The 72,089-nt window shown below is 43.0% G+C and overlaps 1 protein-coding gene across 1 annotated transcript; it reads left to right on the top strand.

Annotated features, from left to right (window-relative positions):
• Nucleotides 1–29,772: 29,772 nt before the first annotated feature.
• On the top strand, nucleotides 29,773–58,812 carry KBTBD8 (kelch repeat and BTB domain containing 8). Its single transcript, XM_084840451.1, has 4 exons — nucleotides 29,773–30,009; nucleotides 34,373–34,583; nucleotides 42,342–43,456; nucleotides 52,562–58,812. Exons 1-4 carry the CDS (start codon nucleotides 29,994–29,996, stop codon nucleotides 53,023–53,025), a joined length of 1,806 nt encoding a protein of 601 aa, XP_084696577.1. The 5' UTR covers nucleotides 29,773–29,993; the 3' UTR covers nucleotides 53,026–58,812.
• The last annotated feature ends 13,277 nt before the right edge of the window (nucleotides 58,813–72,089 follow it).

Raw genomic sequence — 72,089 nt, 5'->3', positions numbered from 1 at the left:
GTCTTGTGGCCACTGTTGAGTGTTCCAGATTTGTTGGCATATTGAATGCAGCACTTTAACAGCATCATCTTTTAGGATTTTAAATAGCTCAGCTGGAATACTGTCATCTCCGCTGGCTTTGTTGTTACTAATGCTTGCTAAGGCCCACTTGACTTCACTCTCTAGGATGTCCGGCTCAGGTTCAGTGACCGCACTATCATGGCTATCAGGGACATTCAGATCTTTCCTGTATAGTTCTTCTGTGTATTCTTTCCACCTCTTCTTAATCTCATCTGCTTCTGTTAAGTCCCTGCCTTCTTTGTCCTTTATCATGCCCATCTTTGCACAAAACGTTCCCTTGAGATTTCTGATTTTCTTGAAGAGATCTCTAGTCTTTCCCATTCTGTTGTTTTCCTTGATATCTTTGCATTGTTCATTTAAGAAGGCCTTCTTGTTTCTACTTGCTATTCTCTGGAACTCTGCATTCAGCTGGATATATCTTCCCCTTTCTCCCTTGCTTTTCGCTTCCCTTCTTTCCTCAGCTACTTGTAAAGCCTCATCAGACAGCCACTTGGCTTTCTTGCATTTCTTTCTCTTTGGGATGGATTGGGTTGCTGCCTCCTGAACAATGTTACGGACCTCCGTCCATAGTTCCTCAGGCACTCTGTCTATCAGGTCTAATCCCTTAAATCTATTCCTCACCTCCACTGTATATTCATAAGGGATATGATTTAGGTCATACCTGAATGGTTTAGTGGTTTTCCCTACGTTCTTCAATTTAAGCTGAAATTTTGCAACAAGAAGCTCATGATCTGAGCCACAGTCAGCTCCAGGTCTTGTTTTTACTGACTGTATACAGCTTCTCCATCTTTGACTGCAAACTACATAATCAATCTGATTTCGATATTGACCATCTGGTGATGTCCATGTGTAGAGTCGTCTCTTGTGGTGTTGAAAAAGAGTGTTTGCTATGATCAGCGTTTTCTCTTGGCAAAACTCTATTAGCCTTTGTCCTGCTTCATTTTGTACACCAAGGCCATGCCTGCCTGTTATCCTGGTGATTTCTTGACTTCCTACTTTAGCATTCCAATCCCCTATGATGAAGAGGACATCTTTTTTTGGTGTTAGTTCTAGAAGGTTTTGTAGGTCTTCATAGAACCGATCAACCTCAGCTTCTTCGGCATCAGTGGTTGGGGCATAGACTTGAATTACTGTGATGATGAATGGTTTGCCTTGGATTCGTACTGAGATCATTCTATCATTTTTAAGATTGTACCCCAGTACTGCTTTTCCCACCTTTTTCTTGACTATGAGTGCTACTCCATTTCTTCTAAGGGATTCTTGCCCACAGTAGTAGATATGATGGTCACCTGAATTAAATTCACCCATGCCTGTCCATTTTAGTTCGCTGATTCCCAAGATGTCGATGTTCAGTCTTGCCATCTCATGTTTGACCACCTCCAGCTTACCTTGATTCATTGATCTGACATTCCAGGTTCCTAAACAATATTGTTCTTTCGGATTGCCACCTACCCTGGACTGACAAACACAATGCCAACCTAATTCTCAGTTAAGACTTTTGTCCTGGAACATTGCTGGATGGTTGAGTAAAGTATCAGACTCTTCTTTCATGGTTTTCATTAATAAATTTGATATTTTATTATGGCAAGAGACCTGGGCTAGGGAGGAGTTACATCTGAATGGTTTCCCTGCATATGTCAGGATTCCCTAAGCCCCCACTTCACATCAGTGCCCAAAAATACACAGATGAGAGGCTTCAGTCTACAGCCTTTTAGTCCATTACTTCACAGGGTCATACAGAACAGATGCAAATTCTGAATTGAATTGCTATCCCACTCCCTGCGCTCAGAAACACCACTGACAGCATACTCTCTCCAAGCAGTATCTAGTCACATGGGAGGACACTTTAAAGGGCGTCTGAGTTTGCTGGTTTCCACTAAACTCAGAACCTCCGTTACTAAACTAGTCCATCTGTTTAGTAGTCAATTAGTCCTTGCCACTTCTTTAGTAATCAATTTTAGTTCAATGGAGCTACTGATAATAAATGTCTATTTGCCCCCCGCAGCAACAAAAACAATCAACTAAGGCTAATTGGTCAAAATTGGAGCAGTATATTAATAAGATGTCTGTCTTGTATCCAGAAGCCTCTGTGATTGTGGCGGGGGACTTTAATGCCCGGATTGGGCAAAATGATGAGGACTCGTATTCTCATTTTCATGCATTACCACCTGATATAGAGAAGGTGCACCCATTACCTGTTAGACAATCCAAAGACACGAGATGTAATTATGCTGGGCTTTGCCTTATGGAAATGGTGAACAGGTTGGCTTTAGTTATTCTGAATGGTGGAGTAGAGGGTGATAGGAAAGGTGAATTTCCTTTTTTATCTGCTTTGGGTGCATCTACAATTGATTATTTCTTAGTTTCCTATTTGGTGTCCAGCTATGAGGTGGGAGAGTGCATCAAGAGCAACCACCTACCCTTGGTATTATCTTTAAATCTGGATAACCAGATTGCTTACATGGAACAGGAAAGGAAAGGTTCCTCCTGTGCAGGCACTGGGTCATTGCTGATCCCTAGAGGGACGCCACTTGCGCTGGTGTTTTCATAGCAGACTATAGTGGGGTGGTTTGCCATTGCCTTCCCCAGTCATGACTACTTTCCCCCAGCAAGCTGGGTACTCATTTTACCGACCTCGGAAGGATGGAAGGCTGAGTCGACCTGAGCCGGCTACCCAGGACCCAGCTTCCGCTGGGATCGAACTCAGGTCGTGGGGAGAGTTTCGGTTGCAATACTGCCGCCTACCACTCTGCGCCGGAACAGGAGCCAATGTTAAGTCTAGAGGCTGAAGTAAGAGCTTCATGTATCAAGTGGTCTGCCAATCTTGAGGCTGTCAAAAGAGAGCTATTGTATTCTGACAGCAGTATCCAATTTCGCAATGCCATTTTAGCAGCAGACTCTTTGGTAACAGTTCTTGATCTGTTTCAAGACCTGATTCTCTCCCTACAAAACTGCTTGAATTATAAAAAAAACCACGAGGGCAATATGCTTTCACCTATAAGTCTAAACCCTGGTTTGACCAGGAATGCATTGCCATGAAAAAATCTTTAGCCAAAAAATATAGGGCCTACAGAAAATTGAATTTGACAACACTCCCAACAGTGTGGTTTGTGTTAAAAACTTATAAAATCTTAATTAAAGAAAAAAAGTAACAGGCCCAGATAAAGACATGGCAATGTTTGATAAAAGCATCAAGGACAAACGATACAGCAACATTTGGGGAATTGTCTCTAAGGACTGGCAGAACAGTTTGTCTGGACTATCATATTCCAGTTAATGTCTGGGAATCTCACTTTAGAGATATTTATGCGAGAGGTCAATATTGTCAACAGGTGACACAGACTAATATAGTTTTCCTGAGTGGTCGCCTGTTTCTATGTCAGAAATTACTAACCTTATCTCTAAGCTCAAATCTGGTAAGGCACCGGGGGGTTGAGGGGTGATAGTATTCCATCTGAATTGTTGAAGGCTAATGTGAGCCCCAGTGTTTGGTGCTTTATTTACCTTCATTCAGCATGTATCCCGGAAGATTGGGGGCTTGCTATAATTGTCCCAATTTATAAAAAAGGGAAAAGATCAGATCCTGTAGATTATAGACCAATTAGCCTGCTAAGTATTATCAGCAAATGATATGCCAGCCATCTTAATGAAAGATTGCAGAACTGGCTAGAGCAAGGAAATACCCCGGAGAACGAGCAGGCTGGTTTTAGGTCAGGGCGGTCTACGGTTGATCAAGGATTGGTTCTTCAACATCTTGGTGAAAAATATTCTTCCACCAGCAGGGCTCTATATGCAGCCTTCATTGATTTTAAGTCAGCTTTTGACTTCATTTCAAGAGATAGATTATGGGAAAAATTTGAGGCCACAAATATCTGCAGCCTTTATGAAAACACCTGTGTGAGGATAAGATGCAGTCGTGCGGGTCATTCATCTGGACCCATACCAACTTTTAATGGAGTTCAACAGGGGTGTATTCTAGCTCCTACCCTGTTTAACTTTTATATTAACTCCTTGGTGAAAGATTTGGCCGAAATAAATTCCCACCCTCCCAAGCTGGCAAACAGATCTTTATTAATACTTCTTTACGCAGTTGACACAGTACTTTTGTCACTAACAAGTGTTGGCTTGAGACGCCTCCTAAGAGCACTCGATATGTATTGCAGAAAAGAACACCTAGTAATTAATTACACCAAGTCTAAGGTTGTAGTCTTCACCAAGAGAAGAATCAAACACAGATGGCAGACAAATTAGCACCCTGTTGGACAGGTTGCAATGTATAGATATCTGGGTGTAACTTTCCATTCATCCGGCTCTTGGAGAACTCAAATAACCAATGCTATAGATAATGCCCAGAAGAGTATAAAGGCAGTCCTTCGCTTTTTTTACACCAAAGGGAGACAGCATATCCCATCAGCCATTCAGGTATTTACAGGCAAGGCCATAGCTCAGATGCTGTATGGTTTGCAGATATGTGCTTATAGCAATTATGCCCTATTTGAAATCATACAAACTAAATTTTTGAGAGCCATATTTGAAGTCCTGAGTTGTGTGCCCAATCTAATTTTATTATTAGAAGCAGGGCAAATATCTGTAGAAACTCGTGCATGGGTTGATAAGATAAATCTTTGGTTGAAGATTATTTTCTTTCCTGTGGGATTGGCCCGATTAACTTTAATTGATGCCTTTCAGACAAAATGGATAAAGACATTTAATGAGAAGTTATGAAATCTGGGGTTCTCCCCTAATGCTCTTGTAGCTTTCTGATACGAAAAAGCCAAAGTTACTATCCGTCAGTGAATTTGGGATATTGAATTGCAAAAACTTTTAGGTTTGGCCATACTATACCCTGATTTCAGGGACAATGGGAGGGCACTCTTGCCCACAAATTATTTGTCAAATCTGATTATTCCCAAATTCAGAAAGGCTTTTACGTTGGCCAGATTCAATGTTTTGCCATCTGCACTATTGGAAGGAAGATTTATGAGCGTCCCATATCAACAACGCTTATATGCCCTTGTGAAACGGGGAAGTGGAGACAGTTGGACATGTTTTGTTTTATTGTTCTTTTTATCGTGATCTTTGATGCACTTTTATTACCCTGATTTTACAACAAATCCCCGGCAGATCCGTTTTATTTATCTTATTTTTTATCTGATCAGAAGCCCCATGTAACAGCAAAAGTGGCCAGTTTTTGTGCAGCTGCTATCACTTGCCAGAGGGTGTTGACAAAATAATATTTTAACATTGCAATAATTTTTTATATTGGGATCGTATGTTTTTAATCATTTTGACTTGTGGTTACGTGGTCTGACAGCATGAGTTTTGTATATTTGTCATTATTTATGCACTGCTCTTGGACCAAAATAACATATTCAAATTTGTTCTTTTGTTCTTTTTTCTTTTTTAAGCAGTTAGTAGGTGCAGTGACTCACTCAGGGTCACTCAGGATGCAATTACAGAGCCCTGGGTGCAACCAGGGGTCACAAGGGTAGGGGGGATATTGCCAGGTGGAGCCAAAGAAGTTTATTTGGCCAGGTATCTTGTGTATATAAGGACTAGCATGTTCACACTCTGTTCTGTAGTAGGAGTGGTCTCATTCGGTTAAAAGCTTGGCCTGATTTGCTCTTCTGATTTGTAGTTCTAGTCACTTAGCCAGGGAACTATCTGTTTATGACTTGGTAAAGTCTGCCAAGCCCTTCACTTTCTGTATTCAAACTGCCTTATTCAACCACTTCTGCTTATTGTCCGAATGAATTAAAGGGGCGGGGGGAGGTGGACATCTGAATTCTATTACATTTAAAATGTAAACATGTCAATGAATGAAGCATGAGGAGGGATTTAAAAAGTGGGAGCACAGGGGAGCCTCTGAGATACGTTCTGACATTAATCCAGACCTGCTTAAGTTTACAAGGCATTAACCAGTGCTCCAGAGCATTTACAAGCCTTGAGCTCTGTTTACTACGTAGATTAGTGCTAATGGCCTGTTAAACGGATACTGATGAAATTGCTGTAAGCTGCCCTGAACCCATGGGATAGGGTGGGCATAAACATTTTAAACAAGCAAACAAATAAATACATGAAATGCTATTATGGCACCATGGGTTCCATTTATTTCCTATGTGGATGCCCTTCAAACTTATGATCAAATTCCAATCGAATACGGATGCTTATATATTTTTTTCTTTGTATACATCACACACACACACACACACCTTCCACACCTTATATATGCTATATAATTTAGATATCCACTCTTTCATGAGGTAGTGAACAGTCTTATTGGACAGTCTTATTGTAACTGCCAAACAATTTTTATTTATTTTATTTTTATTTATTAAATTTATTAATCGCCCATCTGGCTGGTCACCCAGCCACTCTGGGCGATGTACAACATTAAAACAGTTCAAAACAATAAAATTCAACATTAAAAACATCACATTTCTAAAATTACCCTAATCAAGCCCAAATGCCAGCGTGAACAACCATGTTTTTAGTGCGTGGCAGAAGCTCATTAAAGAGGGGGCATGGCGGAGTTCCCTAGGGAGGGAGTTCCCCAGAGTGGGGGCCACCACAGAGAAGGCCCTCTCCCTCATCCTCACCAGCCTAGCTGTCCTGGCTGATGGGACAGACAGAAGGCCATCTGAGGCTGATCTTGTTGAGCGGCCTATCTGGTGTTGCTGGAGGTGCTCCTTGAGATAGCCTGGGCTGGAACCGTATAGGGTTTTAAAGGTCAAAACCAACACCTTGAATTTGGCCTGGAAAACAACTGGTAATAATGTGATCTCGCCGGCGGCTGCCTTTAAACAGGCGAGCCGCCACATTCTGTACCAGCTGCAGCTTCCGAACCGTCTTCAAGGGTAACCCCATGTACAGCACATTACAGTAGCCTAAATGAGAGGAGACCAGGGCATGTACTACCGAGGGGAGCAGATGGTCGGGAAGGTAGGGGCACAGCTGCCATATCAGATGGAGTTGGTACAGTGCTGTCGGGCTCACAGCTGACACCTGAGCCTCCATGGACATCTGGGAGTCTAAAATGACCCTCAGGCTGTGGACCTGGTCTTTCAAGGACAGCTGTACCCCATTCAACACCAGGCCAACATCCCCCAACCTCCTCTTGTCTCCCACCAAAAGTACCTCGGTCTTGTCAGGGTTCAGCTTCAGCTTATTCCTTCCCATCCAGCCACTCACCGTCTCCAGACATTTGGACAGGGATTCTATGGCCAACCTTGGTGAAGATTTGAACGAGAGGTAGAGCTGCATGTCATCCGCATACTGATGACACTGCACCCTAAACCTCCTGATGATAGCCCCCAGCGGCTTCACATAGATGTTAAATAGCACCAGGGAGAGGATGGAGCCCTGTGGCACCCCGCAAGTGAGTGGCCACGGGTCCGAAACCTCCTCTCCCAGTGCTACCCTCTGGTATCTGCCAGAGAGGAAGGACCAGAACCACCATAATACGGTGTCTCCAATGCCCAACCCTTCCAGGCGGTCAAGGAGGATACTGTGGTCAATGGTATCAAAAGCCACTGAGAGGTCGAGGAGAACAAGGAAGGAGCATTCGCCCCTATTCAGAGCCCTCCTCATATCATCCACCAAGGCGACCAAGGCTGTTTCTGTCCCATGCCCAGGCCTGAAGAATGACTGAAATGGATCTAGATAATCAGCTTCTTCCAAGTGTGCCTTCAACTGCAATGCCACCATCCGCTCAATCACCTTGCCCCAAAATGGCAGATTTGAGACTGGGCGAAAGTTGTTCAGAACTTGGGGATCCAAGGAGGGCTTTTTTTAAGAGCGGTCTTATCACTGCCTCCTTGAGGGCTGATGGCATCACTCCCTCCTCAAGGGAGGTGTTCACCACCGCCCTGATCCCCTCACCCAGCCTCTCTCTGCAGGCCATAATGAGCCAAACAAGCATATCTATTACATACTAAGGATTATAATCAGTGAGTTTCTTTAGTGATCTTGCTCTATTGTTATGTTTGTTCTTTTTTGTTGCCTGTGTTTTAATTTGATTTCAAAATAAGAAAATTCCATGCATATATATAATTCCTAATAGTCATAAAAATACATGCCATGTCAAAAATCAGGAATTAGAAGTCAAAAGCAAAAGTCACTTCAGAGAGAACATATAGTTTCATTCTGAGGAGGTAGTATTGATAACTGTTTGCCAACAGCCAGGTAAGTGTTTGGTTGGTAAGGATAACCTCTTTCAGGTTGACCTAGAAATGTATAAAAACAAGGCCATCAGAGTTATAAATCAAACAGGGAAACACCCATTCCTGTGAGTTATGATATTATTTTTTGAGATTTCTGTGTTGATTTGGCGGCATTCTCTGCTCTCGAATGATGGATTTGAGATCCCGAGAATGTCCCAGAAAAAACATTAGGTTTGTTGAATTTTCAGCTGCAGCTCTCATCATTCTTCACTGTTGGCCATGTTAGCTAGGGCTGATGGGATTTGCAATTCAGCAACATTTGGAGGGCTACACTTCCTCCTCCCCTGTCCTAGGCTGTGCCTCTGTGGTGGACACCAAAAGAGGAAAGTACACTCATGAGAAGTTCATAACCCAGTAGGCCTGGTTCCTTCTTTGGGTCCAGGACTCCTGTCCTTGCCAGAAGAAACAACCTGAGGACTCTTATCAAAGATCACCTGGATGAAGTTCTATCGTTCTCAACAAGGACAAACTCTAGTAAGTGACCTTGTAGATTCAGCAGGCCCGGGGGTTACTGGCAGGCAATTCCAGCCAGCTACAGCATTGTTTAAAACTCTTGTGCTAGAAGTGCAGCTTATTCTGTTGTCTTCACTTGTCAAAAGTCAGTCTGCTGCTCACATACTGACATGTGGCTGAAATGGCAGCTCTGGATTTCACACAAGGGCAGGCCGTAGTCACAGGGGAGTTCATTTTATTCCCGTTCCGCTATTAGGTTTCAAACTTCCCCACTGAGTGGATATCCTCAAGTCATACTAGGTATGTTTAGTTATGCATTGAACTTACAGAGTGGAACTAATCCAGCAATTCAGCTCCAGATGAGAACAAAGGGAAATAAGCCTAGCATCAGGTGAATGTTTAAGACTTTACAAAGCAAAGGCACAACAGAGTTCTAACTGCACACCTTTTACCGCTCTGCCCACCTATTTCTCTCCATGGTAGACTGTTGGATGGTACAGAAATTGGACTGTGTGACCTGTGAAAGATCCAGTGTTACTAGAGATGGCTGAATTGGTCTATTTCTGCTCTATGCCACTTTCCTAGGTGTTTACCCACAAGCCTGTTCCTTCCATTTCTGCATTAATCTGCAATATTTTTTATTTTTAAAAAATCCACAGAAGAATGTGTATTTCAATACGCATTTGTAAATGTGTTTTCTCTCAAAATATTTGTTTTAAAATATATTTTGATGCATTTCTTTTAAAGCTGGGAACAGCAATGGAACATTTGGGAAGCAGGAAAGCGATTGAATCACTAAGTTTGGATCTGCACACTAACGCAGGAGGTGCAGATCCATTCGGTTTGTATCAGGATGGAATTTCTCCAGCATCAAGGTGCTAGTCTTCTTGGAGAAAGCCTAAGAGCTGTGGTGCTTTTTCACTGTCCAGTGCTGCTCTGAAGCATCCCCCAGTCTCTCTTCCAACACTTCTTCCTTTCTCCTCATAACACAATAACATTGTCTCTGCAGACCTGAAGAAACTTCTTGGGCATCCGCTCATTTCATGTGAGGCACCAACGGGGTGCAAAGAGGTGCCTCAAAGCACTGTGTGAGGCTCTACTCCTGATTTGGCAAGCGCTCTGCATCAGCCTTTCCCAACCTGGCATCCTCCAGATGTGTTGGACTACAACTCCCAGCATGTCCCAGCCAGCTATGGGAGCTGTAGTCCAACACATCTGGAGGGCATCAGGTTGAGGAAGCCTAACCTATTGCATTCCTCCATGAGTGTCAGGATCTATTGACTACCGCCCCATCCAGACTGACTCCACCCAGGCTAGCCATTGGCTCCTCCAAGGCAGGAAGGAGTATGAGGGCTTCCTGAACTCTGGTGTGTCTTATGTTTCTGGTCATGCTCTTTGGTCCTGACTTCTGGCTTGTTCTCCAGTTCTGCCTTCTGCTTTTCCCTCTGATCCTGATTGCCCTTCAGTCCTGGGGCTGGTCTACATGAGAGGTTTTCTCTGATGCTGCTGTAGCTTAAAGTTGTCAGGGACACATGATGTCGTGGCAACTTTGCAGCAAAGCCATTGTTTCCAGCCTGAAACCCGGAGATTTTTCAGAGGTGTTTTGTGCCGCATTTTCCCTTTAAGCCGGCTTCCACCAGCTTCCAGTGCAGTGTGCCCTATATCCTTGAATTAAATGTGGCTTCTTACGTGTGTTTTGGGGGTGTTTTCTGCTGTTGCATCACCATAGGTGGGCTGCCCCCTTTGTTTTTGTTTTTTTTCCTGCCACATCCCTGCTTTGTGGAATGGCGGCCGTTGGGGTCTGGGGAATTCATTGCCCTCAAATGCACTTGAGCAAAAAACAGAACTCCCACCAAAGGGTAAACACAAGCACAGCATCCATAGTCAGAAGTAAGGGAACAGCTGATTGACCCAGTTTAATTTTTAATTTAAATTTGCTCCACATCAATTTTTTCAAGGGCGCCAGGTTTGGGAAGTAACTGGTTGTCTCCTTGCATATCACTGAGCATGGAAAGGGAGGCTGCACAGGGAGGTGAGCCTGTTCTTCTCAATGGGTGCTGCTTCTCTGCTGCTGCTGCTGCTGCTGCTGCTGCCTCCTCTCCTCCCTCTCCTGCATTCTTTAGTTTTCACTGTTTCGCCCTATCGATACAGAGAAATATCGGGGCTGCAGACTTCCGCTCCTAATAGCTAGTACTTGAAACAGAGCGGCTCTGATTTTCTCAATGGGAAAAAGATGCTACAGATTCTCAAGGGGGGGGGAGCAGGCAACAGAGGCTGCAGACTGTCAATGGGTGAAGCGGCTAGCCCCCAGTATTTACTCCCTGGAAAAGGAGAAACGGGCTGGGAGCTCTAACTCCCTGATGGCTGGAATGGGGTGAAATTGCGCTGGTGGGGTGCTCTCATGGGGAGTCTTAAGATGCTGTTGGGGATAACAACATGGTAGCCAGGGGGAGCCTGGACATGGGTGGGAAACAAGCATCTCTCATTGGTTAAGCAGCACCTGCCGGGTTGATGACGTTCTATCAGAACTCTGATGAGTTCTACTCCCCTCACCCAACTCAGAAGTCTGTTGCTTTCAAGCACTGTGTGACCCGTGAAAAGTGGATTTTTAAGGCATGGCACACTCGGCTTTTCTTGCTTCATGTGTCCCTGATGAACCAAAGCTGATTCCATAAATATCCAGATAATACTCCAACGTACTTCTCATTCTGTTGTTGTGAAGATTCCCCCCCCCCCACTTGGCTGACCATATTTCCTTGAGACAAAAACAGGATATTGGGATGACAAAAACGGGATGGGGTTATGTAATATTCTGTATTCATGAAAAAGTAAGACGATAACAAAAGTTTTATTATTATTTATTTATGAACACCCCGAATGCTGTCACAAGCGGGTATATGCTAATATCCCACTGGAGAGTTCTGCTGTAATAAAAAAATAGCTAACAGCCTGTTGAACCGAAATATGAGTCTGAAAAATCCGAATCAAACTGAATGTAGGGCAGAAAGAATCTCTATGGGTGGAATGATGGTAGAAATAACAGTAAGACTCACCCTCCTGGCTCCCACACGCTGAATGGGGCTTAGCGACCGCCTCTCGAATTCCCCGCCACTGCAGGCAAGCAAAGGGGTGGCGTCTGATCGTCGCTAGTTCAAGAAGCCCAGCCCTGACTGGATAAAGTAAACGGAACTTCCTCTTTCGTCACACTAGTAGTTTTACTGCACGCATTGATGAGCATAGAGCCTTATGATAAACACGTTCGGTTTTTTACAAAAACTTAAAAAAGGGACAAAATTTACATTTATATTAAAATGAAGGGATGGTCGGGAAATATGAAAAAAAAACGGTACTGTCCCATTTAAAATGGTATGTATGGTCAGCCTCCCCCCCCCCCCGATTCCTGGCTCCTGATTTACTCCAGACTGCTGCTCAGAACCCAGTCCCAACAATGAGGCACTGCTCTGGGCTGGTCTCCTTTCCCAGATCAGTGACACAGGGCACTTCAGAAGGCAGGTACTCTGACACGCCCTAAAAGTGAAATTTTTCTGGGATATGCATGAAGTGCACCTCCAATTTTAATTCAGGAAACATATGCTTCAGAAGTCTGAAAAACACTCCTGTTGAGTGCTTCTATTAAAATACGTTTAAAATCCTATGCATGTTTAGACAGAAAAAGTCCTACAACTCCCAGCCAACATGCATGGGATTACACCCTTAACTATTCCACAGTCAGTAGGCTGTGCATTTCAGCCACAATCCTCACTGTGAACAATCAAGGAAGATAATTGTGAGTGTTTATGCCCATTGTAATGTTTCTTTTTGGCAAGCATGTCTGATTTACTTATAATTCTAAAATAAGAGCCATCTATCTGAACACGTGAGGCATCTTGACACTTAAAAAGCCAACACATTAAAACAGTAAAAACAAAGCTGCTGCTTTTCAATATGCAAGAATACTAAAAACATTCAGCAAACAAAGATAAAACAGATTCCAGCCTTCCGTATGTATTCATGACTGATAATTTCTGTTTATTGAGCCATCTTTATGGTTCCACAGAGGCACATGTTCTGAGAAGGGCTGATTTCAAAGGAAGGGAACATTCCCAGCTGGGAAACTTATGAAATGCTTCTGTCTGAATTTCTCACCCAGAGTTGGGGTTTCCAGATTACCCGATCTTGTTTGACAGGCTTTAGTGACCTACATTAGTAATTTTCTTTGTTTTTAAAAATCCATTCTTCTGCTTTTGATTTCAAGACTTTGTTCAGACTGCTGCACACGTGCAGTTTATTGCAGTTTTCAATTTATACTTGTTACTAATGCATGCAAGCGCATATATGCATTGATTGAAACACCATGAACGTATGAATCCAAGTGTGCCATCACAACAAGATTTCCTTTTTGCATTATGATATAATCCTTGCACATGTCTGTGTGTGCCATGTTGCCTTGTGCTTAGTACAAAAGGAAATCTTGATGTGATGGTGTTAGAATCCTATCAAGGTCCTATGGTGTTTTAATCAAGGTATATATTCCAGGGGTAGATGACTTGGTACCCACCGGATGTTTTGGACTATAACTCTCACCAGACCCAGCCAGAATGGCCAATGGGAATTGTAGTTCAAAACATTTGGAGGGAACCAGGTTGCCTATTGCAGGTATATGTGCTAGGGCACATCAGTAAGAAAAAAAGAGACATGAACTGAAATCTGTGGGCAGATTTTAGGAATTCTCTCAGTTAAACCTGAAGCTGGGGCAGAATAAGTCCTTGGTTTTTTCCCCCCTTGCTCTTTTTTCTCATTCTCATGGAGGAGCACCCATCAACTAGCTGTGCCTTGTTGGGTCACCTGTACACACCACACCCCATTTTATCAGTATATCCAGCTATGGTTCAATGCTGTAGGCTGGCCTAAAAGCCACTGTGAGGAGAAGCGCTGAAAAAAGCACATGGACTTGATGACTAGCGACAATCCTTTCTTACCCTGATCATTTCCATGTTATTTGGAAGAAGCAATTGATCTGGAGCATTGGGAATTATAGCCAAATTTGTCATAACAGAGCACCATATGTCTCTCAAACACATACACGCAGACATATACACCCCACAAGTGATAAAACTAAGGTAACTGTGTTGTGAGATTTGTTAAAAAGAAAGGTTCTATCCCTTATGGCTTTAGTGGCTTTAAGCCTTATGGCTTTAAATATTTATATTTAAACTATATGCAACTTTTAGAGAATTTGCAGCTGTAGCACCCCTACTAATTAAAAATAAATATGCAATTGTTTACTCATTGAACAAGTATAATACCTTTTGAAGCAGGAGAACCAGTTTGGCTGCACACATATGCCAAGGAAAGTTTCTACAGGTAAAAGCACTCCCATGTTTGTTTTCATTGCAGATTAAATCTGAAGCTCATTCCTAATGTACTCCTTTCCAGATTAAAATCCAGGGTTTGTGCATTCTTTGTGCAAACCCACAAAATTTGGCAATTGTATTTGTTCAATCCCTCCTTTAAACTAGTTGTCCTGCTTCAGGACAACACAGGGTTCTGCAAAAAGCAAGGCTGCCAGGGAATGCGAGTCTGGGAGGTGAAGAAACAGATGCTGTTCCAGCACCAATCTGCCTGGAACTGAGTGGTTCCACTCCTACCTGGATGGCGATTCCAGAAGGTGGTGCTGGGGAATTATTGCACTGTGCTTTGGCAGCTACGCTATGGGGTTCCACAGGGCTCTCTATTCTATCCCCCATGGTGTTGGACATCTACGTGAAAACGCTGGGAGACGTTATCCAGAGGTGTGAGCTGAGGTGTCATCAAGATGCAGATGACACTCAGCTCTACTTCTCCTTGTCATGAAATCCAGGTGAGGCAGTGGCTGTTCTGAGCCAGTGCCTGGGTATGGTAATGGACTGAATGAGGGCCCATACACTGAGACTCAACCTAGACAAGGCAGAGGTAGTGTTAGTGGGTGGTTCGTCTGCCCAGCTAAGTGATGTTCAACCTGTTCTGAAGGGGGTTGCACTTCCCCTAAAGGATCAGGTTCATAGTCTGGGGTGCTCTTGGATCCAGCACTGTTGTCACTAGAGGCACAGGTGGACTTGGTGGCACAGAGCACCTTTTATCATCTTAGGCTGATATACCAATTACGTTATATGTAGAGCTGCCTTTGAAAATGGCCTGGAAAATTCAGCTCGTCCAAAATAGGGCAGCAAGATTGTTAATGGGGACTGGCCAACGTGATCATATTATGCCAGTACTTTCCCATCTGCACTGGCTGCCAGTCTGTGTCCGGGCCCAATTCCAAGTGCTGGTATTAACATTCAAAGCCCTAAATGGCTTGGGACCAGGTTACCTGAAGGTTCATCACCCCTCATATATACCTGCCCAGGCACTAAGATGGTCCTCAGCAGTCTTTCTCCGGGAGCCCCTGCCAAAGGAAATGAGGTGGGTGGCTACCAAGAACAGGGCCGTTTCTGCTCTGGCACCACGGTTGTGCAACGAGCTTCCCAGAGAGGCTCACCTGGAGCATATACATTGTGCTCTTTCTGGCGTCCGGTGAAGACCTTTTCATTTTCCCAGGCATTTTAGCCTTGCAGTTTCTGTTTTAAATTCTGTTACTGTATTTTTGCATTGCTGCTAGGTTTTATTTTGGTTTTTAGTTTTATTTTATATTGTAGTTTTAAATGTTTACACTTTTATATTGTATCTGATGTTGTATTTGATGGTTTTAATTGTTGGGAACTACCCAGAGAGTTCTGGCTATTGGGCAGTATAGAAATGTAATATATAAATAATGTCTTGTCTTCCTCCTCAACATCCACAGCCTCGTCTGAAGGCTACAGGCACTGTGTTAAAATATTGCCTGGTGAATGCAATCCCTATGGTATAATAAATAATTACATAAAACATCTTATTTGGCAATAGCTGTTTCAAGAACAATTGGATATTTGATGCCCTACTGATCTAAATTCCAACCCCTGTGGGAACCCCTAGGAGTTGAGCCAAGCATGGATATGGCCTGCAGCACTGGAGGAAAATGGAATGTGGTAATAGTAACTGAACTGATGTGGCTTTCCAGCTTAGGAGAACTGTATTTAAGCCTCAGCTGTGTCACATGTTTCTTCCCTCTGTGGATTCCCGCTGCAAATCCACAACAAATAATTTGTTGGCCCTCAGTACAAGCTACAGGGCTTGCATTTTCATTTTGAGTCAGCTTGCATTGTTTATGGCACACCTCCTGACTGTTGGCTGGTTCAGGTATTCTTGCCCCAGTCCATGCCAGCCTGAGCCCTGAACTTACTTTTCCAACACTGAAAAGTTGTTAAAGTCAGATGCATCGTGGTGGACCTAGATGCTGAATCTGTATCAGATAATATACAATGCAGAACTGATCCCACAAAACGTAGAGATCTCTCTTTGTAAAGATAGCTCATTTTCAGATGCTTTGACATTATCTAGGATGATATATTGGTATGATTGGGGTTTTTTAATCTCGTAGGTCCGCAAAAAACAAACAAACCTATTTTAGTGAAAATTAATGATGGAGGCATCTTAGCAGAAGCATGTAGCTGGCCTCTGTTGAAACAACCAAGATGAAGAGAGCTGCTCCTTAATGCCACAAAAGGGCAAATGTCCCAAATGTTCTTGTAAACATTTCAAATCTAATTTGGAACCCCTGTCCCCTACAGGCTCTTTCCAAGGGAATTCTAACAGCTGATGCAGTGAGAGTTTCAGTAGGCCCCACTGTGTTCAGTGGAACGTGTACATACATTACAGTGCACTCCTCTGCTCAATAGTCCCATTTAATTCAATGGGACTTATTCCCAGGAAAGTGTTACTGGATTACAGCCTTAGTGTCCTTGCTTTCTCCCAGCTTTCTGAATGTTGTTCCATTTTTGTGCCTCAATAGCATCTGCTTATAAATAAGCAGCTTCATTTGGTGTTAATAAATTTGCTACAGTTGTGTGAACCATCAGAAAGTGGTGGTGATGCAATGAAAATGGTCCATCTCATCATTTGAACCAAGGGAAGGGATAAAGAAATGGTGGGAGAGAGAGCTGGCAAAGCCATTCAATTAGAGGTTACAATTGCTATAGCAATCCATAACCAGGATGGGGGTGAGATGTGGGGACCATGGTGTTGTTGTTCAGGATCTTCTTGTTGAAGGTGCATGCTGGTGTCTGCCAGATAAGAAATTTTGATTCTAGCACAGCAGTGCAAATCACAAGAGATGCTAATCATGTCTTATCAGCCCTCCACCTTAACAACAAAGTGCATCAGTTAGGAGAAATGAAATTCCTTGATTCAGCATCCGATCTCTTAGCATTGACATGGCACTTTACAAATTCATCAGTGTGTCCCTTGGAGATCCATCTTGAAATGAAGTTTGATGAACATGAGCGTTGTACATCCCCACGCTTGTCAGTTCTGCCATGATGGGTCATTCGTTGTGAGCTCACAGGCTTCTTCACATGGGGCCTTTTTCCTGCTATTGAGATTGCTCACTCATGGAAGTTTGCGGGTCCTTTTCATGATGTCATCAACCTCCAGGGCACATCCAGAGGTATTTCCTGGTTATTCCATCTCAAAAAGATCAAGAAATAATGAACTATTTAATTTGGTTTGTTACCCTATTGAAACAGCCACTAGATGGTGCTGTTTCATTGATCTCTATGGAACCTTGAAAATTAAAAACTTTCCCACTCAGCAATCACGTGGTCGCCATCTCAGAGCCCACTGTAAACACAGAAAGGCTCCACAACGGGAGGACTGCAGGTTTTTTTTTTTAGCGTAAAGGCAGTCCACATGTCATACCTTGCCACTTGCCTTCCTTTTATTAATATTAGTGGAAACTATTTATGAGTCTCTGACTGGGAAGCCAGTCATGGCAAAGATGGATCTGTCACACCATTAACCCATTACTCAGTCCTTGCGCCTGGTCTCTGGATCTTCTTTCCCCAGGAGGTTCAGTTGGCTTTCACCTTTCAACTTTTCAAAGGATTGTGAAGAAAGTTCTTTTAAAGCAAGCATCTGATGTTTAATTGATTTCTTGTGTTGATTGATGGTTTTAGATGTTGCCATTACTATTATGGATGCTATGTAATTTCCCACATTCCTCTATTTGATGCTGTTATTGTTTTATTATTTTTATGGCTGTGAGCTGCTTTGAGGGCTGTCTGTCTCTGTGTGGCAGAAAAGTGGCATATAAACAGACAAATCTACATTTGTTTCTAAGGAAGATGATTTACTGAGGGAACAAGGATAATAGTAAAAAATGAGCAAACAGCCATTTGTGGAGTGGGCTTTGTTGTTCAGTCGTTCAGTCGTGTCCGACTCTTCGTGACCCCATGGACCATAGCATGCCAGGCCTTCCTGTCCTGCGCCCTCTCCCGGAGTGTGCTCAAGTTCATATTCATTGCATCCGTGATGCTATCTAGCCATCTCATCCTCTGCCATCCCCTTCTCCTTTTGCCTTCAGTCTTTCCCAGCATCAGGGTCTTTTCCAGAGAGTTTTCTCTTCGCATTAGGTGGCCAAAATATTTCAGCTTCAGTATCTGTCCTTCCAATGAGCACTCAGGGTTGATTTCCTTTAGTATGGACTGATTTGACCTCCTTGCAGTCCAGGGCACTCGTAAGAGTCTTCTCCAGCACCACAGTTCGAAAGCATCAATTCTTCGGCGCTCAGCCTTCCTTATAGTCCAGCTCTCACAGCCATACATTACTACTGGGAAAACCATAGCTTTGATTAGACGGACCTTTGTCGGCAAGGTGATGTCTCTGCTTCTTACTATGCTGTCTAGGTTGGCCATAGCTTTCCTCCCCAGGAGCAAGCGTCTTTTAATTTCATGGCTACAGTCACCGTCTGCGGTGATCTTGGAGCCCAAGAAAGTAAAATCTGTCACTGCTTCCATTTCTTCCCCTTCTATATGCCAGGAAGTGATGGGGCCAGATGCCATGATCTTAGTTTTTTTAATGTTGAGTTTCAAACCAGCTTTTGCACTCTCCTCTTTCACCCTCAACAAGAGGCTCTTGAGATCCTCTTCGCTTTCTGCCATTAGGGTGGTATCGTCTGCATATTGGAGGTTGTTGATAATTCTCCCAGCAATCTTAATTCCGACCTGTGATTCATCCAACCCGGCATTTCTCATGATGTACTCTGCATATAAGTTAAATAAGCAGGGCGACAATATGCAACCTTGTCGTACTCCTTTCCCAATTTTGAACCAATCGGTTGTTCCATGTCTGGTTCTTACTGTTGCTTCTTGACCCTGGTACAGGTTTCTCAGGAGACAGGTAAGGTGGTCTGGTACTCCCATCACTTTAAGAATTTGCCACAGTTTGTTGTGATCCACACAATCAAAGGCTTTAGCGTAGTCAATGAAGCAGAAATAGACGTTTTTCTGGAATTCTCTTGCTTTCTCCATGATGCAGCAAATGTTGGCGATTTGATCTCTAGTTCCTCTGCCTCTTCGAAACCCAGCTTGTACTTCCAGTAGTTCTCGGTTCGCATACTGCTGAAGCCTAGCTTGTAGGATTTTGAGCATCACCTTGCTGGCATGTGAAATGAGCGCAATTGTGGGCTAATGGCAAACAATTTGGCTGCTGAGAGCATTATCTCCCACACTTATGACAGAAATGACTGAAAACTTTACTTAACACTATTAGGTATCTTCCCGTCACCGCTAACGCAGGCAAAATAAGTAGGTAAATGTGAAACCAAAACTAGCACAGAGTTGACTACCCAGAAAAGAGGGGGGGGGAGAGAGAGAGAAAGAGAGAGAGAGAAAATCCCAACTTCCTGTTCCAACATGCATTACCTATGGGCAGAGCAATGCAATGTCCTTAGAAGAGTGTCCCAGTGACCACAGGATATTTCAGGTCCCCCTCCTAAGGCCGTAGACACTCCTACAACCTCAAAAGGGGGAATCCGACACCAGATCCTTCCCACTCTCTCCAGAAAGAACTGTGCAGGCTGCTTTCCGAGGTCGGAACAGCGACCTTGGATGACCTTGTAGAAGTAAAAAAGGGTGTTCTGGTGGGCAGGGAAAGTTGGGGAGAGGCGAGGCCAGGATCTGCAGAATTCTATGGCCTCTCTGTTGCCTGTCTGCGTTCACTGCTGGTAAGTGTGCTAGATGGGCTCAGAGACCTGTCTAGCTGGGTTTTTTAAAAGGAGAAATAGGAGGTGAAATTGCCTCTGTCCTCCTCCCACTGTGCTGGCAGGACATAGTATTTTTGGTATAGAAATGAAATGAAATAATAGATAGATAGATAGATAGATAGATAGATAGATAGATAGTTTCCATCTAATGAGCAGCAATCCCGTAGGATTGTACCTCAATGGCTTTCCAACCAGTCATTTTCTTTCAATACCATGGGTTTTAACTGAAAACTGCTGCTTAGGCCAACTTAAATTAATGTGCAATGTTAAGTATTACTTAGGTCCCATTGATTTCATTGGGAAGTAAATGCAGCTAACTTAGTCTGGCTCTAACCCATTGTCTTTTTGGTATTTAGAAAGACACAGAATAAACTTTTCTCATCTTCTTCATTGATTCATATGTGCCTCAGTTTAGCAAAATGTCTTGCACATAAGACCGTACATAAGACTGCTGTGCATTCATGCCTTCCCTACTGTGTTTACTCCTCTGATACATTTCCAAGGAAGGAATCCTATACATTACTTTGTCCCATTGAAGGCATGCAGATCTCTGGATTAAAATGATGGTCTGGGAGGCTGAACAGGAGATTCCAGGACAATGACTGGGTTTTATTATAATTAATGATTAACTATTTATTATAATTAATGAATATAATTAATTATAATTACTTTTATTATAATTAATGTTCTTCTAGTTTATAGTAACTCCAGTACATTTATTTTCCCCTGCATCTGTGCTGAAAACAAGTGTTTGCATATAAACTTTAGATTTTTTTAAAAAATGTATGACACTGACTGTATTTTAAAAAGGACAAGTGGAATATGATCCAGATGTCACTGGCTTATGACCACTTTACCCTGCCATTTCAGATTTAGAAAATGACTCTTTATTTGACTAGGAACAAAAGCGACTAGTGCTAAATCCCATTGCTCATTACCATAAAATGTATGCGCTGAGAGGATATGAAAGTATTCCATCTAAAAGGATATGAAAGAATTCTACCCAAAGAAGAGTTCAAGGGCCTTGGTATAAAGAACACACTCTTAGGGTTTAAGGTAAAGTGATGTGCCAGGATATTTATAAGGGGGAATGTATGAAAAAGTGAGTCCATTTTTCAAATTGCTAATTACAATTCATGCATTTATGTGGAAGACTGCAGTCCTGGATAAATATGTTAAAAACAATAGTTGGGGGCTCATCAAATGTTGCTTTTTACTGTGGGGAAACAGCACCAAAGATATTTTTAAAACCCCTACTCTGAAGAAATATTTGCACATAACTTTGGGAACAACACATTTATGTGATGGTCTTTTGGAGTAGAAGCAATTTCAAAATGAAATGACTGTGTATTTCAGTACTGGTGCCAACACACACAGCAATTGCCTGGGTCCCACCATCCTGGTAGGGCTATTTGCTGAGGCCTGCTCTAAGTCCCCCTTTATTTTATTTTTTCTGGCCCAGTGTCCTGAGCAGCACTAAACAACTGGTTTTAGCCACCATTTAAATTTCCCATATTGTCCTTGGAGCGATGGTATATAGGGGGCAATGTAAGAAATTAAAATGGTGGCTAGACCAAGCTCAAAGGATTGCTGTTGTTGTTGCTGTCTGCCACCACCATCATGTTAGGCCCACTGATGGAGAAGGGCCCCCCAGAGGACACTTTACCTCAGCGTCCCCTCAAACCTAGAGCTGGCCCTGCCATATTTGATCTCGATCACAAAATTTACAATTATGTTTTCAAATATCATAATTAAAAACCTCCCATATTAACCTTCCAGAATGCTAAGGCACTTGTCTGTGTCTCATCGTAAGTGGTATGATAGGCAAACATGAGAGATAGTGCCCACCCTATGTATTTTTATTGTACACCACCTCAAGCAGTCAGTGAGTACAGGGCCAATCCCAAAATATTCTAAATAAACAGAAGGCATTTGCCATGCCAATTTTGGTGGGGTGGCTTTAGAACAAAGATTAGACATTTGGAGGTTGTGTGTCTGAAAGGGAAGTGGTATTCGGTTGTTGTTTTGTTCCTCCTAAAACAACAGCTGGTTCCAATAAAATGGCCCCTGCAGCTAAGAATGGGGCCTTCTTGACATTAACAGCACTGTTGCCCATTAGGGGTCTAGTTTCACCAGCCTGTCTCAGCACGATCGAGTCCACCAGACAGCAGGGGGTAATCAGAAATGGCAATCTGGTATCTGCCCCATTAATTACCCCCTGCCATTCTTTGGTCGATTCTGATGTAACCTACTCTGTGCTCAGTGTGATAAGATTAATCTGCTTTCAAGGGCAACGTCCCCTAGTGATCTCCCTTCTTTCCTTTCCCCTGATCACATTAACTGCCAGTAATGAACAACATCAACTCAAGGATTCTTCCAGAAAATAAAAACTGAAATAAAATCCACAAAAGTGTTTGTATGGGCCCCTTAAATATGAAGTGAGCTAATTTAAATGATGTGTCAGTGTACGTAGTTATTGTAGTGCCTTAGTTTAGCGCATTAGTGTAGTGTAATGAATGTATCCCCAGGACAGGGCTGGCTCAAGATATTTTGCTGGCTGGGGAAAGGACAAGATAGAACCCCCACCCTCCATCAACAAAACAGAAGCCAGCCAGCCAGACTGGCAGTAGCCTCTTGCCTCAATACTAGCCAAAGGACAACACTGTCCACTGCATTGGAGGGTAGAATGCTAGCTTCAGGGGTGCAGGGCAGGCCTCCTGGTGCACCGAACCCTGTCCTCCAACACTTTGCTGCCACCCTACAGCATTTGCTGCCTGAGGCAAGTACCTCACTCTGCCTAATAATAGGGCTGGCCCTGCTCCTGGAAACAGTGTTACTGCAGTGAATGACATAGTTCATTTGCTTTTGCAAGATTACTTTTCAATGGCAAATTGTTCCAAAGCTTCTGTTGTTTCCCCTCTCAACAGTTGAAAGGTTAAGTTTATCAGGCCTCCGTGCTGCTTGTTATCACTCTGGGTAGATTGTGGCTGAGATCTGTCAATTATTATTATAGAGGTTGCATTTCAGCTATGTTCATAATCATTCAGTGTAAACGGAAGGGGAAGGCCCTTGACTTCGTGTTGAGATCCCCCAACCACCTGATCAAGGCTGGTGCAAGACACGGAGTAGCCTGAGGTGGACACTGAGTAGCCTCCTCCTCTCTGCTGTGTCCTTCCCTTGATGGCTGCTCCTCTTCACATCCTATTAAATAGCGTGTGCACTTCTTCAATCTCCAGGGTCATCTCACCTCTCAATGCCTTGTCCCGGAGAAGTGTTCCTTTTCTCAGGGTGAGGCATTGTGGGGAGAGGACTCCAGAAAGTGCATACACCACCACCATGTTGCTGCGATGCTGGTAAATGCTGTTTGTTTAAAGTCTGAAATATGCCTTACAGAGGGTTCAGGGTCTTACAGAGAGGAGAAAGCAAGCTTCTTCTACACTGCATTTTGGGAACTGCCTAAAATGGTGGCCACTCCCTATCTCGCTCCTTTACTGAGCATGGGCAGGAATATTCCCACTCAAATTCTTAAAGAAAAATATACCAATAGGTTACATTGGTTCTCTGCATAGGTGGAGGTGGCTTCTTCAGAGTATAATTTCAGGCACTACACAAAAACAGGTTTGATTGTAACCAAAGTACAACAAGAAAAAACACGTGTGCACTGCTTGCTGCATGAAGAAGACAACTGTGCTTTCATGTTTCTAAAAAGGCTGATCTATGTACAGAAGCATCTTTCCATATGCATTGGGATGCTCATCCACAGCCCACTGACCGGGCTAGAGGTACCTTTGATGCACATGGCGGATGTACATCTCCATCAAGGCCACCATCTAGTGCACTGGAGTAGGATTATCTATATTAAGAAGTGCTTTATGATCCACTTCCATTACCGTTTCTGTACAATGCAATGGAAACCATGAAGTCTTCTGGGAAAAAAGGTCTCCTGTCTATTGATATATTAGAGCGACAGATTACAGGCACAATGAGAGAATGAGAACCTGAACTCTCACAACTAGGTGCTTCATGCTGGCAGAACCTTTACTCGTCTTGCCTGGCCTCAGGGCACAATACTGGAATGACGCCAATCCCATTTCCCTTTACTTCATAGTTTGTCCTTGGTTCCACCGTGGCAGGCAAGTAAGTGTTAGTAAATGTTACCATTTCATACATCGTTGAAATGCTTCTCAGAGCAGCGGCAGAGGGCAGCTGAAAGGACCTCCTTGGGAGGAATAGTTCTGCCTGAGCAAATTTTCTACTTCTGCCAGCAGTAGAGAGATCGCAGGTCTTAGGGAACCAGTAACCAAAACATTTGACATTGTTATCATCCTTTGCTGAAGCAGCAGCAGATTTGGGGAGTTAAACACTGCCAAGGTTAGTTTTGTTTGACTGTCTTCTAATAAAGATTCTGCCTCCTCTCAAGATAGGGATGAAACACCATGGAAAGGAAATGTTAATGTGAATAAAAAGATGTCATGTGTTCCTATGGTCGATTCACCTTTTCAGGGTACATTTTATTTATCCCATCTTCCTCTGAAGAGCTCACGGTAGCCTATATGGTTTTCCTTCCCACCCATTTTATCCTCACAATGACCCTGTCAGGAAGGTCAGGCTGAGCGACTGGCCTTAGGTCACCAAGGGCACAATCCTATGGGTTGCGCCCTTGCGAGACGGAAGTCATTGTGTATCCAGTGCCCTGCCGGGCTGAAGCTGGCAGCATTGGAGGAGCAGTAGAGGTGATCTTTGCCTCCCCGTCCTCCAGTCACTGGGTTTTTCACAGTGCTTCAGAGGGAGAGGGAAGGAGGCTGGAAGAGGCTCAGGATAGGTTGCATCCTCGCCTCTGGTCTCCTCTCCTCCCTGCCCACTGGAATGCCCCCTTTCCCCCCTCTCCGAGGTTGATTTTCTGACCTCAGAGAGCAGGCGGAGTGGTTCTTTCTGCGCTGACTCCAAGGGGGAGAGGGAGGCGGTCGGATCGTCTACTCGCCCTTCCATGGTTGGAGCATTGTCTCTGACCTCGGAGGGGGGAATCTCCACTACCCTATGGCCCCTCAGACAGTGCTTCAGTGGGGCAGGCAAACAAGGCTGGGGAGTTAGGGGCTGCATGTGGTACATGGGTTGCGTGTTGCCCACCCTCAATGTGAAGTATTTATACCCTGCCTTTCAGGATCCAAATATTTCAGGATCCAAATCCTTCCAAGGTGGCTTGCAGATAAAATCAAGATACAGTAAGACAACATCATCATCTGACAATACACCAGGATCCTCCCCTCAGGGCAGTTGAAGTCAGCTGATGCAGGGAGAGAGAGAAAGGACCGTTTAGCTGGAGCTAAAGCAGGCTCTGATGTCCTCTTCTTCACCACCTCCTCCTGCTGTTTCTCACAGGGCAGTCGTGGGAAGAGGGGGCAGTCAACTGGAGCAGGCTGTGGTGTCTGCTTCTCCCCCTTGTTCCCTCTACAGGCCAGTTGGTGGTAGATGGCTCTGTGGAGCAGGGAGGGGACAGAATCTAGGCTTTTGTTGTAATCCCCCCACCCCATCCAAGTAGGAAGCATTACAAAGGGAATCTACAGTGAGAAGAAAAGTTTCCTTTCTGAAATACAAGATTAAATTATCTGTTTCTGTGTATTAGACAACACGCATTTCATTGCTTCATTTTATACACTAATCCAGCCAGCCCCCGGAGCTGGAGATGTGAAACAGCGAGGGCACCGGGGAGGGGGGACCCGTCGGCTGAGAAGGACAAATATCCAAGAATGTCATTTGCTACAAGGCAGGAGTTGTAGGTATTCTTCCTCCGCTTTCATTTTTATACAGCGCTGGTCAATTTCACAGCCCATAGCAATGCTGAATGGGGAAATTGGAAACCTGGAGAATCGATTTGCAGAAGTGAGGGTCTATTTTCTTTTTACAGCTCTCTCATCAGAGTTGCTATCATTCCCGTGTTATGTGGTATTATTATCGAAAGCAGCCTGGACATGGCTGATAATTGCTAAGAGAGGCTGAAGCCGTTCTCTTAAAGTGGAAATGGAACCACATTGTAACACTCCAAAGGGTGCTGGTTCTGACTGTTTCTTTAGGCTGTCGATAATATATGGGGGGGTCAGTGCTCAGTTCTACAATTAGAAGCCTGACTGAGATGGCACGCACCTGGAACCCTTTTGTCCTAAAGCCAGATGTTGTACTGGCATTGGCTGTGGTAGCCACCCAATAATGAGGGCAAGGCACTCTACACATGCTCAACTGCCTCTTCATTTTTGCTGTTTCACATGTCCTAGTATTGCTTTATAAAACGTGTTAGTGGGATTTCTGCCTGGCAGGACCCCAAGGTGATGTATAATCAACCAACCAACCAACCAACCAACCAACCAGAAAACAACTTAAAAACATGAAAACTAGCCTGGCGGGTCAGATCAAAGGTCCATTTAGTCTAGCATCCTGTTTCCAACTGTGGTCAGCCAAACTCTCCTGGGAAGCCCATGGCATGAAGGCAGTAGCTCTGCCTACTGTTGCCACCCAGAAACCAATATTCAGTGGCACACTACCTCTGGACCTGGAACCTGCATTTAATTGCCATGGCTAATTGCAGCTGATTGACCTATCCTGCATAGGGATGCTGGAGACATGCGGGACAGACTAAAATGAGTTCAGATTTCTAGGAATCCAACCTGCAGAATCCACTGCAGATGAGCCTCCTCAGGCCACATGGATTTCATGGACTTTTGGATATTTTTTCTACTTTCCTAAAATTTATGCAAAATTATTCGTAGGAAAATATACAAGTTTCTGCTGAGACATATGCCATTCTGGAAAATATATGCAGGGAAACGTTGAATGAAATGCGGGATAATGTGCTAAATGTTATGTAAGAACATAAATTATGTTAATTGCTGCAAATCCTCTTACAGGAAAAAAAATTGATTCCGTCTGTGAACATTGTTCATTGTTCACCAGAATGAACAACACCGCACAATCCATGAAACACACACAGGACGGATTTCACAAAATCTGGACATCTCTAATCCTCCATGATTTGGGCTACTCCCTTTTTAAAACAATCTTAGCTAGTAGTCATCAGCTCATCCTGTGGCAGTGAATTCCATAAACTAAAGGCATAATCCTAGGCATATTTAGACAGAAAAAAAGTCCTATAATTCCCAGCGTTCCTTAGCCAGCCAGCTGGGGAATGCTGAGAGTTGTAGGGCATTTTTCTGTCTAAACATGCATAGGAGCACACCCAAAATTACTTATTTTCATACTTGCATTTGTTTGTCCTGAATCTATCGCCAATCAATTTCATTTGATAACCCCAAGTTCAAGAATTATGAGTGGAACAAACAGTTGACTTTACCATATCATGTATAACTTTACAATCTTCTATCATATCTCCCCCTTAGCCATATTTTTTTCTGTACTAAAAAGACCCCAACACTTTAGCTCAGGCTTTCCCAATGTGGTGCTCTCCAGATGTTGTGGACTACAACTCCCACCACACCCAGCCACGCTGCTTGGAATAAGAGTTGTATCAACACATCTCGCTGGTACCACATTGGGAAAGGTTGTTTTAGCCTTTCCTCGTAGGGAAATGTTATCACATGTCTATGTGTACTTGACTGGCATGTGTTTTTCAGTTCTTGAGCAGTCATGGCATGCCACAGGGATGCTGCCATTGACACTTATAATGGGGAAATTGGTCTGTTGTTAGACCACAGACCAAAACCCTGCTTAGGTGTTCTTGGAAGTGCGTTCCTGTAACATGTGAGGAGTGGGAGCACTCTAGCCCCACCCCCAGTCATCACCCTCTATGTGTGAAGGGCGACTGTCTCAAGAGGAGAGCCTCCTCTATCCATAGGGGGTCTCCATACAAGCCAGAATGCTGGAAAAGCAGCATTCTGGATCACGTGGAGAGTCCCCATAGATGGGGCCAAACAGAGCCTTGCAAGTCCTTGGAGACTACAAGGCTCCCTTAGGTCCAGGCTTCGAGGGGTAACATGAAGTGGTTCATTCCCATGGGTTCCTAACTAAACCAAAGGAAAAAAAAAATATACCAGATCTGGGAGAGAAGAGTGGAGGAAGTGGAGAAGGAAGCAGAGCTAGCCACAGATAGCAAGCAGTGAGCAGAACTTCCGGGAGAAGTTCTTTTATAATATTTTCCACCGATTTACCCAAAACAGGTGTTAAACCATCTCATCTGTGATTTCATGGATCCCTTTTTAAGAAATGGCTACTTTCTAATTATCTGGTAAGAAGGCCAATTTTAGTGACACATTTCACATTTTGGTTAGAAAATCAGCAATTTCACATTTGAGGTTTTTTTTAAAGACCTTCTGGGCCTGGTGATTTATTAATTTATATTTTGTCAATTAGCCAAGACCTTTGTTGCTTGTCAGTAAAACCGTAGGCCTGATTTGCTCATGCAGGTACCTTGTACTTGCAATGGGGTGGACATGTATCACACTATGCAGAAAGCATTATTCTTTCTGATATTGGTATTCACTCCTAATTAGTTAACACCTGTCTTGGAGCTGCAGTGCTTAAAACTGAACATGGTACTTAAGCAGAGACATCACCTTGCCGACAAATCAAATCTGTCTAATCAAAGCTATGGTTTTCCCAGTAGTAATGTATGGCTGTGAGAACTGGACTATAAGGAAGGCTGAGCGCCGAAGAACTGATGCTTCCAAACTGCGGTGCTGGAGAAGACTCTTACGAGTCCCCTGGACTGCAAGGAGGTCAAATCAGTCCATCCTAAAGGAAATCAACCCTGAGTGCTCATTGGAAGGACAGATACTGAAGCTGAAGCTCCAATATTTTGGCCACCTAATGCGAAGAGAAAACTCCCTGGAAAAGACCCTGATGCTGGGAAAGACTGAAGGCAAAAGGAGAAGGGGACGGCAGAGGATGAGATGGCTAGATAGCATCACGGATGCAATGAATATGAACTTGAGCACGCTCCGGGAGAGAGTGGAGGACAGGAGGGCCTGGCGTGCTATGGTCCATGGGGTCACGAAGAGTCGGACATGACTGAACAACAATTCTGAAGTTAGTGTTCCCAGGTGAGTTTCATGTCTGAGTTCAGACCTAAAAAAGGTTCAAACACAATTCTTTTAGTAATAATAGCTATTTAAATGTTATAAAAATAAATACAGGTTTTAATTATTACATTTCTATACTGCCCGGTAGCTGAAGCTCTCTGGGCAGTTCACAGCAATTAAAACCATAACATACAAAGTGATGAAATACAATATAAAAGTTTGAAACTACAGTATGAAATATAAAAATATTAATCCTCTATGAAACACCTGGGAGACCTTATTAAAAAAGAGAGAATATCCTATGGAAATAATAACACAGTCTCAAGTTGTGCCTTCTTCCACCGGGACTGCAGTCAACACACCAGCGGACATTGTTGCTGTTGTTCAGTCGTTCAGTCGTGTCCAACTCTTCGTGACCCCGCGGACCACAGCACGCCAGGCCTTCCCGTCCTCCGCTCTCTCCCGGAGCGTGCTCAAGTCCATATTCATTGCATCGGTGCACCAGCAGATACTTGCCATTAGAAACTGACCACCACAAGTCCCACCATGTTATCATCACATTTCCAGAAAGAAGTAAACTTGTTAACTTGGCAGATATATTTATTTTAATAAGCAGCATTTAAAGGGTTTGGGAAAGCAAGAAAAAACCCCAAATCCCTAACGCCTTATCCAAGGCATTAGCAGCGGGCGAGGGCGAAAAAATAATGAACGACTCGACACTACTTAAAAAGAACAACGCCTGCCTGTACCAAGCGGTGCCTGTACCAAGCAGGAGCGGAGAGACCGAGAGTTACAAGGACTGCAGCTCCCAGCGTGCACTGCGTGGGAGGGCGGCGGGCTGCGACTGGGCGCGGAGGAAAACTACACTTCCCAGCGACGACCGAGGAATCGCCCACCAATCCTCGCTCGCGAGCGTGGTGGGGCGTCCTTTGCGGGAGTCGACTCGAGGCCGCGCTGGCGGCGGTGTTGTCCGCGGTCGACGGAGACGGGGCCAAAGAAGGGGAAGCTGTGGGGGCGGCCCTCCCCCGGTGGCGACCGTCTCTCTGGGGCCCGCCTTCCCCTCGCCCGCCCCGCAGTATGGCTGCCATGGGAGGTGGGCGCAGCTGGGCCGGGGCCTAGAGGCGGTTGGAGGGGGCGGCCGGCCGGCGAGGGGCTTCGCGGGCCTGGCTGGGCGGGGTCGGGGGCGAGGCGTGAGGGGGAGAGACGGTCTCGTGGGGTGGGTGGGATCGGGTCGTCCCCTGAAGGCGGTGGGTTTCGCGCCGTTCATTTCCATCCTTGAAAGATTGTTTTAAAACTATGGTTTTTTTTAAATCTTGTTTCCCACCTTATGTGCGGAAGGGCTGCGCTGGTCGTTTTTATCACTCATGTCATGCTTCCCTGTGGTGTGCTTTAGCTATCTGTGTATAAGTAGAGCTGTGGCTCAAACAAACGAATCTTACAGGTTAATCCTATGTATGTTTTACTCGGAAATAAGGCGGCAACCCTAAACACACTGGCAAGGGGGGGTAAGTCCCATTGATAACAGTATTGTGTTGATTGGCTTGGAGATGTGTTACTCCGTGGGGGAAGAAGCAGGTAGGACCTGGACGAGGGGTGTGTGTGGATGTGCTATTTATTGAGCATTGGACACTTTATCAAGGGAGTGGGTGGATTCCCCATCTAATGCGAAATCTTTAAATCCTGGCAAATTTTGTGTGTTAGTTAGTGAGGCAAGGCCAAGGAGTGCCCCTGTGCAAAGGAGGCCATGTCCAGTTATTGTTGAGAGTCCAACAAATAACCATGATCAACCCCAGCCAGACTCCACCTGCACTTGCAGAGGAGGGATGGGGATTGGCATTGGCCTCCAGTGACGTTCCTAGGTGCTTGGAGCACATCCAGAGCTCAGTATGAAGGTGGTGAGAAAAGAGCCCTTCCTCCATTGAAGGATGTTTGGGTCCTGGGGGCTACGAATTTTGGCTGTCTTTCCAAGACTAGACAAAATTTGTGGACTGTGGTTATTGTAGTAACATCCTCTGGCATTTACGGCATAAACACATGCATGTTTACTACGTAGTAAGTCCCACTGTGTTTCATGGGATTTAGTTTCATGTAAGTGTGTTTTGGATTGCATTGGTAAAGACTGAAACTTTCAGTGGGTTGTGACTTGAGCAGGTGCTTAAAGCTTGGGGAGGATCAGTAATTTGTTATGCTATGTGCAGGTGAAATATTTTCTAAGAATCCTCAAACCTCATAGTGGGAGCAGGTGTCTTTTCATTAAGATCCAAGCTGTGCTATGTACATTGTCACTAGTGTATAATTGTTTCGTCTAGCTTGGTCTGTAGCGGAACCTGATTTGCAATATTTTCAAATGCCTCATCTTTCCTCTCGTGGAAACCGTGCCTTGCTTTGTTGCTTTAACAAGACAGGTTTTGTGTTTGAAATGTTGCTCAATTTTCACTTCACTGGGCACTCCTTGCAAGCTTTTAAGGCTTGGGTTTCCTTTCTTGTTATATATTAATAATTGCGGCATAATTTTTAAAGGTAATTGGACTGAATGTACTGATGTTAGGGATTTTTAGATCCTATCACCAATAATAATGTAATATATGCTTGCATAATGTGGCTTTTTGGCCTTCATCATTTTTCTTGGTTACAGATGTTAGCACACTACTATGTGCAATAGCCTTGAAGGTAAGTACAAAATATTTAGCAGCCCATATGAAGGTTTGTCAAACTTGTTTGCTGGCTTGTGCCCTAGTGGAGGTTTAGTGGTGACAAATCACTAGCAAGCTACTTTCCCCATGCAGAATTCTTCCTCACAGTAGGGAAGTGGCATGTGAGTGAAGTTCAAATTATGAACCTGAAACTGGTTGCTCCTTTAGGGGATGGGAAACTTGGATCCAAGGATTTGAGAATTCTGCCAGTGCAGAAGGAGAGAGCTTTGATAGTGTATAAAATGAAAGAATATAGGCTTTAAAAAAATCTTATGTCCTGCATCCAACTTTCTAATCAGATTGCTCCATTCATCTCCAATAAGGGGGTGGTGAGGGCTGTCAAATATAAAGCCCTGGGGGTCTTACGAAGTCCTCTGTGGGTTCAGAAATGAAGTTTGCAGCACTACTGTTGCACTTCATACAAATGACTGTCTTCAAGATTAAGAAGTGATGCCCTTAGTAAGGCATGCCCTCCTGCATGTCTCAGTATCAACCTCTTCTCCTTGCCCTGTGCCCCATCCCAGTATTTTAAAATTAGCAGTGCAGTGTGAAGGGACATGGAAAATGTGTACCTTTCAATTTTTCCGTGTTTACAGGTAGAGTAAAGGGGTGGTGGTCTTTGGCCAGTGGTAAACGAGACTTGGACATGAATTTTTAGTTTGGTAGGAAGGGGGAATTTGCAGTTCTTCTAAGCATAAGAGGTGCCCAGCTGGATCAGACTAACTATCAATCTAGCCAACAAGCAGGGCATGAAAGAAACAGTTTGTAAGAAGACTTTGGAGGTCAAGCAGTGGCTAAACACTGTTACTAATCCTACTATTGCCCCTATCAAAACAGTGCTTTCTTGTGAGGGGTGGGAGAGATGGGTCCTAGGTATCGAAGTGCAGAGTTTGCTACTTCTATCTACTGGATTTTTGTTAGTCTTCAAGCTTTCAGGTTCTTCATTTAAGAAAGAATAATAGAGCTCAAAGTCAACTTTAAACCTCTTTACAAAAAATGAAAATGCATAAGCAAGTTTGGCATTGTCAATAGTAGAAGGAATGGGATGCTATTAACCACTGATCTTCAGTTGGTGGGTTGGATTCCTGAAGCAATCTCAGTGAAGCTAAGAAATCCAATAAATCTATGGTAGTCCATCATGTTCTAGTTTCCAGGTACTTTTCATACAAGTTTAATTTTAGGTCAAGGCATGAGAGATTAGGGATGGATGTGGTTTCACCTGAGTTTTTGTTTGTGATGCTTGTTTGAATGCCTTGAGTAAAATAATGGAGAATAATTATGTGAGTGATTAATTTTATTATTAGGGTAGCTTATAGCAGTTGTCTTTAACCTTTTCAGACCCAGGACCTACCTTTAGCCCAAACATGCATTTGGAAGCTATCTTGCTATTTTTTTATCCATATATTTGCATGGTGGTCATGCAAATGATTGCGAGCCATCTTTGTGCAGGCTGTGACCTGGTATTCACTGAATATATGTGAATTTATACTGCAAAGTAGCTTTCAGTATAAATCTATATGCTAACAAAATCTATAAAAATACACACGAAATCATTGGATGTATAATTACCATGAAGCTATTTTTATTCACATTTGGTGGGGCTGTGTGAAAATTAAGAGTTGGGGAAATGCTTTATGAAATGAACGTGCTCCCTCAATACCATCCATGTTTCGTTAGACTTCTTAAATGCCAGTGTGGGGGAGATTCCAAATTCATTCAAAACAAATCTTCTAAAAGCATTTAAAATATCTATGAGAAACAAGTAGCATAACTCTAGAGTACTACATTTGGCACAATACGTGACCCTTCTGTCCATGGTTTATTTAGCGTTACATGCGAACCAGAAACTCTGGCAACCCAACAACAAACCCTGGGTTATTTCTCTGGCTTGTCCGGGAGAAAGACCAGAGTTTCTGGTTCATGCATAATGCTAACCAAACCACAGTCTGTGGGTTGTTTAGCTGCTCCTGCTTGCAATGGGGCCAATTGGGTTTGTTGGGATGTGTGAAATAGGTCAATAAACACATGAGAATGAAAGTAAACAAAACATGGGAAAGGATACGGTATTAACAGGCATCAAAACAAAGATGAATGAATGCAAATGTTCTTGTTCATAATACTGTATTTTATGTGGGGAGGCATTGTTCTTAGAACTACAAAAATAGGCTTTTCAATGTATAATCTCAAAAAGATTTCCTAGTGTTGTACTGGCTCTCTTCTTACAATATTCACAAGACCAAGAGATGTAAAGACTTCTGCCACAAGGTGATGGGTGGAAAAGGCAATTGTGTGAATCCACTCTTAGGGGCTATTATGTGTCCCTAAGGATGTAGTGATGTCCACCAATTTGAATGGCTTTAAAAGGGGGATTGGACAAATTCATGGGGTAGAAGGCTATCAGTGGCTACTAGTCCTGATGATGATCAATATTGTATCAGAGGCAGTATGCCTATGTACACCAGTTACTGGGGATCATGAGCATGATAATGCTGTTTCACTCATGTCCTGCTTGTGGGTTTCCTGTGGCCAATTGGTTGGCCACTGTGTGAACAAAATGCTGGACTAGATAGACCCTTGGTCTGATCCAGCATGACTCGTCTTATGTTCTGTGGCAAGCGTTTGGAAGGAAACTTAATATCTTGTCTTAGGAACCAGCTCCAGTGTTCGCAACCTGTGAAATACGGCTTGTTTTCTTGATTCATGAGGATTGACAGTCATATCTTTTGCTCTATGCTAAGTCCATTTGTTTCAATATTTAACTAGAACAGAGCAAGTTTTCACAAACATTGAATGGAACTCCTGCTTCAAGCACAGTCAGTGGTGGGATGGATCCCTTCCATGCTTGCAGCATTCTCCAGCAGCTCAAAGCAATGTATGATGAAGGACAACTGACAGATATTGTAGTAGAAGTGGATCATGGGAAAACATTTTCCTGTCATCGGAATGTTCTTGCTGCAATCAGTCCTTATTTCAGGTATGTTGCATTGTGTTACTAGTTAACAACTTTTATTGACTAATATTTTGAGAGTAACACATTTTTGTAATAGTATTGATGTTACAGTTTCCATGCATTGGCCACAGATGAGGAACTAGGCAGGATATTAAACCACTGTTAGAAGTTGGTTTGATATTATTGCTTGTTCTGAATCTGGAAACAATAGTTTCCTGGTCTGGATGAAATGGAAAACTACAGTTAACTAGAGGGTTCCTGGTTTGATTTCTTGTGCTGCAGAAGAAGGAGCAAAGGGGCCTCATATGCAGGCAGAAAGCTAATTCATACCTTGGCTTATTAAGACAAGATACGATAATCTGTCCAAGCCATTTTCTTCTTGAAGTTGTGCTGAACATGAATATGCTAGCATTCATTTCTTTTAAGAACTAGCAGGAATAATAGCTGTTACTTAGAATAGAAGCTTGCCTGTTACTGACACTTCTTCTTGCATATCATAATTTGCAGAGTGCTTTATGCTCTTTGGGTATTTGGCCTCACATTACATACCGCGTTGGGTCACTATTCCCATTTTGCAGCTAGGGAAGTGTATAATAATAAGAATTTAAATTTAAATCTGAAATGTGATTCGGAATCGGTAAACAAAAGGTGGCATTTAATGTTTGTGTGTAGGCTATTTGGTGTTGTCTGTGTAATTCACATACTGAAATGAAAAACATCAGATAACGAGTTTTTAGGAAATTATTAATATGATGAGTATGCGGTTTAGTTGTTAGCCTGCAACAGTGTATGTAGCTACTAAATCAATGTTTAGAAGAATGTGTCTAGAACTTGCTTACATTCCAGCAAAAATGTGTCCCTTTGTTAAGCTGAGGAACAGAAAGGCCGTTGAGTGTGAGCTGTTGCATAGCTGACAGTAGGAAAGCCTGAGCTGTGTTTGTGGTGCCTACTTGTTACATCCCAGAGCATGAATAAACTGTAAAGAAATATTCTGATTGGATGAATAGCAAGAGAAGTATACTATGGGCTGCTACCCACTATAAAAAATAGATTTCCCCTTTGACTGGTATGCACCCAAACGTATGGAGGAAGCCCCTGTGTAAAAAGCACATGCTTAATATCTCTGGCCAATTCTAGATCCTGGATCCATGGTTCCACTTATGTCTCCACCTTTTTATTAGGTTTTCCACAGTGATGTGTCAGTGTGGATCAATCTTAAATTGGCAAGAAAAAAGGCTGATTTAAATCAAGTTTCTCATTTATGTTGTTGTTCAGTCGTTCAGTCATCTCCGACTCTTCGTGACCCCATGGACCATAGCACGCCAGGCCTTCCTGTCCTGCGCTCTCTCCCGGAGCGTGCTCAAGTTCATATTCATTGCATCCGTGATGCTATCTAGCCATCTCATCCTCTGCCGTCCCCTTCTCCTTTTGCCTTCAGTCTTTCCCAGCATCAGGGTCTTTTCCAGAGAGTTTTCTCTTCGCATTAGGTGGCCAAAATATTGGAGCTTCAGCTTCATTATCTGTCCTTCCAATGAGCACTCAGGGTTGATTTCCTTTAGGATGGACTGATTTGACCTCCTTGCAGTCCAGGGGACTCGTAAGAGTCTTCTCCAGCACCACAGTTCGAAAGCATCAATTCTTCGGTGCTCAGCCTTCCTTATAGTCCAGCTCTCACAGCCATACATTACTACTGGGAAAACCATAGCTTTGATTAGACGGACCTTTGTCGGCAAGGTGATGTCTCTGCTTCTTACTATGCTGTCTAGGTTGGCCATAGCTTTCCTCCCAAGGAGCAAGCGTCTTTTAATTTCATGGCTACAGTCACCGTCTGCGGTGATCTTGGAGCCCAAGAAAGTAAAATCTGTCACTGCTTCCATTTCTTCCCCTTCTATATGCCAGGAAGTGATGGGGCCAGATGCCATGATCTTAGTTTTTTTAATGTTGAGTTTCAAACCAGCTTTTGCACTCTCCTCTTTCACCCTCAACAAGAGGCTCTTGAGATCCTCTTCGCTTTCTGCCATTAGGGTGGTATCGTCTGCATATCGGAGGTTGTTGATAATTCTCCCAGCAATCTTAATTCCGACCTGTGATTCATCCAATCCGGCATTTCTCATGATGTACTCTGCATATAAGTTAAATAAGCAGGGTGACAATATGCAGCCTTGTCGTACCCCTTTCCCAATTTTGAACCAATCGGTTGTTCCATGTCTGGTTCTTACTGTTGCTTCTTGACCCTTGTACAGGTTTCTCAGGAGACAGGTAAGGTGGTCTGGTACTCCCATCACTTTAAGAATTTGCCACAGTTTGTTGTGATCCACACAATCAAAGGCTTTAGCGTAGTCAATGAAGCAGAAATCGACGTTTTTCTGGAATTCTCTTGCTTTCTCCATGATGCAGCGAATGTTGGCGATTTGATCTCTAGTTCCTCTGCCTCTTTGAAACCCAGCTTGTACTTCCGGTAGTTCTCGGTTCGCATACTGCTGAAGCCTAGCTTGTAGGATTTTGAGCATCACCTTGCTGGCATGTGAAATGAGCGCAATGGTGCGGTAGTTTGAACACTCTTTGGCATTGCCCTTCTTTGGAATTGGAATGTAAACTGACCTTTTCCAGTCTTGTGGCCACTGTTGAGTGTTCCAGATTTGTTGGCATATTGAATGCAGCACTTTAACAGCATCATCTTTTAGGATTTTAAATAGCTCGGCTGGAATACTGTCATCTCCGCTAGCTTTGTTGTTACTAATGCTTCCTAAGGCCCACTTGACTTCACTCTCTAGGATGTCCGGCTCAAGTTCAGTGACCGCACTGTCATGGCTATCAGGGACATTAAGATCTTTCCTGTATAGTTCTTCTGTGTATTCTTGCCACCTCTTCTTAATCTCCTCTGCTTCTGTTAGGTCCCTGCCTTCTTTGTCCTTTATCATGCCCGTCTTTGCACAAAACGTTCCCTTGAGATCTCCAATTTTCTTGAAGAGATCTCTAGTCTTTCCCATTCTGTTGTTTTCCTTGATATCTTTGCATTGTTCATTTAAGAAGGCCTTCTTGTCTCTCCTTGCTATTCTCTGGAACTCTGCATTCAGTTGGGTATATCTTCCCCTTTCTCCCTTGCTTTTCGCTTCCCTTCTTTCCTCAGCTACTTGTAAAGCCTCATCAGACAGCCACTTGGCTTTCTTGCATTTCTTTTTCTTTGGGATGGATTTCGTTGCTGCCTCCTGAACAATGTTACAGACCTCCGTCCATAGTTCCTCAGGCACTCTGTCTATCAGGTCTAATCCCTGAAATCTATTCCTCACCTCCACTGTATATTCATCAGGGATATGATTTAGGTCATACCTGAACCGTTTAGTGGTTTTCCCGACGTTCTTCAATTTAAGCCGAAATTTTGCAAGAAGCAGCTCATGATCTGAGCCACAGTCAGCTCCAGGTCTTGTTTTTACTGACTGTATGGAGCTTCTCCATCTTTGGCTGCAAAGGACATAATCAATCTTATTTCGATATTGACCATCTGGTGACGTCCATGTGTAGAGTCGCCCCTTGTGCTGTTGGAAAAGAGTGTTTGCTATGATCAGCATGTTCTCTTGGCAAAACTCTATTAGCTTTTGTCCTGCTTCATTTTGTACACCAAGGCCATGCTTGCCTGTTATCCCAGTGATTTCTTGACTTCCTACTTTAGCATTCCAATCCCCTATGATGAAGAGGACATCTTTTTTTGGTGTTAGTTCTAGAAGGTGTTGTAGGTCTTCATAGAACCGATCAACCTCAGCTTCTTCGGCCTCAGTGGTTGGGGCATAGACTTGAATTACTGTGATGTTGAATGGTTTGCCTTGGATTCGTACTGAGATCATTCTATCGTTTTTAAGATTGTACCCCAGTACTGCTTTTCCCACCCTTTTGTTGACTATGAGTGCTACTCCATTTCTTCTAAGGGATTCTTGCCCACAATAGTAGATATGATGGTCACCTGAATTAAATTCACCCATGCCTGTCCATTTGAGGTCGCTGATTCCCAAGATGTCGATGTTCAATCTTGCCATCTCATGTTTGACCACCTCCAGCTTACCTTGATTCATTGATCTGACATTCCAGGTTCCTAAACAATATTGTTCTTTACAGCATCGGATTTTCTTTTCACCACCAGACACATCCACAGCTGAGTGTCCTTTCGGCTTTGGCCCAGCCGCTTCACTCTTTCTGGCGCTACTTGGAAATACCCTCTGCTCTTCTCCAGTAGCATATCGGACACCTTCCGACCTGAGGGGCTCATCTTCTGGCATCATCTCTTTTAGCCTTGTGATACGTTCCATGGGGTTTTCTTGGCAAGAATCCTGGAGTGGGTTGCCATTTCCTTCTCCAGTGGACCACATCTTGTCAGAACTCTCTGCCATGACCTGTCCGTCTTGGGTGGCCCTGCACGGCATAGCTTATGGCTTCACTGAGTTACGCAAGCCCCTTCGCCACAACAAGGCAGTGATCCATGAAGGGGCTTCTCATTTATACATCATATATTTCCTAAACAGTGGTGCAAATCTAACCACTAAGCCACATTACTTTACAACTAAATATATAAGTCCAAAAATGTTACTGGCCTACAAAACAATTTGACTAGCAACTGGAGCTGCTGACGGAGGAGGGATGGAGAGCTGCATTTCTTTGCTAGTGGCAGAGGGGCTTCACTCCTCTTATAGTCTGTTTGGTTTCTGTGCTGGGTGCAGAGGAGGGATGGAAAACTCCGTTCTTCTTCAGCCAGTCCACTTACTTTCCTGCATGCAATCCCTGGCTGTCTGTGGCTACCAGGCTAGTGCTTAAATAAAAGGCTGAAATAGAGTAGTTACACTGTTGTTCCATTCTTACAACTGGGATTTGCATCTTTGTCTCACTGTCTCTGTTTTGCATACTTTTTTTTATAGAGGGGATGTCTTTAAAATATTCCCATACATTTGGTCTTATGACCAGCAGCTGTTAAAGTTTGTGAGGTTAGGGATGAGAATATAGGAACCTGTGAATTGTACTGTGAACTGTACAATTGTGTCCTCTCTCCTTCTTTCCAGTGTTGCTCATTTCTGCTTCATTGTGCCTTGGGTCAGGCCCACCTTCACAAAACTGAAGTAGCAAACAGAATTTAGTCTCCATGACTAAAAGGTCGAAGTAAGCTCTGATAGTTACTGGGAAGACTAGAGTAGTTTACTTTGATAGCTTCTATAATGGCCTGGTGACTGGTGTTGCAACAACCCCAGTTAATCTGGTGACAATGAAATGCCGATGGGCTTCTCTGCATGAGGCTAAAATCCTGCACCCTTACTGGGGCTTCTGCTTCTGAATTCCTTGTGGAGTTAAGATCACCTCCTTTACACATAGTTTTTTCTGGGGGGGTACTTTCTGGGCAAGTTCTAGATGTTTCATTATACAGCCACTAGATGGCACTGTGGTACAGCTGCTATATACCGGGATTCTGGAAATTCACCCCAAATTTATCATGCTTCAGAGCACAATAAAGCCTCATATTGCATTTTCCCCATTGAGAATAATGCTGCTGTAATAGCCAGAAAGCACAGGAGAGGCCCTGGAGGTTGACAGTGTCATGTAAATGACCCACAGAAAACTCTGAGTGACAAATCACAAAGCGCACAATAAAAGCCTTGTATAGAAATGCCCTATGTTTGTTAGGTAGAGTGTAAAGGTTGGATTCAGACTTAGTCATGTGTAGAATAGACCCACTGAAATATGTGGGACAAGTTAGGCTGAATCTACACATAGCAGTTATACCGTTATCATACATTATCATAACTGTTGGTGCCCATTGGTGTCATGTGTAGCAATAGTTATGATAACGGTATGATAATGGTATAACTGCTGTGTGTAGATTCAGCCTTAGTCATGACTTAAGTCACATTGATTTCAACAGGTCTGCTTTTACATATGACTACGTCTGGACCCAACCTTAAATATTTATATTTCAGAAATGATTAAATTGGTTCTTTTACATTGAGTTAAAGGACACCTTTCTATGTATCTGTAGAGGCATTGATTCCATTTAAGTACCAACTGTAGGTCTAACATGCATGTACTCAGATTATTTAGTATTAGTCCAGTTATTCCCTAAGAAAAACGTAGTATTTACAATATAAAGAACTTCAAAAAATCAGTTTTTATCTGAACTGCATGTTGTGGACATATGAAAATGCATTGTTCTTCTAATACAGGAATGGGGAATATGTGGCCCTACAGATGTTATTGTACTGCAGTTCCCATAATCCCTCACCATTGGCTATGCTGGCTAGGGCTGATGGGAGTTGAGGTCCAACAACATCTGGAGGGTCACGTGTTCCCCATCTCTGCTCTTAATATCTGAAGTGGTTCTAAGTATATCAGTGACGAAGAAAACCAGATCAAATGAACCGAGTAGATGGAGGCCATAAAAATAACGTTTTACATGTTTATTTCATTGATCTTCATACAAGCTATGGAGTTCTCATATTGCATCCTTGTTGCCACTTAAGATTTGCAGCACTGCCTTTTTACACTTCAGAAGGTCCATTGTGTTCCACTTTTCAGTTTACTAGTTCAATTTTGATAGGATTTGGAGAACAGTCCTTTCTTTTCCTTATTCTTTTGGATCCCTCAGAAGTATGTAGATGGCTAGAAGCCTCTCTTTCTTCCCCCTCACTATGTTTTTGCTCTGATCCACTGAAACAGGCTAAGTTAATTTTTTTCAAAATAAAACTACTTTGGGCAATCTTGATAAAGCTAGCTTCTCTTGTAAGGGTATATTTGTTATACAGAATATCAGTTCAGACAGTCCATTTCCACAGTTCATTCCCACATACTTTCTAGCTCAAAACAATTGGGAGTATCCTCAGTAGGAGGAAAATGGGAAAACACGTTGCTTTCAAGCATCATGAGTTACTCTGTATTGCATCAACACTCCCCCAACTTGTTACAGTATAGATAGCTGTGCTGCTTGTGTAGTTAGGAACGTCATTCATTTTCAGTGCAATTCTATACATGTCTACTCTGAAGTTACTCCCATAGAGTTCATTCGGACTTACTCCCAGGGAAATGTGCATATGACTGTAGACTTACCAAGGGTAGGAAATTCTTTGCCAGGTTATTTTGCATTACATTCACTGAGCTAATCCTAAACTTGGCAGTATACATATGCCTGCTAGGTTTTTTTAAAGTTCTAGTCATCTGAGTGTTTGTGGTCTGCCCGTTGTTCCATTTTCATAGTTCTATAATGTTATATTGTCACAATATGCAAATACAACATAAGATTGAGCTTGTTGTTGCAAGAGCCACAAGTTATTTAGCATGGACTGCTGGGAACAGCACCATATGCAGCACATAATACATAGACGATTCTCCACCTGTTGCAAAACACACCTTGGTTACCACATGTTGCAATTCATGCCCTGATCTGTGATAGCTGCTAGAGATGATTTGTTTAAAGGACAATGGATGGTGCCTCAACAAAGTCAGAATTCTGTTGATTGGTTATCTCAGCTAGTTATAAAAGATTTTTTCAAAGTGTCATGTTTATCACACTGTTTATCCCACACTGGAGGCATTCAAGACGAGGCTGGACAGCCATCTGTCAGAGATGCTCTGACTTGGATTCCTGCATTGAGCAGGGGGTTGGACTCGATGGTCTCGTAGGCCCCTTCCAACTCTACTATTCTATGATCACAAAAATAGATTAGGTAACTATTAATGAAAAGCCTAGGCGTACTGTTAATATGTTTGCAGTAGTTTCTTATAAATAATTGTGTGTATATTTTCATTTTGTAGATCAATGTTCACTAGTGGCCTTACTGAGAGTACCCAGAAAGAAGTTCGAATTGTTGGTGTTGAAGCAGAGTCCATGCATTTAGTACTGAACTATGCATATACTTCCAGAGTAACACTGACAGAGGCCAATGTGCAGGCTTTGTTCACTGCAGCTAGTATCTTCCAGATCCCTTCTATCCAGGACCAGTGTGCAAAATATATGATCAATTATTTGGACCCCCAGAACTCCATTGGAGTGTTTATCTTTGCTGATCACTATGGGCATCAGGAATTGAAAGTCAGATCACAAGATTACATTCGTAAAATGTTCCTGAGTGTCACCAAAGAGCAAGAGTTTCTCCAGCTGAGGAAAGATCAACTCGTAAGCATACTGGACAGCAATGATTTAAATGTAGACAAGGAAGAGCATGTCTATGAAAGCATCATAAGATGGTTTGAACATGAGCCCAAAAAAAGAGAAGCCCACCTGCCAGAAATTTTTGCCAAATGCATTCGCATGCCCCTGTTGGATGAAGCATTCATAGAGAAAATTCCTGCCATGTTTGCACAGGCTATAGCCCAAAACTGTGTACAGAAAGGACAAAGTAGTGCCAATGGCTATACCCAACGGCTTGGAATGACTGCTTCAGAAATGATCATCTGCTTTGATGCTGCCCATAAACACTCAGGAAAGAAGCAAACAGTGCCTTGTTTAGATTCCGTCACAGGGAGAGTATTCAAACTATGCAAACCACCCAATGATTTGCGGGAAGTGGGGATTCTCGTCTCACCTGACAATGACATTTATATTGCTGGAGGGTATAGACCAAGCAGCAGTGAGGTCTCCATAGACCACAGAGCAGAAAGTGACTTTTGGCTGTATGTTCACTCTGGCAACAGATGGATCCCTAAGGCCCCACTGCTTCGGGCCAGGATAGGCTGCAAACTGGTTCATTGCTGTGGTAAACTGTATGCAATAGGCGGTCGGGTTTATGAAGGAGATGGGCGCAACTCGCTGAAATCTGTGGAGTGCTACGATGGCCGAGAGAACTGCTGGACAGCTGTCTGTCCGATGCCTGTAGCAATGGAGTTCCATAATGCTGTGGAATATAAAGAGAATATCTATGTTTTACAGGGTAAGATGCTTTATCTGTGGAGGAGTAACTGCAGTTGGAATACTTAGCGGAAAGAGCGGTCTCATTTAGGCCTTTATTTTTGCGTAACGTCACTGAGAGTTATGCCTTGTATAAGGGCAGGGTTTTGCTCGGCCTAAACTATAGGCAATGCAAAGTTAAATCACTCCATGGTGTATGTTGACTATTTTTAATCATGGTAATATTTTGGTTTGCCGTTCAAGTGTTCAAGGTTTTGGACTAGAATTTGACACATGCCACCAGAAATTAGCACTCAGTGGAGAAACAAGTGGCATAGTCTGTAGATGATTGTGAAATCATAGCACATATGATGTTGGGAAACTAATGAATAACAGCTTTGACTGGGCCATAGCTCAATGGTAGAGCACATGGCTTGGATACAGAATGTTCAAGATTCATTCTTTGGCATCTCTAGGAAAAAGGATTGTGGGTAGCAGGGCTACCAAAGACCTGTCTCTGGCTAAGGGTCTGGAAAGCCACTGCTATTCAGAGTAGACACTACTGGGTAAAAGGTTCAGTGGTCTGACTCAGTATAATAAGGATGTTTTATATTTTCATACCATTCGTGTGGATCTTTAAGGCATATTATGTAGCACTTGCTTCTGAAAATGATTTTGCCTTCTACCACCACCCCACCCCCAATTCCTCTTACCACTCCATGCCAAATTCTTCCTTGTTGCTACCAGCTAAGAAAGCATTTAAGAGTTGCTAGTGTTTGCACACAGCAGAATAGAAGAACAACCCACCTCCTCCTCAAATCAAGACCAACATACAAGTTTGTTTGGGTTCAGGGGGAAAAAGTTAGCTCTGTTAGAGCAGGGATGAAAATGTTTTTCAGTTCGAAGACTACATTCCCTCATGGGTAACCTTTCAGGGGCCATATGCCAGTGGTAGGTGGATCTCAAAGCCAAAATTGGATGAGGCCAGGGACACCATCCATATACACGCCACTCGCACACAGCCACCCGTGACGATGAGATGATTTGCATGACATGGCTGGCTCATCATGCAGTATTTAACCCACATTTAGCTGTGTGTGGGGGGGTGCAGCTGCCATTTTAAATATGCAGCTCCTGATCATGGCAATCGGGGGTTGTGCCTTGTCATGCAAACCTGGCCACTGTGTGTTATTTGCGGGTTAAACAACCCTCACATAAGCCTACTACTAATGGAGGGTTGTGTGAGGGATGTTTAACCCTCAAATAATCCACAATGGCCACGTTTGCATGACATGGCGCAACCCCTGATTGCGCCGATCTGGGGTTACATATTGAAAACGGTGGCTGCAGAAGTCGCTGCTCATCATGGGTTTAACCCACGATGACCTGGCCATGTTGTGTGAGCCAGGTCAATAATTCCATTTAGAGATTAACTTTAGAGCTGATATGCTTACATCCAGATTATTTAATGTTAATTTGGTTATTATTTAAGAGCAAACTTGTATTTATAACTCTTAAAAAAACAACAGTGATTAAAAAACTACATGATATCTTTTTAAGCACCAAAGGGAGCTGTTCTTCCAATGCAAATATTAGGTGCAGCAAGATCAAGATAGGGACTGCAGTGGTGGGTGAAGAGTTAAAGCCCCCCAACGCTTCCCCAAATGTAGGGCCCTACATTTTCTGTTCATTTTGAAAAAGTAATTCACACAATTGCTAATTGTGTAAATGACATTATGTCTAGTTTGGCCCTTAGAGCTCATTTAACTTGTGGCAATTGGGTACATTTGTACAATACGTCTAAAGCTGTATGTATGTCTGGAGTGACTTCTGATTATCATCATCATCATCATCATCTATATACTGCCTTATTTGCTAAAAAGCCATCAGGTTGGTGTACAACAATTTAAAACAATAAAACCTTAGCACAATAAAAATAGGAACATTAAAAACAAAACTGCGTTATTAAAAAGGCTAAATTAAAAGATGTTATTGCTTAGGGAATGAACAACTATTTAATGCAGAGATGTTTATGCTTATAATGCTTGAATTTAATTACTGGTACTCAACTGTTGATGTCAATAGCATGACGTTTCCTAGATCAAAGCTTCCAGGTGGATCCCTGCATTACTGTTTGCTGCACTCAGGAGAAAATACTTCTTCTTCTTGAGTTTGCACTTGTGATTATATCAACTGTAACTACATCCAGCAGTAATTCTAAGCACGACTGTAACAATCTCTGTCATGTGGAAGCATAATAGCCTAAATATTTGATTTAATACCTAAGAACTTTATTTCCCCTCCATTTGCAGGTCTGGTGCCTACAGTATTACTAATTTCTGCTTGATTTTTGTGCATAAGAACTGGACATTTTCCAGTCATGAGTCCCAGTTCCATGAGTCCCAAGGAAGCGCGAAGCTGTTCCTTTCTCCATATACCCTTGTAAGGGGATATAGTAGGCATTTCAAACCTATAAACCTTGGGCCATGTGTAGTTTGTGTTAATTAATTCAATTTATCTCCCACAATTTCCAGTACGGGGTTGTATCCAATGTTAGTCTTATTTGGAGTAGACCCACTGAAATGAATGGGACTTAAGTTTGAATAACATTGGATGCAACCCATTGCATCCAAAGCGGAAACCAGCAATGATGATGATAGAAATCCAGTAACACACTTTCTTTTAGTTCTGTAGCCTTTGGCCATATGTGGTCTTCCATGTTCTTGGTAGACTTTGTTTTACGATACAGGGAGGGGTGAAAACTACGAAGAAGAGGATTTATCAACATGCAGCCTAGGAGTGGCAGGTTTGACATGCCTGCCATATACGATAGAACACTTTTCTCATCATAGAATACGTGTTGGGGGCAAACCAAAAGAACAGTGGATGTCATTAAATCAGGCTTTTAAAGAACATTCAAAATATTCTTAGCCCACAACAATGATAGTAGCTCACCTGCCCATGCAGATATGAATGTTTAAAAAACGGATTAAAAATAAGTGCTCCTTATCTCGAAAGCTTAAAAACCAAGGTAATAAACAGCTGTTCTGCGGTTCTAGATTTTTTTAAAAATTAAAGGAAGTATACTTTGACATTTTTCTTACCTTGGTATAACTTTATACCTTGGTATAAATCTCCCCCCGCCCCGAAAGAAGGGCTGAGAGGATATAGAAGGCTCACATTATTAAAGCCTTAAACATGTTTAAAATGACCTAAGCCATTTTTAAACTTGCTGACCAGGACACCTGTTTAGAAGAAAGGAACTGTTCATAGCAGGGCTTTACATATTTGTTTTTTAAAATAGATGTCCCTAGCTTCCCCCCTCCTCCAGATATCCGAAGCTTAATGAATCAAGGCTGAACCTGTGTTAATTGTTATAGACTAGAGGGCCTGAGCCTAAGGAAAATGTCTTTCCCACTGAAGAATCACATATGTGCACAAGAGGGGTGGGGTAAGGGAGGACGCTTTAGGGTGCAAACCTATGCATGTTTAGACAGAATTTTTCTTCCCTATCTTTCTGAGGAATGCTGGGAGTTGTAGGACATTTTTATATCTGAACATGCAAAGGATTGCACCCTAAAATTCTTAAAATAGGAAACTTCTAATTGGATTCTGAAAACTGCAAGTGGAATAAACCTACAAAATCACCGTTCAGTCTCTTCTCTTTGCCCTTGTCCTACTTGTTACACTCGGGCCCAAATTAGTTAGCCCTGGCATGCAAGAATTTTTTTAAGTCTCTGGTGTGTGGCAAGGGTATGGTAATTGTGGGGGAGGGGCTGTGCCAGCTGTTCATGGTAGGAGGAAAGCTCTCATTGTTGCCATTGTGCTTCCATTTCAGGTAGCAGTTGCAAAAGGCTCCTGATTCTGGCTGGGACTGTGGTTGTTGTCACGACGTATTCTATTTCACATTGAGACACGCATGTATTTCAGTGACGTACATGTATCCTCTGACATACCTGCTAGGGACAATCACCTAAAAATATATATAAATTACAACTTTGAAACTGCCAAACTTGCCTAATATTGTATTTGCAATTGGCATACATTCATTTTTACTAATGTGAATTTGTGAAACAGAACATTTTCCATGGAAAAATACAGCACTGGAAAAATTTCTGCCCTGCGTCACTGCCAGCAACATTGCCATAATCCTGCTCTCTCTGTCTCTCCCCACCCCCCTCCAAACACACACCAGCTATTTATTTTTTAAAACATCTTGCACTCCAGGGCAAACCCTGTGAAGTCACACCTAGTTTGCCCATACAATAAATTCACATTAACATCTAATGAACTTTGCTGACATCAAGAAATTAAAGGAGATAAGGGCTCAAAGCAAGAGCATAACATCCTAGGGGAGCTCTACCATTGGCAGGAAAAATGTAGCAAATGTGGTTTGCGCAACAAATTGGGAGGCTTCTGGTGGGAAGGTACTGGCTAGATAATCCACACATGTGCACTGAAAGCTGTGTTGGCCCTTGATAGGTCTGTGAAAGGGTTAAACCTATGGTGGAGACCTGCAGAAAAACAGAGGCCCTGGGTCAGCACCTGTTCGTCTGGGAGCAATTTGTACCCTCCTGGCAAGTGGATAAGTGGGATATTTATGAGCCTCAGTTAAATCCTCAGTGGAACAGAATTTCCACTCATTTATTTCAAATGAGGTAGTAAATACTGATGATTACGAAGTACATGTAGAACAGAATAAAACATGTCCTAGGTTGATGTGAACATGCATGGTATCTTTAGAAAGTGATTTCTCTTGTAAGTGTACTGGCCGTACACAAACTGGAAATTCACTGATGTGTACCAGTGTGTTTCAGAACTGTTTCTTAGTTTAAACTGTTCCAGGAGTCACATGTTGAGATCAGAAAAATATAATGTGGAATACCTTGTTACATCAAACTTGGACTACTGTAATGTGTTCTATGTGGGGCTACCCATAAAGAGTAATCGGGTGTCTCCGTGCAAAACACAACTGCTTGACTGCTAACTGGTGTATGTTATCAAAACCAAATTACATCTGTCTTGAAATGCCAGCAGTGTTTGTCAGTTGTTTTCCGGGCTCAATTCAGGGTGTTGGTTTTAAATTTTTAAAGCCCTAAACGGCTTAGGACCTGGCTATCTGAGGGACTGCCTGTCTCATTATGAACCTGTCCAGTTATTAAGATTTGCAGGAGAGGCCCTTCTGAAGGTACTCTTACAGAGAACTTTTTTGGGGACATGTGGGAAAGGGCTTCTTCTTGTGTCACTCAAATTGGGGAATGCACTTCCTCAATAATTATGCTTGCCCCCCCCCCCCCTTTGGCTTTAAGAAAGGGTGTGAAGACTCCTATCTTTAATTGAGAGATTAGGGCTTTTAAATTATATAATTGTTACAATGTTTTTAATTGTCTTATCTTTTATGGTTTTAAATTGTTCACTGCCTTGATGGGTTATTAGCAAAACAGTTGGTATATAAATATATATAATACACCTAATGTATTACAATCTGCTTTCATAACTAATTAAAGTGAATAACTTTTGTATGTAGAATCATAGAATAGTAGGGTTGGAAGGGGCCTACAAGGCCATCGAGTCCAACCCCCTGCTCAATGCAGGAATAAATGCAGGAATATGTAGTGAAGGGACAACAGTGCACTCCACTCAGATATGTTTGCTCTGGACCACTACCTATATTGAACAAAACCGGTAGCTACTTCCAATAATCAGTAGTGTTCACTGAATTCAGTGGGATTTACAAAACCTGTTTAGGATTGCCAGCTAAGTTTATGGAAACCATCTCTTAATTTGGAGAGAATTACCTTGTGCCAACATATTTTAATAAATAAGGAAAGCGCTATATTTATTCTGTTTTAGTAACTCATATCCAACTCCTTCCAAGTTATTTCATAGGCCAAAGACTATGAATCTTTTATCACTACATTAAGATTCAAGAAAGAATTCCCACTGTGGCCCTCCAGATCTCTACTTTGGCATTCTTATGCATTAAGACACTGACTTGTGTCTTAAACTGTTCAATCTGAAATGGTGGGTAGTGCCAGCCACTTCTGTATGCCGCAAGTTACCACTAGCACTACCTGGGGCTGATTCACGTAAGTTTTGGGACTCTTTGTCCAGTTTCTTCTGGTGAAGCACTCCATCTGGCCAGTCCTTACACCCAGATCTCAATTTTAGAATATGGCTGCAAGCAGGTTTTGCTGGTGAGCAGGCTAAATTGGGGTGGGTTGACCTGGGGTGCTATGGTGATTGCTTTAATTGTGATCATCCGATTGTTTGGACAATCATGGGGGGAAAAGAAGCCATTGTGGCTTCTCCCTCCACACCTGTCATTTACATAATTACCCGTGCTACAGCAGGGGTTGGCGTGTCTTCTGATGCTTGGCATGCAACATGGCAGGGGAGGCTTTGTACCCACTCTACAACCCCTACGGCAAGTCGTGGGTTGTAGGGTGGGCACAAAGTCGCCCCTGCTGTGCCGCATGCCGGGATCAGATGAGACACCAACCTGTGCTGCAGTGTAGGCAATTATATAAACGATGGGTGTGCGAGCAGCATGCGTGGGGGCAGGGGGAGAAGCTACGATGGCTTCTTTTCCCCCTGTGATCGTCTGAACCCAGATATTGTCAAAAAGAAAGAAATCACCACAGATGGGGGAGGTCTCCCCCCCAAACTGGTATGAATTAGGCCATAGGGGTTCGCGGCCTGTTACATTCTGGGCCAGGGAGAGAGACGGTGGAACCCTCGGTACACGCTGTGACAAGTTTGCATGGCACTTTGAGGATAAAGTCGCTCAGATTCGTCATGAATTGGGCACCACCATTAATGCAGTTCCATTGGTAGAGGTGTTCAGAGCACCGTCTGGTCCAGTTTTATTGGATGAGTTTCAGTTACTGAGGCCTGAGGATGCGGACAAGGTGCTTGGCCAAGTCCGATCGACCACTTGTGTGCTTGACCCTTGCCCTTCATGGCTTATTAAATCAAACAAGGAGGGGTTGTCCGGCTGGGTCCAGGAGGTTGTAAATTCCTCCTTGAGAGAGGGAGTGGTGCCTGCCGCTTTAAAAGAGGCGGTAATTAGACCACTCCTGAAAAAGCCTAACCTGGACCCAGAGGATGTTAACAATTCTAGGCCAGTGGCCAACATCCCCTTCCTGGGCAAGGTGCTTGAGCGGGTGGTTGTAGGACAGCTCCAGGCACTGTTGAATGAAACGGATTATCTAGGTCCATTTCAATCAGGCTTCAGGCCTGGTTTTGGAACGGAAACTGCCTTGGTCGCCCTGTGGGATGACCTCTGCCGGGAGAGGGACAGGGGGAGTGCGACCCTGTTGCTTCTCCTGGACCTCTCAGCGGCTTTCGATACCATCGACCATGGTATCCTTCTGGATAGGTTGTCTGGGTTAGGAGTTGGAGGCATTGCACTACAGTGGTTCTGCTCCTACTTGGATGGCCGATTCCAGAAGGTGGTGCTGGGGGATTATTGCTCTGTGCCATGGCAATTGTGCCATGGGGTTCCACAGGGCTCTATTTTATCCCCCATGCTGTTTAACATCTACATGAAACCGCTGGGGGAGGTTATCCGGAGGTGTGGGCTGAGGTGCTATCAATATTCAGATGAAACCCAGCTCTACCTCTCTTTCTCATCAAAACCAGTTGAGGCAGTGGCTGTTCTGAATCAGTGCCTGGGCACGGTAATGGCCTGGATGAGGGCCAATAAACTGAAACTCAATCCAGACAAGACGGAGGTACTGTTAGCGGGTGGTTCTTCTGCCCGGCTAGGTGGTATTCAACCTGTTCTGGAGGGGGTTGCACTCCCCCTAAAGGATCAGGTTCGTAGTTTGGGGGTGCTCTTGGATCCAGAACTGTCACTTGAGGCACAGGTGAACTCAGTGGCACGGAGCACTTTTTATCAGCTTAGGCTGGTATACCAACTGCGCCCTTATCTGGACAGAGATAGCCTAGCTACAGTTATCCATGCTCTGATAACTTCTCGTCTGGATTACTGCAATGCGTTATACGTGGGGCTGCCTTTGAAAACGGTCCGGAAACTTCAGCTGGTCCAAAATAGGGCAGCAAGATTGTTAACAGGGACTGGCCTGCGAGCTCATATTATGCCAGTACTTTTCCAGCTGCACTGGCTGCCAGTCCATTTCCGGGCCCGAGTCAAAGTGCTGGTGTTAACGTTTAAAGCCCTTAACGGCTTGGGGCTAGGTTACCTGAAGGATCGCCTCCTCCCATATGTGCCTGCCCGGACCGTAAGGTCATTGTCAGCGGCCCTTCTCCGTGAGCCCCTGCCAAAGGAAGTGAGGCGGGTGGCTACTAGGAGGAGGGCTTTTTCTGCTGTGGCACCCCGGCTCTGGAATGAGCTCCCTAGTGAGGTTCGCCTGGCGCCTACATTGTATTCCTTTCGGCGCCAGGTGAAGACCTTTTTATTTTCCTAGGCATTTTAGCTTTCTAAATTTTTATCTTTGCTGTTTTAAATTTGTATTTTAAACTCCTGCACTGCTGCTAGATTTTATTGTGGTTGTATTGTTATATTGTGGTTTTAATGTTCTATATATTTTAAATTGTTTTATTGTGTGTTTGGTTTTAATTTTTGTAAACCGCCCAGAGAGCTTTGGCTATTGGGCGGTATAGAAATTAAATAAATAAATAAATAAATAAATAAGGGGCTCTGTATAATTATGAATAACAATGCTGATGATATTTCGATAGTTATGAAAACATTAGTGTATATGTAGAGATATTTTCTGCTATTGCCAAGTGAGAATAACTGTCCCCATTTATTGCAGAAGCATTTGATTAGGAAAACTGGTTTTGTTTCTATATATGTACTAACTTCTCAGTGTTTTTCATATAAAGGGCCGTGCCATGATTTAGTTGTATAATAATAAAGTTATAAATACTGCCAAAGTTAGGTATGTATTTGGGAATATGACTTTAAAGCAGCAGTTACTGTGAAGTATATTTATTCAAGTCAACTGGGCTACTCTATAGTAAAAGATTTGATGAGGCTCTTATGGTACTGTATTAATCTGACGAAATACCCTTTGGAAAGGCGGAAGGCCAAACTGTTATTCTAGTGTTTGCCAAGTATTGTCTTAAGGCAAACTCTTTCAGTTCTTACATTTTGTTTTCTCTTTCTTTCTGTCTTTAGGAGAATTTTTCCTCTGCTATGATCCTCGAAAAGATTACTGGGGTTTCTTAACTCCCATGACTGTGCCTAGGATCCAGGGTTTAGCAGCTGTGTACAACAGCTCCATCTACTACATTGCTGGAACCTGTGGAAACCATCAGCGTATGTTTACCGTAGAGGCCTATGACATTGAGTTGAATAAGTGGACTCGAAAAAGAGACTTCCCATGTGACCAGTCCATTAATCCATATATTAAACTTGTTGTCCTGAAAAATAAACTTCATTTGTTTGTTCGAGCTACTCAAGTCACTGTTGAAGAACACGTCTTCAGAACCAGCAGGAAGAATTCTCTTTATCAGTATGATGAAGTTACTGATCAGTGGCAGAAGGTGTATGAGACCCCAGATAAACTCTGGGATCTTGGACGTAATTTTGAATGTGCTGTTGCTAAATTGTATCCACAGTGTCTTCAGAAAGTTCCTTGACTTTTTTTCTTCTCTTTTCATTGGTAAAAGGCCTTAGTGACTTTGGTATTTAATGACAGCAGAAAAATCTGTTTTTAAAGAAAACCCAATTCAATTCTCTCAGTATTTAATGTGAGCTGAAATGGATGGCTTTTTTTTTTTTTTTTACATGGGGATGGGTGCTCTTTAAAGGTTGCAGTGGGGAGAAGGGAATTAGTGGTTTAGTTTCCTAATGGATGTTTTCCTGCGGAGAAAGGAGTGGGTTACAAAGTGCAATTATCAGCATTTTCTCTGCTAGAGTTATTTGATCATGTTGTTCTAGACTGACAGTTTGACTAAAAGCAAGGGTAGATGGATTGAGGTAACTATGCACTATAGTGAGAGCAAATCTAACATGAATAGCTAAGGTGAAGAGAGCAAGTTTGAAATGACTTCTTATTTAAAATACGGGTAAAATCTGAGGCAATATCACTAGTCTGCTATTTTAGATTCAGTGACACTAAATAGGCAAATTACCTGGTCCTTATACCTCTTCCGTATGTACTGAAATACTGTATGCATATAAGTTGTGGTAGCATCTACAGAAATATTAACACTTGCAGAAGAACATGAGCTACTGTTTGAAAAAGAGATGGCCTACATCTGGTGGCTACATTGCTTCTCTTTGAGTTTAGTTTTAGTGCGTGGGGGCGTCTATTCTTAATCTTCCTGTGGCTTCATGAGAGCCATTTTCTGTCAATTAAATATAGAGCTTCAAAAGCAGTTGAATGTGTTGGTCATCACATAAAGGGCTTAAACCCAATGGTGCTAGTACGTTTTTAATACTTGTAAGTCTGAAATGGGTCAAATGGGACTGCTAGCTTAAGACAGTCAATTAGTATTAATGTCTCTAGTCTTAAGCATGTCTCTTGCTGCTTTATGTGTGAACCACTGTTTTATTTGAACTTCTCTTGTGGACCTGGTTCTTATGGAGAATAAGGATAGGCTAAGTAGTCTTAATGGTTGTTTGGGGAGAGTTCCATCTCTTAGATTAAGCGCTAAATGCACTTTCTTTGGTCCATCCTCCCATAACTCTGACAATGTAGCTTGGGACACTCTTAGTCAACCAAAATTGGCTGAGTTAGGCTGCAATCCTGTGCCCATTTACCTTCGAGGAAGCCCCACTGAACACAGTATGACTTCCTAGTAAACATGCATAGGATTGCACTGTGATATAGCTGGCTGTTGGGAACATAATACTGGGCCATCTTACAAAAAATATGGCATGCTAACCCATCACCTTCTGGTGCCATTTTGGCATGTGTTTGACTCGCAGCTAATGAATTCTGATTGAACAATATTTGCTCCCAGTCGTTCTAATATAAAAGCTGTTCTGGCTGTTGTTAGTATTCTTGGATCCTTCTAGATGTTGCCTGGTCTCTTGCCATCCAGTTGTTTCTGGAATAATGTGAAAGTTTGCACTACTGAGCTTTTTTGTGACCCAAGGATAGCCACATTTAGAAATTTACGCACACACTTTTGGAACAGGGTAAGAGTCTAGGTCCTTGTGACATTGTGTCTCTTAATTCTACATCTGAATTGACTTAAGTTTTTTTAAACATCTCTTAAGTAGATGGATCTAAAAGATTAATAGTACATCTCTTAACTGGCATTTCTTTGCAAGGGATAACAATAGTTAAGAATTAAACATGCCCTGCTTTCACCTTAGTTCAGTTTTAGTTTTGTTTTAAAAGATGACTTGCCTTTATATCCAAGGATGGCCATTACTTTTGACTTCATAGATAGTTAAGTCAGTCAAGCTGTCGTTAAAGAGATTAAATTTAGAAATGTGTTGGTTCAGTAAACATGGTCTTGTAATCCTCAGTAAGGTTTTATGTTAATATGGTCCTACTTGACTTTGTATGTTTTAAAACTTGCACAATATACTGAACATACAACTGTGAACTAAAAGGATAATAAAGCTTCCTTCTGTTACATACCTCATCTTCCAGAGATTCAGCAAGCCACTTTTTCTGTGGGCTTCTTCATATAGCATGCTGGAGGTACAGTAGTCTAGATGCTGAGACAAAACACCCATGAGTATCTGTAATGATGTGACTAATTTCTCTTCATTCATACAACATTCAGATATCAGGCTAATAAAGAATCTGCGCTGGGTGGCTGCAGTTTAACACTTGTAAATGCCATATTTTCACATTTAACTCTTGCCTCAGTAGCACTCAATTTGGGGAGTGGCAATGATGCAGAGTTGCATAGTCAAGATGCATACCACATCTGATCCTGCGCCTGACCTTCTCTGCAGCCAATTGGAGATGTAAACTAGTGCTGCAGTGTGTCCGAATGGTTCAGCGTAGTTTTAATTCAGCATTACAAGGCTGTGTTGCATGCCCTTGCCATTAAGAAGTAACAACAGGAAAAGAATGAAGGGCCATGAAACACTCTCCAGATACCATAGGTTTAACCCCAGGGCTGAAATAGTCAACTGTGCTCAGTCCACAGCCTATTGTGGTGGGTGACTAGTCTCCTGCCTTAGATGTGAATTCTAGTGCTTCTCCAAATGAAAGACTAAGGCTTTGATGTCTTAAGCATAGCTGCTGAGACTGAATTTTTAAATAAGTTCTGGTTTCTTGAAGATACTGTTCACAAATATAATTGTCCAGTTGCTTTCATGTATTTAACTTTTCTTACTACTTAGTTGGCTATATTTGCGCTGTTGTAAGCCTCTTAGCTGCAAACTTTCTGAAGCACCCTCCCTTAAACATTAGTATTTTTGTTGTTGTTGCAAAAAAGGTGTTATGTATCTTTCAAAAAGTTCAGTTGGAAATCTTTACCAGACTTATTGCTGCTTTTTGACAATCTTCTGTATTTATTTAGTACACATGTCATTCTGACTTGAAATTTAAGAAATTAGCTTAAGTTAGCAAATGACCCTGTTGTGTGATGTATAGAAATACAATATGCTGTGGTTAATTCTGCAGTAGGTTTGTTTTTAATTTTCATCTGCACTAAATACAAAGATCTTTGTCTAACCATTCACACTGGGGGGGCGGGTTTGACTGTAGTATGCTTGAAAGCTAACTTGTGATTTATTTGCCATGAGGTGGAATACATTGAGTCTTATGCATGAATAATTATTTAAGCAGTAATATTAACTGAGGAGTTTTAGTTGTTTACATGTTTCGAAGTTATCCAGTGAGAATTTGCCAGTGTAAACTTGCTTTTGAAAAATCTGATTCTGAAACAACCCTGCACAGCGTGAGAACAGATGACACAAACCTGCACCGAAGTTACCATAATTGCTAACCTGTGCAGGGCTATATTTGATCTTTCTGCCCAACTTCTTTTCTTGCTTTAGCTTATCTTGTTGAGACATCACTCTTCCACTTATAATTATTATTATTTTAAACAGGCTGGGGAAAAGCTCCCAGTTTTTATTCCAAAACTTTGAAGGCACAGTCCACCAAGCATTGCTGTTGTACATTAACCACAGCCTTGCTCATGCCCCATGGAAATGAAGTAAGGTCATGCAGCAACAGCGCTTGGTGGGCTGCTCCCCTAAACTGCCACGGCTGTCATAGACATGACTCATGGTTGTCTGTGCTGTGCATGTGGTTTGCATACTATCAAAAAGCACCCTGTGTTCTGCTATCTGTTTAGAAATGGCATCAGATGTTCAGCGCTCAGGTATGTTAGTAAGAAGTACTGTAGTCCTCTGAGGGCAAATGTGTGGATTTTAAAACATTTTGCCATAATTGCACAATTTTGCATTTTTACTTAATGTCATGTTAATTTTCTTAATAAACCTGTTCAAATATAGCGGGCAGCAGTGGTTTTATTTTGGTTGCTTTTGTCTTAAATTTATAACACATTCCTGGAAGGTTGTGGCCTGGAATTAATAACTTTAAAAATTTAAAACGATCTCTCTACTATAGGCTCATTCATAGAAGCCTGGTTATAGTTGTACCTTTTCCCCCACTTCTCCATCTGAGCCATGCTTAAAGGGAGCACCTGAAATCTTTCCCACAAGTGGAAGTTACCACTCTACATGTCACTCCTCAGCTCAAATATGGAAGGTTTGCAGAGGTGAGCTGAGCGGAATGATTCAGATGACCTGTTACATAAATCTGATCACAACGAGCAGCTGATTCATGTGAAGTGCCTGTAGCATCAAACTAAACTTGATGCTCAGTCATGTGAATGTTTTCCCTTGTCTGTCCCCCCCTTGCCCCCCACCTCACAAAGTTGCAAGCTCTCGGGGGAAAAAGGAGCTTGGGGAAGCAATTTCAATTGGAAAACATCCCACACAGAGTTAAAACTACTCCGCACGCAGTGTTTCAGCTCCATGGCTGCTTTGAGTGGGGTGGGGGAACAGAGTGTGTTGTGTACTGTTAAACAAAAATGAGGAAACTGTTCATGTGGCTTGGCATCACATATTGCTTAATTCTAAATACTTGCCCAAATAGAAATGTAATTCCTGGCTTCTAAAATGCTTATTTCTTTAATTAATAGATTTCTATGCCACTGCTCATATTTAAAAATATTTCTAAGCAGTATGAAAGTAGAAGAAAAAATTCTTGTGTTTTTTTTTACATTTTTTTTCAGTGGTGCAGAAGTTGGACAGAGTGGGCTCATGACTGAGCACATGCAAAACTGACAGACCAGATATAGATTGATTCATTCATTCCTAGTTGCTTAACAGTAGAATTAATTTTGGCAATATGGGGCCTACTACTAATCTGTGACTGCTTGTTTATCCCTTTAATTTTGTTGGAACCAGACATACACTGGGTTCACACAAGATGACAACCCACAGTCAAGGTTGAACCATGGGTTGTTATTGAACTGTGGATTGTTGTTCAACCATGGGTTGTTGGGTTGTGTGAACCCAGCTGAGCTAACAAACCATGGCTTGTTAACCACAAGCAACCCATGAAGAGGACACATGGTTTGTTGCTGGGTTGTGAACTGTGGGTTGCCTGTGGCTAACAAACCATGGTTTATTAGCATGGCTGGAACCACACAAGACGACAGCCCATGGTTCAACAACAGCCCATGGTTCAACAACAGCCCATGGTTCAACCCATACACAGCCTTGAGTGTGGGTTGTCATGTTCGGTAAACCCAGCCAGTGTGGGGATGACTAAACTATTCATCAGGTCATATTAGAATGTCTCCTTCCAGATCTTACCTTTTTTCATCCTTGTAAGCCCGGATGGTTTGTTTCTTTTGGTTTGTTTCTTCATTGCTGCATGTCTCTTAAAAACAACAACCTCTTTCCTATATTCACCGAGAAATCCATGCAAATTGCTCCACATTTTCATACTCCGTTGAGAGAACACTTTGAATGTGGTAAAGTCTTTATATCCCAACAAAATACATTGCCTCAGCATCTCTGTAGGAAGGAGGTTTTCACTGCCATAGTGCTACACTTCCCTTGGTGGAGAGGGTTGGAAATTAACTCAAATCAGGATGATCTCTCAATAAAGTGTAGCCTCTGAGAAATAGTGCACCTGTTGTCAGTTGGCAGGAGACTACTAAGAAGACTAGTACAAAGAAATGACAGAGCTCTACACTGACAACGGTGATTGGTTGGGCTAATTGCCACACTGTATGTGGGACCACATGTGCACAGTTGTCCTGAATAAAATACCATGCATGAAGGTATACCATGCAAGTGAAAAGACATGTTATTTTTTAAACTGGATGTTTGGTAACACTCTGAATTGCAGAACTAGGTTCATATCAGTGCTGGCATCTTCAGGCAGCTCCCTCGACCCCCACTTCTCCCCAGCACTTGCCCTGGGTCCAATTTAAAAAAGAAATCCCAGCCTGGTGCTACAAGCAGTAGATGTTTTTGTCTACTTGCCATTTCAGTTTCCCACAATGCCCCTGACACAACAGATCCATAGAATTATGGGAAATTCACATGGCAGCTAGGCCCAGCTCTTCACAGAATACTGCAGCTGCTGCCTGCCACCACCTTTACCAGGGGGACCAGTAGAAGAACCAGTGGGCACTTTGCCCAGGGGCCTATTAAACCTCAGACATGCCACATGAATATGGCTGATAACATGAATACTGACCCTAAGTGACTTTGATCTCATATTAGCCACATTTTCCAGCTGTGGGAACAAGCAGCAAAGTGAACTGACAGCATACTGTACCACTTTAGTTTGCATAGGGAAGGAGGTACCATCCTCAAATGCTCCCCCATATACAAAACTACCTGAAAATAAAAATTTAATAGGGAGAGAGATTCGTTCCCTGCTCTGCTAAGTGTCTACATTCAGGGAGATCTGAATGTTCCCCTGCATACAGATAATGTAAGAAGTGGTATTGTAGGGCTTAAAAAAACAGTATATAAATATCTAAAATAAATAAATTCTGGTTCAAAGGGCACAAGTATACAGGTGAGAGACATGCGTGTCCCCTGTGTTACCATGCTGGCACATCCCTAGCATACTGGATGCCCTGTCCACTTTCAGAAGTCAAGGGACATATTTTGAACGGATCGGTTGGATAGACAGAATTTAGGGTGCACTCCTATGCATGTTTAGACAGGAAATTTCCAGCATGCCCCAGCCAGCATGGATTGCACCCTTAAATAATGAACTTATTTCTCACTTGCAAAAAAGCTTTAAAGACCTTTTTTTAAAAAACTGTCAGATTCCATCAAACCAATAACAGCATGTTTGAAATATTTCCACCCAAATCTATTAGGCATCCTGTTTTAAGTAGCCCCTGAATGTTCGTATATTAATTTACATAAACTGTCTGGATTTACTCAGCTCTGCTACCTTGTTTCCAGGACAACAAGTGTCCCCTGCAGAGGCTGAACTGAAAGCCCTGCAGGGAAATGCTTTAAATCCCTCTTGATGGCTTTCTTTGGTAATATAAGTAGTATGGAAACAACCCTATTAAGATAGTTATGTAAAAAAAAAAGGGGGGTCTTTAACATAAACGCCATCATTACCTGATATTACTCACAAAATAGTCAACATGGAATTATGATTTAATTAGACACATACAATCATAGAATAGTAGGGTTGGAAGGGGCCTACAAGACGATTGAGTCCAACCCCCTGCTCAGTGCCCCCTGCTCAAGAATTGAGGATAAGATCCCTCTGAGTTTAATTTTCTTGCTTTATATGGTACACTTTTAGTACCCTCAGGAAACAGTGTTATGTTCAACAGTATGTATTTGGGCCTAGGCTGGATCCTAGTTTGCAGAGGCCTTGGCCAAAGGTTCTTCTGGTGAGCCCACTCCTCTGGCAGTAGTAGGCCTTGGCAGGCTTGTCTGGCAGTGATGGCAGCACTCCAAGCAGCTCTGGCTGGGTGGCTGTGTCTAGCCACCATTTTAATTTCCTACAGTGCACCAGAATGTGGGAAATTAAAAGGGTGACTCCATCTAGCTGCTCATCCCTTCTTGAAGTGCTGGGCCAGGGGGAAAACATTAAAGGGCAGCCCTGGGCAGGCATCAGCAGTGGGGTCCTGTTTGAACTTCCAGTTATATTGCATGTCAAACTACACTGCAAACTGTTCTATTGTCTTATAAGTATTATAGATACTTAAATGTGTAAGAGGTGCATGTTAAGGTTACAAGAAGAGCTCAGCTTATCATAAGCCTCATGGAAAAACAACCATAAATGTAACCGTTTCTTGTTGTTGTTGTTCAGTCATTAAGTCGTGTCCAACTCTTCGTGACCCCATGGACCATAGCACGCCAGGCCTTCCTGTCCTCCGCTCTTTCCCGGAGTGTGCTCAAATTCATATTCATTGCATCGGTGATGCTATCTAGCCATCTCATCCTCTGCCGTCCCCTTCTCCTTTTGCCTTCCATCTTTCCCAGCATCAGGGTCTTTTCCAGGGAGTTTTCTCTTCACATTAGGTGGCCAAAATATTTGAGTTTCAGCTTCAGTCTCTGTCCTTCTAATGAGCACTCAGGGTTGATTTCCTTTAGGATTGACTGATTTGATCTCCTTGTAGTCCAGGGGACTCGTATGAGTCTTCCTCGGCGCTCAGCCTTCCTTATAGTCCAGCTCTCACAGCCATACGTTGCTACTGGGAAAACCATAGCTTTGATTAGACCAATCTTTGTCAGCAAGGTGATGTCTCTGCTTCTTACTATGCTGTCTAGGTTTGCCATAGCTTTCTTCCCAAGGAGCAAGCGTCTTTGAATTTCATGGCTACAGTCACCGTCTGTGGTGATCTTGGAGCCCAAGAAAATAAAATCTGTCACTGCTTCCATTTCTTCCCATTCTATATGCCAGGAAGTGATGGGGCCAGATGCCATGATCTTAGTTTTTTTAATGTTGAGTTTCAAACCAGCTTTTGCACTCTCCACTTTCACCCTCAACAAGAAGCTCTTTAGATCCTCTATACTTTCTGCCATTAGGGTGGTATCGTCTGCGTATCTGAGGTTGTTGATAATTCTCCCTGCAATCTTAATTCCGACCTGTGATTCATCCAACCCAGCGTTACTCATGATGTACTCTGCATATAAATTAAATAAGCAGGCTGACAGTATACAGCCTTGTCATACTCCTTTCCCAATTTTGAACCAATCTGTTGTTCCATGTCTGATTCTTGACCCTTGTACAGGTTTCTCAGGAGACAGGTAAGGTGGTCTGCTACTCCCATCTCTTTCAGAATTTGCCACAGTTTGTTGTGATCCACACAATCAAAGGCTTTAGCGTAGTCAATGAAGCAGAAATAGACATTTTTCTGGAATTCTCTTGCTTTCTCCATGATCCAGCGAATGTTGGCGATTTGATCTCTATGTCCTCTGCCTCTTCAAAGCCCAGCTTGTACTTCCCGTTGTTCTCGGTTCGCATACTGTTGAAGCCTAGCTTGTAGGATTTTGAGCATAACCTTGCTGGCATGTGAAATGAGCGCAATTGTATGGTAGTTTGAACACTCTTTGGCATTGCTCTTCTTTGGAATTGGAATGTAAACTGACCTTTTCCAGTCTTGTGGCCACTGCTGAGTGTTCCAAATTTGTTGGCATATTGAGTGCAGCACTTTAATAGCATCATCTTTTAGGATTTTAATTGGCTCAACTGGAATACTGTCATCTCCGCTAGCTTTGTTGTTAGTAATGCTTCCGAAGGCCTACTTTACTTCACTCTCGAGGATGTCTGGCTCAAGTTCAGTGACCGTACTATCATGGCTATCAGGGACATTCAGATCTTTCCTGTATATTTCTTCTGTGTCTTCTTTCCACCTCTTCTTAATCTCCTCTGCTTCTGTGAGGTCCCTGCCTTCTTTGTCCTTTATCATGCCCGTCTTTGCACAAAACGTTTCCTTGAGATCTCTGATTTTCTTGAAAAGATCTCTAGTCTTTCTTATTCTATTGTTTTCCTCGATTTCTTTGCATTGTACATTTAAGAAGGCCTTCTTGTCTCTCCTTGCTATTCTCTGGAAATCCGCATTCAGTTGGGTATATCTTCCCCTTTCTCCCTTGCCTTTCGCTTCCCTTCTTTCCTCAGCTATTTGTAAAGCCTCATCAGACAGCCACTTTGCTTTCTTGCATTTCTTTTTCTTTGGGATGGATTGAGTTGCTGCCTCCTGAACAATGTTACGGACCTCCGTCCATAGTTCCTCAGGCACTCTGTCTATCAGGTCTAATTCCTTAAATCTATTTGTCACCTCAACTGTATATTCATAAGGGATATGATTGAGGTCATAACTGAACGGTTTAGTGGTTTTCCCTACGTTCTTCAATTTAAGCCGAAATTTTGCAAGAAGCAGCTCATGATCTGAGCCACAGTCAGCTCCAGGTCTTGTTTTTACTGACTGTATGGAGCTTCTCCATCTTTGGCTGCAAAGGACATAATCAATCTGATTTCGATATTGACCATCTGGTGATGTCCATGTGTAGAGTCGCCTCTTGTGCTGTTGGAAAAGAGTGTTTGCTATGATCAGCGTGTTCTCTTGGCAAAACTCTGTTAGCCTTTGCCCTGCTTCATTTTGTACACCAAGGCCATGCTTGCCTGTTATCCCGGTGATTTCTTGACTTCCTACTTTAGCATTCCAATCCCCTATGATGAAGAGGACATCTTTTTTTGTTGTTAGTTCTAGAAGGTGTTGTAGGTCTTCATAGGACCGATCAACCTCAGCTTCTTCGGCATCAGTGGTTGGGGCATAGACTTGAATTACTGTGATGTTGAATGGTTTGCCTTGGATTCATACTGAGATCATTCTGTCGTTTTTGAGATTGTACCCCACTACTGCTTTTCCCACCCTTTTGTTGACTATGAGTGCTACTCCATTTCTTCTAAGGGATTCTTGCCCACAGTAGTAGATATGATGGTCACCTGAATTAAATTTGCCCATGCTTGTCCATGTTAGTTTGCTGATTCCAAAGATGTCGATGTTCAGTCTTGCCATCTCATGTCTGACCACCTCCAGCTTACCTTGATTCATTGATCTTACATTCCAGGTTCCTAAACAATATTCTTTACAGCATCGGACTTTCTTTTCACCACCAGACACATCCACAGCTGACTGTCCTTTCAGCTTTGGCCCAGCCGCTTCACTCTTTCTGGCGCTACTTGGAAATTCCCTCTGCTCTTCCCCAGTAGTATATTGGACACCTTCCGACCTGAGGGGCTCATCTTCTGGCGTCATCTCTTTTAGCCTTGTGATACGTTCCATGGGGTTTTCTTGGCAAGAATACTGGAGTGGGTTGCCATTTCCTTCTCCAGTGGACCACATTTTGTCAGAACTCTCCGCCATGACCTGTCCGTCTTGGGTGGCCCTGCACGGCATAGCTTATGGCTTCACTGAGTTACGCAAGCCCCTTCACCACAACAAGGCAGTGATCCATGAAGGGGTGACTAAATTAAATTAAAAGAAGGACTTGATCTAGCTGCTCATCCCTTCTTGAAGTGCTGGGCCAGGGGGAAAACATTAAAGGGCAGCCCCGGGCAGGCATCAGCAGTGGGGTCCTGTTTGAACTTCCAGTTATATTGCATGTCAAACTGTTCTATTGTCTTATAAGTATTATAAATACTTAAATGTGTAAGAGGTGCATGTTAAGGTTACAAGAAGAGCTCAGCTTATCATAAGCCTCATGGAAAAACAACCATAAATGTAACCATTTCTTATTTATGACTTATTGGCTTCCTTAAACTGTTCCCGAAGCAAAGATATGCTTGTATTTTTGAAAACATTACAGAAAATATGAACACCAGGTTTGGTCAAACAAACAATATTGATGCTCAAAGCTGAAGTATTTTTAATTTTCCAAATACATAATTTAATTTTTAAAAAATGGTTTCTACATTACCAATACAGAATGTCACCACTGCTCCAAAGGAAATGGTATAATTGCCATATTATGAGTTTTTTTTAATGAACAATTAAAATCTTAGTGAAATTATACGAAACATGAAATTCAGTTCAAACAGAATGTTTTATTTTAATAAAGCTGTCCAATTACATACATTTTAATTTGCTGAATGAAATATGGCTCTTTTATACACCCTCCAGAATCTGCTAGAATAAATGGGGTTTTTGTTCAATCAAGGTTCGAGAAATGGAGAGTTCATTCTTCCACCATATTGGGGATAAACAGTTTCATCTCACCTCCTCCATAGGTTGTGGCACACATAACAGCAGACACCCAGACAATCTGGCCATAGGAGATGTTACAGTCTGGAGTTCTTTGTAGTCGATTGTGAAAGCTTTAAGGAAGGCGTAAGCAAATCCAACAGATATGGATGCTCCAAACATGACTGCCCATCCCCATCTACCATCAGGAGGGATGTAGCCCAAGTCTGTGTTCAGTGGAGGAGACATGGCTGGATTATATCTCACAGCTGAGGAAACCAGGAAGAGAATTTAAAAGAAAAAAACCCAAGTGAAAACCTGCGTTGGTATAGTGCTCTCAGGCCTTAATCCCGGTGTTTATAGAACTTTTATGCAGGCTACACAAAACTGGTATTTTACAGATAGTAGAAGTCAAGTCACATTCTTTGTACAGGTATAAACCAGAATAAACGACTCACTTAGGAGATCAGTTTCCATTTTACTATTGCGATTAGTAAGGTCTAGCAGCTTCCACAGCTGATCTGTCATAACCCAGGGGAAATTCCTTCAGATTCACTGCTTTCCTCCCATTTGTTTTAATGGCATATTGCATTTCTATCCACCCTTCTTCCAAGGTGCTCAGGGTGGCATACATAGGAGTTATCCCACCACAGCCATCTGAGATCAGTTAGGTGGGAGCATAACATGAGCATAAATGATCTGGACTTAGGGGTGAGCAGTGAGGCAGCTGTGTTTGCTGTCAACACCAAACCATTTAGTGTGCTTAAATAATTAGCCATTTGCCCCCATTTAATGACACCCCAAATCAGCTGCCCAAGGCAACATCCTCATTCTGCCTGATGGCAGGGCTGACCCCAGACCTGCATGCTCCATTTTGGATGAAATTGTAGGTGTGGGTGGGCATGGAAAAGTTACAAAACGTTGGAACACTTGGCCCTGCACTAGATTTATTCCTTCTGACAATGGAGATCAAAGTCATTTTAACCAGGAGTGGATTATTGAACAAGCTAACAAGGCCCTGGCCTATAACCTGTGATTTATGCTGGAGTTGAAGACGTTGCCAGCTCTGAAGAAAAAAGGTTATTAAAAGTTATTAAAATACGTGTTACTCATGTGCTTTGATTTGTAAAACAAATAAACAAAACATTTATTAAGTGCTGAGATTTGCAGCTATTTTCAAGTTGTCTGGGGTTGCGGTGGGGTTGAGTGAGGAATGAGAACCATTGGCTTACAGGATTGCAGTCTTAGTTCTAAGTGCTTTTAAAATAATGATTATGGTGATCAGGGAAAAATATGTTTTATAAGCTATATAATTCTGCAAGGTGAATGAACTAGCTGCAATAAAAATTCCTGAGTGACAGTGCAATTAAAAAGGTATAAAGTAATTTGTGTGTGTGTGTGTGTGTTTACATGCACACACATACAGATATGTATTGTGGAAAAATCCTATTTGTTTATTCCCTGCAAAAATCCTATTTGTTTATTCCCTGCCTTCACCCTGAACAGCCCTTTGGGGGCCATGCCGCTGGTGCTTGACACTATCCACGAATGGTGACCGCTTAGCCAGTAAAATGATGCAAAAACACTTTCTGGAAACTAGGATATCCTCCAAGACCATTGAGACTGGTCATCCCTGCCCTAGTTCACAGAAGCACCACTATCTGAATGGAAGCCAGCACAATGACAACATTGTCCAGTGACAGTTTTAAGAAAATGACACCTTTTCCACATAGATTTAGTGGGTATGTGATGACTGTGGTACCAAAAATCCCACACCCCTCCCTACTAGTCCCCTCATATAATTAGCCAGTGAAAAATAAAACTCTTGTGCCTATTTGGTTAAAACACACACACATTTTCTCTTCATGTGCCTTGGAGAACCTAACCAACTGTAGGCAATTGTGTGTTTTGAGAAGCCACTTGTTAATCATAATCAATTTATAATGGCATGTGATTCAGTAATGCAAAGCAGACCCTGGCTCTGGCCATGGGCCAATCTAATATGGAGGCTACAGGCCTGATTGAGTAGTGTTAAGATAGTGTTACATTTTCCGCTGCTCCATTTGCCTCCCTGAATGGTCAAAAATGCAGAAGAACAAGGCTCTGTTCTTATGCACACTTAAGAAGCTAGTCCCATTAGATTTACCGTTGAGTAGACATGCATTGGACATGATGGGATTTGCTTGTGAATGAACATGAACGGATGTATAGATGTTGCTGGGCTACAACTATCAGCCCCAGCAGGCATGGCCAGGACTGATGGGAACTGTAGTACAACAATGTTTGGAGGACCACAGGTTTTCCATCGCTCATTTATTGGATCTTGCTGCAAGTCTCTTGTATATTATGGCATTAGCCATTCTCAGAATGAGTGTGATCATTCCCGGAAACAGCCAGACATATGGACCACGTTCGCATTAATAGCTAGCTATGCTTTGTTTAACCCATAGTCATGGCCATGCAGTAGGGAGTGCACGGCCTCCCACGCACTTGGGGCTTCCTGGCTTGTTATTGTTAACAACAGCCCATCGTGGGTTATTTAACCCATGGTGAGGCTGTGGTGCATACAGAGCTGTGTGTGGCTGCCATTTTGAATCTGCAACCCCTACTTGGGGGCTGTCATGTTATACGAACCTGATGAGTGTGAGTTATGCGAGGGCTGCTTAACCCTCACATAACCCATGTGTGCTGGCTTCACATGACACGCCAACCCCTGAACAGGGTTTGGATATGCAACTTGGTGCCCACAGGCAATGAGGCTCATCATGGGTTAAATAACCCACGATGAGCTGCGGTGTGTTGTCCGAACCCGGTCACTGATAGGCAGCGCCTCTCTAGCATTTCAGGTAGGAGATGTTTCCAGTCCAATCTGGAGATGCGAGGAATTGAACATGAGACCTTCTGCATGCAAAACATGTACTCTACCCCTTAGCCACAGCCCCGTCCTATCTCTCCCTCTGCTTCAGCCCTGTGGAGTGGTAACATTTCTGGACTAGCCAGCTTTTCCCAGGTTATTAGCTTTATTCAGGAACAGCATTTCAATATCTTCCGGTTCACTTTCAGTCCAGTACATGAGAGGAGGGTGAATGAAGAAAAGATTGCTATATAAAGAATTGCTGTGTGAACTGCTTGGCTGCACTAGTCCACTTTGCAACCTCTTCATTACCAATTTAGCAAAGTAAAGTTCATGTAAATAGCAGATTCCTAAGCCAAGGAAACTGTATGAAAGAAAACACAGTTATGGCTGAGAGCGACATTTTACAATACGTGTTATAACACATCCGAAGTTCTTTTATGCTAGTAAATTGACCTGTTGTAGGTGCTTGTTTATAACCCTATTTTCAGGTATAATTAACTTTAGGCCTAAAAATTTATATAACATGGTTGTGTAAGCATGGCAAACACACCACCCATAATGTCTCACCCTCACACAATCCTCCAAGTTTTTCCCTCTTCCTGTGCCAGCATCAGCCCTTTCCTCTTTTCCCACTGTATCACTTCATGGGCGAGTTTCCACATCACGTTAAGCCATGAGAGGAAGCCATGGTGGGTGGGTGGCTTGTCCCTTACTCCCGACAGATGATCACTGCTCAGCAGCTTGCCATGGCTTATTTCTCTCTCAGTCCCTCTCAGTCCTCCTGGCTGCAGCTGGCACATATCCTAGATGCAGCAGAAATCCTTCCCTATGTCAGCGCCCTTTTGCAAGTGGTCCACTGGGGATTGCCAGCTACCAAGAGAACCTCCCCCCCCCATCAGATTGCCAATGGGATTTATGTTTCTGAGCCCTTATGCACACGGGAACCTGTTTGCTATTTTTTTCAGGGTCTTGTATGAGTTTGCAGGACTGCAAGACTGCCTGTCTGGTATTGAGCCCAGCATAGCCATTTCCCCTCTTCTCAATGTCCTCCTCAGTTTCATCCTCCACTTTCGGACTTCCTGAGCAAAACTCCCTCTCCCCCCCCCCCACAGTCAGATCGCAAAAAGGAAATAATTTTCTTACTCCTTATGAATGTGGAAACATGTTTACAATTTTTTTACTTGGGGTCTTGCACAAGTGTGCAAGACTGCTAGACCACCTGTCTGCTATGGAGCCAAGCATACTGATATCCCCCTCTTGTCAATGTCCTTGTCATTTTCATCCTCTACTTCCCTACTTCTCCTGCTAGCTAACGGCTTTTTTAAAAAGGTTGCTTCACATTCTACTGAAGTAAGAACATCCACCCCTAAAGCTCCTTCTCTCTTGCAGCCGCCAGCTGCTTTCGGCTCCCCACCCTCCTTTGTGCTTGTCACTTCCCTCCCCCTCCCGTTGCTAGCTGTCACATATACATATGGGTTACAGAGCAGTGAGTGGGATCATAGAATCATAGAATAGTAGGGTTGGAAGGGGCCCACAAGGCCATTGAGTCCAACCCCCTGCTCAATGCAGGAATCCAAGTCACAGCATCCCTGACAGATGGCTGTCCAGCCTTGTCTTGAATGCCTCCAGTGTGGGAGAGCCCACCACCTCCCTAGGTCATTGGTTCCATTGTCGTATTGCTCTAACAGTCAGGAAGTTTTTCCTGATGTTCAGCCGGAATCTGGCTTCCTGTCACTTGAGCCCATTATTCCGTGTCCTGCACTCTGGGATGATCAAGAAGAGATCCTGGCCTTCCTTTCTGTGACAACATTTCAAGTCCTTGAAGAGCGCTATCATATCTCCCCTCAGTCTTCTCTTCTCAAGGCTAAACATGCCCAGTTCTTTCAGTGTCTCTTCATAGGGCTTTGTTTCCACTCCCCTGATCATCTTTGTTGCCCTCCTCTGAACCTTCTCCAGTTTGTCTGCATGCATCCTTCTTAAAGTGTAGTGCCCAGAACTGGACACAGTACTCCAGATGAGGCCTAACCAGTGCTGAGTAGAGGGGAACTAGTACTTCCCAGGATTTGGAAGCTATGCTTCTATTAATGCAGCCCAAAAGAGCATTTGCCTTTTTTGTAGCCACATCACATTGTTGGTTCATATTCAGCTTGTGATCGACCACAATTCCAAGATCCTTCTCGCTTGCAGTGTTGTTGAGCCACGTATCCCCCATCTTGTAACTGTGCATTTGGTTTCTTTTTCCTGGGTGCAGAACTTGGCATTTATCCCTATTAAATGTCATTCTGTTGTTTTCTGCCCAGCGCTCCAGGCTATCCAGATCACTTTGAATTTTGTTTCTGTCTTCCAAGGTATTAGCTATCCTGCCCAATTTTGTGTCACCTGCAAATTTGATAAAGCATTTCCTGCACCTCCTCCTCCAAGTCATTCATAAAAATGTTGAAGAGCACTGGGCCCAGGACTGACCCCTGCGGTACCCCGCTCATTACCTCTCCCCAGTTTAAGAAGATCCCATTGATAAGCACTGTTTGAGTCCGATTCTGTAGCCAACTGTGGATCCACCGGATCGTTGTTTCCTCTAGCCCACTTTGAGCTAGTTTGCTCATCAGGATATCTTGGGGCACTTGGTCGAAAGCTTTGCTGAAGTCGAGGTATATTATGTACACAGCATTCCCACATTCCACAAGGGAGGTTACTTGATCAAAGAATGAGATCAGATTTGTCTGGCAGGACTTGTTCTTGACAAATCCATGTTGGCTTGGAGTAATCACGGCATTGTTTTCAAGGTGCTTCCAGATGGATTGCTTTATCATCTACTCCAGAATTTTCCCAGGGATTGATGTCAGACTAACTGGTCTGTAGTTCCCAGGTTCCTCCTTTTTACCCTTTTTGGAGATAGGGACAACATTAGCCCTCCTCCAGTCATCTGGCACTTCACCCGTCCTCCATGATTTCTTAAAGAGAATAGACAGTGGTTCTGAGAGTTCTTCTGCAAGTTCCTTTATTACTCTAGGGTGCAGTTCATCTGGCCCTGGAGATTTGAACTCATTCCAAGTAATTAGGTGTTCCTTGACCATATGCCTATTGATCTCAAGCTGCAATCCTGCCCCTTCAGCCTGTACTTCGCCTTTGCCAGGGGGGGTCATAGACCCTCTTCTGGGAGAAGACTGAGCCAAAGTAGGAACTGAGCACCTCTACCTTTTCTTTGTCATCTGTTATCATTTTGCCATCCTTATTTAATAGCTGAACAACCATTTCTTTCCTCTGTCTTTTAAGATGCACGTAGCTGAAGAAAGCCTTTTTGTTGGTTTTAGCATCCCTCGCTAACCGAGGGATCGCTAAACATATGCAAATGTCATGGCAAAGCAGTAAAATAGAGGAGAAAATTGCACAAATTTCAAGGCAGAGCAATAAAACTAAGGGGAAAATTGTGCGAATGTCATGGCAAAGTGGTAAAACGGGGGGGGGGGAATTGTGGAAATTTCAAGGCAACATGGTAAACCAGGGGATAAATTCCACAAATTTCAAGGCAGAGCGGTAAACTGGTGGGAAAATTGCACAAATTTCAAGGCAGAGTGGTAAACCAGCAGGAAAATTGCACAAATTTCAAGGAAGAGCAGTAAAACTGAGGGGGAAATTGCACAAATTTCCTAGCAGTGGACATTCACTCCTGCACACTTGCACAGGACTGAAAAAAAATGTGAGCATATTTGGGACACTGTCTGGTGTCCTGTCTTCTAAATTTTTAGGAGCTCAGGGCAAAGGGCACTGAGAAGGGAAGAGGGAGGATGGTGGTGGCACTATCGAGATTGTGAGGAGCAATAGGAGTTTTTGCTGCTCTTGCTGGCTGAGTCTCTAGCTGTTCCAAACAACCCACAATAAAATCAGTCTGCCAGGTTTGGACATTGCAAAAAGCTACCCTGAGAACAAGCCACCCTAAACAACCCTACTACAAGCCATGGGCTCTCAGGGTGGCTTGTGTGCAAAAAATAATCCAAGATGGAAAAACCACCCCGGGTTTGGACATCACACTAAGCTACCCTGCAACCACCCATGGTAACAACCCACCGTGGCTTAGCATGATGTGCGAACTGGGTCGATGAGTTGAATATCCTGGTTCTCTTGTCTAACTCCTCACCCACCTGTGATCCTTTCCATTCCTGACTCCTGGTTGCCATCTCCATTATTTCTCCTCTCCTCCACATAATCAGCCTCCCACTCTCTCTCCTTGGGCCCCTTTGCTGTTACATTAAAACAAACCACTGTTTGTAGTTCTCAGTAAAACCACCCCTTGGCCAAGGTTAGTTGCTCTACCTTAAGAGGCTGTTGTACCCTGGAGACAGGAGTAAACTTATGCATCTGACACTTGAGCAGATGCGAAGTGAAAGCAGATAAACAGCTCAAAACAGTGATTAGCCTCTTATATCTGGAAATTCAAGCCATGATGTAGGGCCTTAACTGTGGTTAAAGCAAACAATAATTTTGCATTGCATTTGATCCCTGCAAATAAAACCAAATTTTTCTCCTTGTTTACCTCTCCATGTATTTTCCTCCCTGTCTTACACTGTCTCACCTGTGTCATATTTTTAAACTGTAATACCCTCAAGGCAGGCACCTATCATCTTGTATTTAACAGGGCTCTGTGCACATTGAAGGCATGAAAGAGAAATAAATAAAT

The sequence above is a fragment of the Heloderma suspectum genome, chromosome 2 (assembly GCF_057233095.1).
Source record: "Heloderma suspectum isolate Gila_16-S chromosome 2, 16-S_ref, whole genome shotgun sequence".
NCBI lineage: Eukaryota > Metazoa > Chordata > Lepidosauria > Squamata > Helodermatidae > Heloderma > Heloderma suspectum.
Note: the sequence above shows the minus strand (reverse complement) of the source record. Positions and strands in the feature narration are given on the sequence as shown.

Coding starts and splice junctions, on each gene's coding strand:
- KBTBD8 (XM_084840451.1), top strand. Junction 34,584..42,341: donor GCAATCAGTCCTTATTTCAG/GTATGTTGCATT, acceptor TTCATTTTGTAG/ATCAATGTTCACTAGTGGCC. Junction 43,457..52,561: donor GAATATCTATGTTTTACAGG/GTAAGATGCTTT, acceptor TTCTGTCTTTAG/GAGAATTTTTCCTCTGCTAT.